The following is a 72,089-nucleotide window of genomic DNA, read 5'->3' on the forward strand; positions in this document are numbered from 1 at the left end:
TAAAGTCTTTATTATGTTGAAGTATGTTCCCTTCAGTTCTACTCTCTCTGGGACGTCTATTTTTGAAATTATAATGTAATTACAACATTTTCCCTTACATTTCCCCTCTCCAAACACCCTCACATCCCCTCCTTTTCTCTTTAAAATTCATGGCCTTTTTAAAAGAAAACTAATTATTATTATATGCATATATGTATGTATATATTATATACATATATGTATTCCTAAATATAACCTGGTCAGTCCACATAGTGATAGCTGTATGCATGTTTTCAGGGCTGAATTTTTGACACTAGTTGGTTTGCTCTTCGCTGGGGTAGAGCATTCCCTGATTTACCCAGTTGACTGTAGTTTTCTATGAAGGGCTGAAGACTTGTAGGCTCATCTTTGTATATGTTGGCCTGTTCATAGGCATCGTCCTTATTCAGCTCACGTTTGGGCAGTCATGTTGGTGAGACTTTACACCGCTTTAGCAAATTAGTGGTTGTGGATTCTCTTCCAACAACAATGACCACAGTAGAACTGAGAGTGAGGTCCTTGTACCAGGCATGGTCTTTTTGTTGAGGAGGACTTGACTCCAATTAGAGAGCCAATGTATGCACGCCACTGCTTCACCCTTCCAGTCATCACACCACGCTTCATGGATGTGGTACCACACAATTTTTTATCATGAAAACACGCTAGATTTTTTTCAAAGACTTTTTCTGTATCTATTAATATGATCATGAGGTTTTGTGTATAAGTCTATTTATATGATTTATTATGGTCATTGATTTACACATGCTGAACCAGCTTTGTATTTTTAGGACAAAGCCAACTTGATCATGGTGAATACCTTGATATGTACCTATATTTGATTTGCTAGTATTTCACAGAGACTTTTTCGTATGTCTGATCATATGGGCTATAATTTTGCAGTTTGGGTTTTTGTTATTTGTTTTTTGTTGTTGTGTCATTACCTGGTTTAGGTGTTAGAGTAATACTGGCTTCATAAAATGAGTCTGGGAATGATTTGTCTATTTTTATTTTTCTGAAGAAATTTATAAGTATTGCTTGTAGATCTTTCTTGATTTTGGTGTGAATATATCTGGGCCTGGACATTTGCAGTTGCCAAGCCTTTTTATTACTGTTTCAATATCTTCCACTGTTACTGGTCTGTTTATGTCCTTGGTTTAAATTTGTTTACATTCTTATGTTCTTGTATTAAATTTGGTAGTTTGGATGAGTCAAAGAATTCACCCATTTCTTTTAGATTTTCCAACTTAATGAGGTACAGGAATAAAAGTATTCTGTTATAATATTTTGTAATGCTTTGGTGTCTATTTCCACTTTCCTGTTCATTTCAGATTCTGTTAATTTGGCTTATTTTTGCTACTGTTGTTGCGATTTTGTTGTGGGGTTTTTTTGTTAGTTAGAAAAGTATCTAACAATCTTGATTATTTTGTCGAATAATCAGCTTGCAGATTCTTTGGGGTTTTTTTGTATCATTTTCTGTTTCTATTTCAATAATTTCTGCTTTGATTATTATTATATTTTGCCATCTGCTGGGTTCAGGTCTGGTTTGTTCTTATTTTTTCAAATTCTTGACTTGCATCATTGAGTCATTTGTTCTCTCTTATCTCTGAATGTAGGTACCTCAGGGCTATAAACTTTTTCGTGTTGCTTTTAATGTGTCTTAGGGGTTTTGTTGTCTTGTGATTTTATTTACATTTAGTTCCAGGAATATTTGGATTTCTTTCTTCATTCACTGTTTGGTAATGATTTATTTGATCTTTATTAGATGTTGACTTTACATTTTGTTGCATAATGGTTTTATAGAAAACATGAGATTATTTCAATTGGTCTATGGGCTAAAGGTTTTTATTTTTATTTATTTTTTTTTTGTCCCAATATGTGGTCAATTTTAGAGAAGCTCCTGTGTACTCATTTGGGTTTTTTTGTTTTGTTTTGTTTTTCTTTTCTTTTCCAGATGACCTATCTAGTGGAGAAACAAGGGTGTTGAGATTGTCTACCAATATTGGGTTTGTTTTTATTTATGATTTTAATTCTAATTAGTATGCACCAGAGTTTAGTACATTTATACTTAGTATTGTGATATTTTCTTGATTAATTGATCCCTTGGTGAGACTGTCCCTCTTTATCTTTCCTGATCATTTTTAACCTTTAATTTGAAGTCTATTTTGTCAGATATTAGGCCTGTTTGCTTGCTGATCTCAATTGTTTGAAATACCTTTTTTTAAATTTTACTTTATTTTCCTTTTTTTTCTTTATTAATTACACTTTAATTCACTTTGTATCCCCTCTGTGGTTCCCTCCCTCCTCCTGTCCCGATCCCTCCCTTCCTCCACCCTCTGCATGCATGCCCCTCCCCAAGTCCACTGATAGGGGAAGACTTCTTTTCCTTCCTTCTGATCCTAGTCAATTAGGTCTCATCAGGAGTGGCTGCCTTGTCCTCTTCTGTGGCCTGGTAATGCTGCTACCCCCTCAGGGGGAGGTAATTAAAGAGCAGGCCAATCAGTTCATGTCAGAGACAGTCCCTGTTCCTATTACAATGGAACCCACTTGGATACTGAACTGCTATGGGCTACATCTGCACAGGGGTCTTAGGTACTCCATGCATAGTCCTTGGTTGGAATAGCAGTCTCAGGAAAGACCGCTGTATTCAGATTTTTTGGTTCTGTTGCTCTCCTTGTGGAGTTCCTGTCCTCTCCAGATCTTACTCTTTCCCACTTCTTTCCTAAGATTCCCTGCACTCTGCCCAAAGGTTGCAAATAAGTCTCAACATCTGCATTGATAGTCTGCAGGGCAGAGCTTTTCAGAGGTCCTCTGTGTCAGGCTCCTGACTTGATCCCTCTTTTCTCCTTCTTCTGATGTCCAGCCTCTTTGCCTTTCTGGATAATATCCAGTATATGTAAAGAACTAAAGGAGTTAAACAGCAAAAAATCAAATAATCCAACTAAAAAATGGGGTACAGACTAAACAGAGAATTCTCTGCAGAGGAATACTGAATGGCAGAGAAATACTTAAAGAAATGCACAACCTCATTAGCCATCAGGGAAATGCAAATCAAAATGACCCTAAGATTTCACCTTACACCCATCAGAATGGCTAAGATCAAAAACTCAAGCGACAACACATGCTGGAGAGGATGTGGAGAAAGAGGAACCCTCCTACACTGCTGGTGGAAATGTAAACTTGTACAACCACTCTGGAAAGCAATCTGGCACTTTCTCAGACAACTAGGAATAGTGCTTCCTCAAGATCCAGCTATACCCTAGGCATATATCCAAAAGATTCTCAAGTACACAATAAGGACATTTGCTCAACCATGTTTATAGCAGCTTTATTTGTAATAACCAGAAGCTGGAAACAGCCCAGATGCCCCTCAGTAGAGGAATGGATGCACAAATTGTGGTATATCTACACAATGGAATATTACTCAGCAATAAAAAACAAGGAAATCATGAAATTTGCAGGTAAATGGTGGGATATGGAAAAGATCATCCTGAGTGAGCTATCCCAGAAGCAGAAAGATGCACTCACTCATACAGACATATAATATAGGATAAACCTACTAAAATCTGTACACCTAAAGAAACTAATCAAGAGGGAGGACTCTTGCTAAAATGCTCAATTCCTATCCAGAAAGGCAAAGAGGTTGAAATACCTGTTTTTTCCTTTTTCATTTGAAGATGGTGTCTATCTGTAAAGTAGACTTTCTTATAGACAAGATAGATTTTTGTTTCCTAATTCATTCAGGTAGCCTTTTTGATGGGAGAGCTGAGACCATTACTATTTAGAATTGTTATTAAAAGTTCTGTGTTGTTCATTAAATTATAGCTTCATTTGTTTCCTTTCTAGGTCTCTTAGTTGTTGTTATATCTATGTCAGTTAAAGTATTGCTTCCAGTGTTCTGTTTAGGGTTTTGTTGTTGTCATATATGAAGTTTTTTTAGGCTGTTTATATCATGAAAGTTTTCCTTCCTCCTTCAACTATGGCAGACAGTGTGGCTGGGTACAGTACTTTAGGCTGGCCATTGTTATTTGGAGTGCATAACTCTAGACTCTTCTGGATTTCAAACTTCCATTGAGAAATCACCTTTTATTCTAATGGGTTTTTCTTTATAGTGATTTATCTTTTCAGTTTTGCAGCTATCATTTTTCTGTAAGTCTGATGTTTTAACTATGTCAGGTCACGTACTTTCTGTCTGACTACTTCTGTAGTCATGGCAGCTGGAGTTGCCCCAGGCCATGAGCCCTAATGGCCTTTTGCTGGGAATGCCCACCAGGAGGGACTTCGGGGGTGATGAGAAAGGGAAGAAGTGATTTACCCAGAAAAGGTGGCTCAGGAAGGAAGAGGGAGGGTTCATGGTCAGCAGTCTGAATCTTGGCTCCTGGGTTTGCAGAATGGGGCCAGGTAGAGGGAAGGAAAGGCAAAGGGAAGAAGTGGCTTACCCAGCAAAGGTAGTTTTCAAACAAGGAGGGATCATGGGCTGAGGGTCTGGAATGGATGATATCATTTTAGACCCACAAGCACCCACTTCCTAGGTTTATCCACCCCATTTGTAGCCAGCACAACCTGCTAGAGGCCACAGCAGCATAGGGGTGAGCCAGTAGTTCTGGAATCTTGAAGAAATAAGACCACATGAGGAGCAGTTTGGGAAACTGCTTAAAGTTTAAGACGACTTCTATTTTCACAGAAATTAGTGTGTTCAGGAGATCAGGGTCGTGTGTTCCAGCAACAAAACACTTATATAGAGCCCATTACTTATGAATCCAAGGAAACCACTTAGAAAGAACTTCAGAGCTGGGCCCAAAACCCATACAGCCAGAGAGGTTCATGGGAGATACAGCATTGGTTTAGGATTTTAAGCAGGCTGTGTCTCAGAGTGATTTTTAAACAGACACTGAAGGGCAATAGGAAAGTACTTTATAAAACACACATCAGTATTTTTTTTCTTTTAATCCAGAAGCAATAATGAATTCCAAATTCTAGATTCACTGAATGGAAGATGAGAAGGGAGAACGAAAATTAAACCAAATAAACAAAGGAAGAAAGAAACAAAAGGCTGTGCACACACTGCATAGGGGATTTGTCAGCTTGTCCCAGAGCCTGTTTAATGCACAACACTTTTCCAACAGCATGGTCAGAATAGACATTTTCCCATGACTCAAATTTACCTGCATTATTGAAAACAGCTGCTTGGTTTCTCTTGGGTAACTTTCCAATTTATTACCTTTAAGTATGGATTGTTTTCATTTTTTAAAAAAATTCAAAGCACACAACATTATATATCATAATACAATCCTGCAGACTCCGATAAGATCTGTTAGATATTCAAAAGCAAAGGCGTTCCATTTAACAGAGCCAACTTCATTTATTCTGTAAATGTTTAGCACAGTCTTGTAGCACCAGCAAAACCAGAACCTCTGAAGTTGATGAATGAGGGGTAGAGTGTCAATCATAATTTACATTCCCACCTGATAGCCACAGTAATGACGCCCTTCAGGATCATTAAAATGCATTTTGTGCCGAGTATTTATTACTTGGCATGTCTTATTTATGATTCATTAAAAGATGAAGCTAAGGGAAATAAAAGACAAACTAAACTTTTTCCAGAATAATGAGGTCTTATTTGCTCTAAGCCAAATGCACTTTTACGAGGGCTTAACCATTGTGTTGATTTCATTCTTGCAAGCAATGATTTTCTTTACCTGTATGAGAGCCCATTTTAAAGCATAACTCATTTAGCACAGAGAAAATGCTATTCATAGGCCTTGGTTCTAAACTGCATTATTTAAACACCTGATGAATAAAATTCCACTTGAGACGAAACCACAAAGAGCAAATTACTGCAAGCTTTCTGATAGTTACTAATGACCACACACACGGACCAGCTGACTGAGAGATGTGTCTGAAGAACTAAAGCCTGCCTCCCTGTGGTTAGAATGAGGTCCCAGAGAAAAGCAGCATGACCTGAGCACATGAATTAGCCCATCTCCTACTAACAGGGGAGAACAGAATCTCAGCTACCTAGCTCCATCTTTCTACTCTTTTAAAGTATTTTTATATTTTATTTTTTGTCATTTGAAACAATATTTTAAAATTTAAATATATTTTGATCATATTCTTCCCCTCCATCAAGTCCTTTCCGATCCACTCCTCCTCCCTACCCATCCAACTTTGACTTCTTTTTCAAAAACAAACAGAAACCCAATACAACAAAACAATGAAAACAAAGTAAAACCACTCCACCACCTCAAAAAAACAACAAACTGTAATGAGTAAAAGCACACGCATATACCAGCAGCAGCAGCAGCAACACCACCACCACCAACAACAACAACAAAAGCACTGTGGAGTCCATTATGATGGTCAGCTACTCCTGAACATGAGGCCTGCCCTGGAGTATCAACAGGTTTAAATGACAGTTTAGTTGCTAACCCTCCTGTTAGTGGCTAGGTTTTCATCATTCACCCATTCATTTTCTAAAATATATAACAAAAAGAGAGATAAAACAAAAACTATTACTTTGAAGTTAGATAAGGTAAATAAACAGAAGGAAAAGAGCCCAAGAGAAGGCACAAAAATCAGAGATCCATTCGTTCACTCACTCAGGAATCCCATAATAACACTGAACTGGAAGTCATAATATATATGCAGAGGACCTGGTGCAGGCCTGTGCATGCCCTATGCATACTGTCAGCAGGCCTGTGCAGGCCCTGTGCATGCTTCCTCAGTCTGTGAGTTCATATGAGCTTTGTTCATGTTTATTTACAGGGTATGATTTTCTTGGTGTCCTCCTTCCCTTCTGGTTCTAACACTCTTTCTGCCTCCTCTTCTGAGGGATTCCCTGAGTTCTGAAAAGAGGGAATTGTTTTGAGCTGAACATTCCAATATCTCTCACTGTCTGCATAATGTCTGGCTATTGGTCCCTAGATTTGTTCCCATTTGCTACAGAAGAAAGCTTTCCTGCTAGCAGCTGAACAAGGCACTTATCTATAACTATAGCAGAATATCATTAGGAGTCATTTTATTATTACATTTCTTTCTCCCTTTCTTCCTCTCTTTTTTCATTTATTTATTTATTTATTTACCTATCTATCTATCTATTTATTTATTTATTTTACTCCCTTTTATTTGTTTCCCCTAGGTCCATGGGCTATGTAGTCCCAGGTTTTTGGTTATCCAAGCACTGCTGGGTATGGGTTCCACTTCATGGAATGGGCCTGAAGTCAATTTAGTTATTGGTTCAGTTATTCTCACAAACTTTGTGCCATTATTACCCTAGCATATCTTGAAGGCAGAATACCATAACAGATTAAGGGTTTGCAAGTGGTTTGGTGTTTGTGTTGTTCTTTCGATAGTGTGCAGAATACCTTCATTACCAAGGACACTGGCATGAAGAGTTACAAGCTCTATTAGGCACCAGTTTGACATTTCTGTGTTCATTATAGGTGTTGTCTTCAGCAATGGAGCCTTGATGTCAGTTTGTAGAGAGCAACCTATGGTCTTGTCATTGGCCTGGGTAGTTTGGAGGTTCCCATAGGACTACTTTCATCAACAGCTCAATTAGATGTAACTCAATCTTGGTACAAACAGTTTCGTTGGGTGACACATGATGGCCAGTTGGGATTCTATCCCTTCCATTATGTGGCAATTTCATTTAAACATTGGAAACATCATAGCTGTCCTGAAAAAAAAATGGATAAAGAAAATGTGGTACACTTACACAATAGACTATTATTCAGCTGCTAAAAAAAAAAAATGACAACATGAAATTTTCAGGCAAATGGATGGAGCTAGAAAAAATAAATCCTGAGTCAGGGATCCCAGACCCAAAAAGACAAATATGTCACTCACTTCAATGTGGATATTAGCTGTTAAGCCAATGACAACCAAGCTACAATCCACAGAACCACAGAGGGTTGGTATAGAACAAGAGACTAGAGGGAACAGAAAGATCAAGTTACGGAAGGGAAATAAAACAGATAGCTATAGATGGAAGGAGGTACTGGAATGGGGGAATCAAATGGGGAGGAAAGAGGGGAGTTGTGGGAAGGAATAGGAGGAGACACAGGTAAAATTGGAGGTTATTTGAGGGTAGCATGGAAACGAAATACATTAGAAACCTCCTAAAATATATACATATATGAAGGCAACTGAAATAAAATCTTGTAAAGTTTCTCTTCCTCAAAGCAAGATTCAGAGCCCAGACCTCCTTTATAGTACTCTACACATGGTCTCTTGGGAGAAAGCAAATTCTCCATCCTGAACATGTAACCCCTATGAACTATTTCTTCCATGGAGTGCTTCCTTGGTCAGAAGAACAAGTAAATACATTGATTGGGATTATTTAGCTGTTTGTCTTACTGGTAAGACTTCAGAGTGTAGAAACCCCTACACTCTCATGGTCTGTGTGGCTAAGGTACCAGCATCACATCCACAGGGCTAGGGCAAGCAAGGACCCTCCCTGTTGAAGTTCAAATCCTATTCCTTTAACAGCAACATTCATCATAGACACAGGATTTAACTGTACCTTAAATTTCTCATCTGAAAAACAGATAGAAGTATAATGTCCATGTTAAATGACTAACATGATAATGATAATAATTTGCATGGAGACCTGAATAATAATATGAATAATTAATGAATAACTATTGGTTGTTAGAGCTCCATTTCCCATTTGGTCACTAGCTATGCAGCTAAGTCAGGTAGAAATCTAGTTATTTTACACAACACTTCTACTAAAAATGCCACTTTTCCTAATGGTTGCCAGCTTTCAACCTGATTCATATGCTATAAGTGCTCTGTTTTTCCTTTCTCAGTAGAACAGGAAATCCCTGTGTTTGCTAAGAGAAATGTTGGCACATCCCCTGGGTAACTATTTGTGTTTGCTTATGGAGCACTAGAGGGAGGCCATAACTAACTTAGAAAAGACAATGAAATGTTGGCTCAAGACTGGAATGCACACAGGTCCAGTCATCTGTGTGGCTCATGCCTGACTCTTATGGCAGATGAGAATCACCACAGCCACTCAACAGCAAGAATCTCGAACAAGCGCACCTTGCCTCATTTACTCCATCTCCAAACTGTGGATACCAATCCTCTAAGGTTGTCAGGGCTATAAAAGAGGTTAATCTATGTAAGTGCTTAGTATCCAGAAAGTATATTTGGAACCCAACATACAGGGTTAGTTCTAGCTAACTCTTATCTTCATCATAAAATGCTATCAAGCATAAACTTAGAAATCCAGGCTAGGTTTGATTCCCAGCAACCATGGCTTCAACCCATAATTTTAAATGACAGAAAAGATAACTAATGTTTATTGTAAATAGAAATTAGGTAAAGTATTTGGCTAAGCTGTTCAATAAATATTATCTTTTTAATGTGGGCATTATTTTTATTCCTGTTTATAGATGAAACAATCAGAATAATTATCAAAAAGTTCCCAGGCTGGCAAGATGGCTCAGTGGGCAAAAGTACTTACTTCAAGCCTGACCACCTGAGTTCTGTCCTCAGGACCCAAATGGTAAAAGGGGAGAAATGACTTCCACAAGTTCTCTCTCTCTCTCTCTCTCTCTCTCTCTCTCTCTCTCTCTCTCTCTTTCTGACACACACACACACAGTAAATAAATGTGATTTAAAAAATGAGAGTCCTTTCCTGAAGACCTTTCCCACTCAGCCACACTGCCTTTTCATGTTACATGCTATCTGTGTTATAAATGATCAAGATTTAATTAAGCTGAAAGCCACAATTCACTTCAGGAGAAGCCAGCGCATTTCTTGGAAGCACTAGACTTGAGGAGCATGGGAAATAAAAAAGTTAAAGCACACCACAGGAGTAGAAGAAGAAACATTCATGCCTAATTCTGGTGTTTATAAAACTTCCCTGGGCAAGCCTAAAGTGGCACAGACTCCATGTGCTGGTTAAAAGCTCTTAACAATAGTTAAGCACACACCACTAAAAGCTAAGTGCATCCAAGGGCCCCGTAAATACCATCTAAAACGTCCTTCTTACACCTTCGCTATTTGCTGACACCACTCCGAAGGAAATGGAATGCAGACTCAAATTTGCTCTGTGAAACAGGTCTCCCCGGGACACACCCTGAGGTACATATTTGTCTTGCCTGGTTTTCAACACTGCTCAAAGGCTTTAGTTGTCCTGAGACAGAGGGCAGCAGGTTCAGGAGCCAGCATGAAAATGGGATGAAAGTGATGAAGGATTGAGAGGAAAAAAATATACTTTCAGTGAAGTGTGCTCTGCCCTGAAAGTTCTGGTTGGAAGGCTAGTAAATGTAATTGCTTCAGTCCTCCTTCACAACAAGAATGCTCTATGGCAGGAGGGAACAGACATGAGGAACAAGCTTGTTTTGTTGCAAGGATGTGGTTAATATATAAAGGAGACTTCTGAAACATTATAGTGTTGAGAAATGGAAAGAAAAGAAACAGTAAGGGAAAAGAAGAGTAGGGAAGAAGAGAGGAGAAGAGGGGAGGGGAGTAGGGATAACAGGGAAAGGAAGGGAAGGGAAGGACGGGACAGGATATGTGTGTGAGAGAAAGGGAAGCAAGGATAAGAGATCTGAGTTTTATAAGTTTTCAAACTTTGCCTAGGATTTCAGTCTTCTAATTTCCCTGGAAAAGCTACAGCAATGTTTTCACAGCTTTCTACTACTATCATACTATTTTGGAAAAAATTAAGGGTAAAAAAAAAATAGTATGACATCTATCTCTAACTTCCATTAAGTCCAGAGGCTGCCCAAGGTTGCAAGGGGTCCTGAGAATCTCCTGGCTGGCTATTTTCAAAAAAGAAAGTAGAAGAGTAACTCCATGATATCCCTAGAACTGTGAAGGAGCCTATACAGCCAGCAGAATTGTTTGGTGGATAACTTTTCCATGTTAGGGGCATTAAGATATCAAATCTGATACCAAATTTATCAACATAGATTTAACCTGATTTATGGTGCTGTTATACTGCAATAAACCCATCATAGTCTGAAAGCACCCTAAGTCCAAGATGCAGGCAGCATGCTTACTCTAGCAAATACTATTGCTTAGCAACACAATACACCACCATATCAGCTGTTTACCCTCATGACACATGTCTGATGGGAGGGGGAGTTCACCATTGTAAGAGTATCATTCCAAAATTCAAGATCTATGGTAAAGTTTCTAATGGATGCATATCGCTTTAGCATCATGGTAAAGTCAACAAAAGAAAATAAAAACAAAAATCCTAAGAGGAACAATAATCAGCCGAGAATAACTGGGATTGTCAAAGTACTCTGTATTAGTCAGCTCTCCATCACTGGGATGAAATAACATGCAGTAGATTACAGGGAGAAGAAGTTTGTTTGGGGTCAGATTCTCAGAGGTTTCAGTCCATGGCTGGCTGGTACCATCACTTAAGCAGAGCAGAGCATCATGGTGAGAGATGTGGAGTGGAGTTACGCTACTCACCTCATGAGTGCTAGAAGAGAAATGAGAGAAGAAAGAGAAAGGCTTTCAATAACCTACTTAAGGCACCATAATGGTCTCACTTCCTTCCCCGAGGCTCCACCCCCTAATGGTCCTACTTCCTAATGGTGCCACAGGCTGTCAAAAAAGCTTTTAGTGCGTGGCTCTTTGGAGAAACCTAAGATCCAAACCACAAATATATGCATAAGTGTGTGTGTATAGATGTGTATGTATATTGGTAGAGAAACCATTACAAAAGCTCATTTAAAAAAATTTAGCCCCATGCTTTGGACTTTCCAAAGCAGGCTCAGCAGGAAATTCATCATTGATGAAGCAACAGCATGGAAGCAGGATTCACCAGAACTTCTATTTGAACCAAGTGGCTCAGGTTTGGAGTTGGCTAAGGATTGTTCATTAATTATTTTGACTCTTTGGTCTTGTTTTCTGTTGTATTTTTAAGACAGGGTCTTGCTATAGATCACAAAGTTTGAACTTTGGATGTGACAGAGTAGAATCGACCAAGCCAGGGTACTGTTAACTCAACTGCAAGGGTGGAGGTGCCAGTGTCCTGCATGAGCTTTGTAACTAACCCCTGTATCTGGTACAGTGCATTTCCTTAATGAAATACCATTTCCTCTGATTAATATGTCAGTAAAAAGCCTTCTATTGCTGAGAGAGCTAGCCAGAGTTGAAAGTTTGTAGCCAAAGTCTTACAAGCAGTGGTTTTGTTCTTTCCAATGATGAGCAAGATTTCTTGTGGAGTGTGCTTTACATTCAGGTGCTTCACTTGTCAACTAGACACGACTTAAAGCCAATTTACACTCACTGATGTATATATGCGATACATATAGCCCATTTATCTCCACATACGAACATCTCCACTCAAATATTTTAGAGGAAAAGTACAACTACTACAACAACCAATCACATATTGCTTTGTAACAGCTAGGTACCCCTGCTGAGACAGGAAATTATGGTTGTCCAACAGCAGCAATTGCCAGGACTTAAGGTTCACCAGTCAGTGACAGAAACAGACAGGGATATAGATGTCTCTGTAGGCTTAGTTTTTTTTTTTGTTTGTTTGTTTTTCAAACACCTACTTTATTTAAGGTTCTTAAACACCTCTACCTCACTTCCAACCCCACCCCACCCTACCCCTACCTTAAGTAGAAGATTAATATGTGAAAAGGTTGTAGTAGACCCCTTTTAGCTACCTCCCAATGATTAGGGTCTTGGGTTCTTTGGGGATATACCAATCTCAGTCATGAGGATACCAGCAGTCTAATGAAACAGCAAAGCAGCAAACCACAGCAGCAGCAAATGGCAAGCAAAGGCAACAGCAGCAGTACCACTCAGCAAAGTGGCCAGACGGCCAGACTCTGCCCAAAGGTCAGGAGTCTGCCAACACAGGAAAAACTTCCACCAAAGCAGCAAGACAAGTTCTCTGGATCATTTCTCTCTGTGAAAACCAAAGGGATCTGAAACATTTCAAAGCATAGAAATGCAAAAAGCATCGGTTCACTGTCTGTGGGCTTCTATTTATCTCTGCTCGGAGTCCACAGGAAGATGTTTTCTAGCTCACAAAAACCATGCCCCTTGCATGAGGTATTTTCTAGCTGACAAACATCACTTGCCTTTTCACAGGGGCTGTTTTCCACAGGGGCTCTTCTCCAAAGGGGAAAAACATTCCCACATCCCCAGCTTGAGACCAAAACCACAATATATTCACATGACCCAACTGAGTTCCAAAGAAACCAGAAACTTCTACTTCATATCTTAGTTTGCTTCTCTGTTGCTGTAATGTACACCAAAAGCAACTTGAGGGGGAAAGAATTTACTTGGCTTATGAATACCAATCACAATTTATCTTTTTTGGGAAGCCTAGGTAGGAACTCCGAGCAGAAGACTGAAGCAGAAACCACAAGAACCACTGCTTACCAGCACCTTCCATGGCTTGTCCAATCCATAAGCTGCCCAGTGATAGTACCACCCACAGGGTCTGAGCCCTCCTACATCAACCATTAATCAAGAAAATGAGCCACCGACATGTCCACAGTCCACAGATGAAGGCAACTCCTCACACTTCCCAGATGATGCCAGTGTGTGTCAAGTGCTCAGAAACTGTCCAGAAGAAAGCCTTCCGCTTGCAAACACTAAAACTGGCATTTGTTTCACTTGTTTTAGTGAATTACTCAATAACTATTTAAGACAAAAGTTCTGGTCTTTTTCTTCAAGTAATTCCCTAAAGAAAATTCCAGATGACTGGGGATAGGTATGAAAACATGGCAAGTACTTTATGATTTTAATCATTTCTTTTTTACATTTGTGTGTGTGTGTGTGTGTGTGTGTGTGTGTGTGTGTGTGTGTGTGTGTGTACATGCCTCTTGAGGAACATGGATAGCAGAGGACAATTTGCAGGAACCAGTTTTCCCTTTCTACAAGATAGGTTGCAGGAGTCAAACTCAGGTCACTAGCCACTCTGGCCAAGCATTCTACCTTTTCCTACAAACAAGTATTTTCCCACCTCACCTTCCCCCATCAGTCATGATTAGAGTCACTAACATGTTTCTATAAAGTCAGATTTCTCACTCAATGATTAGTGCTGGAAAACAAGAAAACCACCACAGCCTGGTACCTGCTCTCATCTACAATACAAAAGAGATTCACTCTGCCTCTGCTGAGTGGGAACTAAAGGAGAAGCAAGGTGGGATGGGTGATTATATATTTTTTTAAAAAGCATCTTGGGAGAAATTTATTATAAGTGTTTTTAACATCATGATTTTTTCCAATTACTTCTGATAAAATTCTGTGCAATAAATTATCATTATTCATGGATCATGAAACAAGAGACTGTTGGAAATTTTGACTTTTCTAAGAAATGCTTGCTTTTCTCTTCTATGGCCAACTAAGGATGCTGTTGATGAGTAATAGGAATCCACAGTCTTTGTAAAAGTCTCCACTTGAGGGAGCCAGATAGACTGAACTAACACAGGTTTGAGTTTGAATAAGAGCAGAAACTAGTCCAAATCAAATTTGGCCTCTTCAGTCACAGAAAGATTTTATTTTGAATTTTACATTAAATTTCAGAATAAGCTGTTCTTCATAAGTGGAAAATGGAAAACTCGTGGCAACATGAAAGTTTCCAGTGGAAAAGTTCTGTCATTTAATTTCTAAGTAGTTGGAAGTTTCCAGCTACCATGTTATTGTGGTATGAATTAAGTTATCCTAGGATTGACTCCCCCAACACCTAAGAATTACCTAAGAATTTAAATTCTTCATTGGAAATATCTTTTGCACACTGGAAGTAGTGGATATTTCAACACACACACACACACACACACACACACACACACACACACACCAGGTATGATAGAGTGTGATAAAAGGGAGGGGTCTACAACTGTAGATGCTGCAAAAAATAATAAAACACTTTAATTCATGACACCCTCAGTGTTCCAGAGACAAAACCTTACTTTTTATAGATTGATGTCTTTTCAGAAATTATATTTCCCAAATGTCAATGGGCCAAAGTTCACAATAAAACCTAATGGTTAAGCTGTAGTTTCAATCATTCCCCGCTCATTTTCTGGATAAAGAGGTAAGCACCTCCTAGGGTTATTGAACAGGGGGATATTTTTTCCTAAGTTTTATTTATTTTTCTTGGTGTCAGTGACAGTCATGAACATCAGCAAAGTGTGGAGTCACTGAATTTTCAATATTTAAGATATTTTTCATTTCATAGTGGTTCCAGTTGTACACAGTGAAGAATCAAAGAGTCTTGGACTATCTTCTCAAATGATTATTTTCAAGTTAGATTATTTGTTTCTGGGAGAAGATTCCATGGCAATCTCCATAGATTCCAGTCTTACCTCAGGTCACTGTGACCTCAAGAGAAGTTTAAGCTCAATACTAGAGCTGCCTCTCTCTGTGTTCTGAGAGTCTTTTCCCCAAAAAGCATGGGTATTCAGAAAGTTTCAATAAAAGCAATACTTTTCTTATTACATAGTTATGTAACGATGCCTTCTTTTGTCTGTATGCTTCCAAAAATGAGAACCATCAGATATTTAAACTATCAGCACATTACCAAACTTGTGGATCTGTATTCCATTGGCCTTCTATCACCCCTGTTCTAATAAAACCATGAGGTAGTAGGTTTAGGAGTTATGAAAAGATGCTTATACCTCTCTTCTCATGCCAGGCATTGAGCTGGCCTCAGCCACGGCAGTCTGTAACTTGTATCCAAGAAGATTATGTCTGTCATAAGAGATTCTCAGATAGTAGAGACCCAAGAAAGAGAACAAAAAAATGAAAACCAGAGGCAAAAGAAGAAAAATTTATGAATAAAAATGAGGAAGATATTAAGATAATAGAGACATGAGAGAAGGAGAACGGAAGGGAAGGAAGGAAGGAAGGAAGGAAGGAAGGAAGGAAGGAAGGAAGGAAGGAAGGAAGGAAGGAAGGAAAGTAGGAGGTTACCAGGAAGAGTTCACTATGAAGACAGAGATACAACAGAAGGTGAGACCCAACTCTTCTGCTGGCATCTCTAACAGGCTTGCCAATCACCACGTTGTTAACTCTGTGAGTCAGTTTTGTGGAGGAGACCCAAGTTATGAAGGGTAACAGAATTAAACATTTTCACATGACATAACTTATGAAGGGTGTCAATGATGGGAGGAATCCAACTCTGAGAAAAGGCAGCTCTTTCATAACCAGAGTTAGTCTGTTGGGAGTGAAAATCTTATACTACACGTCCTAAAATGATTGAGCCTGAAGTATACAGAAATGCCAGATTAATCCCAAAACTAAGAAGTTGTTATCAGACAGGACAAAGAGAGACAGAGACAAATCTAAATTGATCTGGAAATGGAGACTGAGAACTACAAGCGCCAGGCCTCCTGGGCTGCATAGCAAGATGAGAGACAGAGGAAAGAAATGACTGAACCTTATGTGGCACTGTGACACCCAGAACTAGCACAGAAGAAGTGCATCTGGACAGTTTGCAATTATATATTAATCTCCGTTTCTACTAAACGTTTAAATATGGAGAAGTTGGGAGGGCATAGCCATATGGTTCCCAGGACACAGTGGGCATTCAGCCATGTTTGTGGAAGAAATGAATGAATACGTGCTACAAAGGTCACTCTAAGTACTGTACGCACTGTAAATGTTAACCGTGCTTGTCATGGTTTGAATGTAAACTATTCCCCCTCCATAGACTCGCGTATTTAAGCCGTTAGGAGGTAGAACCCAGCTGGAGGAAGCGGGTCCTTGATGGTCCTGATGGGTTGTGGACCTTCCTGGGTTTCAGCCCAAACTCTCTTCTTCCTCGTCTGGAGTGTACAATCCTGCTACTGTCAAATCTCTGGTAATGATGCCTTTCTCACCAGGATATGCCGGAACTCCTGGACCAAAATAAACTACCTTCAGAGTACTTCTTGGTATTTCATCACACCAACTAGAGAAACAATGAATCCAAGCTTTTATATTGTTTTTCACATCCTACCTGTTTTCTATCTTCATATATATTTGAAAATTGTGGCATACTGGAGAGGAGAGTTATCTTTTCCTGGACTCACTATAAAGTTACATACTCCAGATATGTCGGGAGTTAGACATCAAGGCACTGAATCTCACACCAAATGTAAGTAGAGGTACTGTATGGTTTCTAGCTCAGGGCATGAAGAGAGGAAATGCCTGCTCCATTTTCCCTCACTTCCTCATACACGCTGGTTGATTCAGGGGCAAACAAGACTGTACAAAATTATGGACCACGTGAGGGATAACCCTGGGCCTAAATTGCCCTATCTTTACTGGTTTACTTATGTTAACTAACTTTAAACTGTTTGTCAGGGTCACCGGCCTATGTTAAGTAACATGCTGGAATTAAGAAGAAAAAGGTTTACGAAGCTGTTACACTTCTCAAATGTTAAAAAAAAAAAAGTTAATGTATTCAAATGTTAAATAAGAAAAGCGGAGAATATCAGTATTCTTAACGATGATGAAACCCAACTCTTACAGCCTTTATAGATGGGGTGAAAAAAATATTCCAAATAAACAGATGCAGAGTTATACAGCCTCCTCATGCCAGCTGTAAACCATCAGTCTCTTCCAGTGGAAAGTAAGATTCCTCTGCCTGAGAGTTCCATGCCATTATTCAGTCCACACACCTGCCTTTATATCTGTAATTGGCTATAGACAGGATTTCCATTTCTATCAGAGTATGTCCCATATCAAATATCTAATCATTCTTAAGTGGAATTCATGGCTCAGGTGTCTCCACCAAATTCTAAGACTAAGCAAAATGGCTAAAGTGGCTTCTTGAAATTCTGCATGAGCATCTCATTTCTTTAGAATGGTCCAAGGCAGAATATCTGCAGGGGCTGCGTGTGTCCGAAAATGACAAATTATAGATTTACATAATTCGTGAGACAAGGGAAATGTTACTCTAGTTTTACACAAGTTACTATGGACCTCTTTTCTATCATTTTGAGTTGATGATCCGGGGTATGTGGTGGGAGGTGGGGTGGGGAATCAACAAAATCTCAGATTTTTCAGAACATTCAGCCACAAAAGGCTTAATTTGGCTCAAGCACTTTTCCACTCAATATCACTTTAGCCCATCAGATGGCTCTCTAGATAAAATCACTCCTACCCTCTTCCTCTTTGGAAAACAAGAAACATGGTTTAAAAGTTCTAATAGTCAATAGTCTAGGTGTGATGAATTGTCTCAGACACAATATCCTGAAAAAATGGAAAAGAAATGAACGTTATTTTGATTAGGTCCCATATCTTTAATAACTATAATTTCATGTAGTGGAAAACTGGCTATAAATATTTAATATTAACACATACAGAATTATTTTGGTGATTATTATTAACCCGATATCATATCAATAAAAGAAACGGACACCTGTTAGATTTTTAATATACCTATACCCTGGAACTGGACAGAAACTAACCCCCAAAACTATCTTTTACCTCTCAGCCCCACATCCCATGGTGCTTCAGTTATTCCTGTCTGGGCTACCTCCCATCCACATTCCCATGAATACTTACCCATGTTTTTCCTCTGGGCTGCTTCTTTCTCTCACCAATCCTCAGAGCAGGCTCCTCCTGGCCACATGATTCTTTAAACTCACCCATGGTGACTCTGCTTCTTTTCTTCTCCTCTACCTCTCTCCTTCCTCCCCTTTCCTTCCCATGATCCTCTGTCCTCTCAGTCTACGAAACTTGACTCCACCTACCTCGCTTCTGCCTAACCCAGGTAGGCAGACAACTCTATTTAGCCAGTCAGGGATAATCTGGAAAGCAAAGTTACACAGCACCACTTGGTATATATGAGGGTTTCTCGTAGAACAGGTAGAGTCTCAGAGAGCAAGCAATTAATTAAAAAGAAAGCACCAGACCATGCCATAACAATTTCGTATTTTGGATATTCTGCTCATGTGCCAATATAACATATTTTATTTTATTCTATATTTTATTATAGATATTTGTACCACTATTTCAAACTAAGTAATAATAAGCCTATTTTTTTTATTAATGTAACCCCATTTTTAAGTAATATGGTTATCTAAAATTGTACTTGGATTTTAGGCTAATATAAAAGATAAGTATCTGAAAAACAAGTCTGAAATTCAGCATAGATCAAAATAATTAAAGTTACCCTAGCAACAACAACTCAGCAGCAGAATATTTTAGGTATTCAGTAGGACCAAATTCCTACCAATTAGCCGGGGCAGAGGGGGATCACCTGACAGTCTAGAAAAACATCATACTGTTTTCCTCCCTAAATAAACGTTCCTATTTCAATCTCCACACACTTCTGACCTTAAAAGGAAACAGCAGCTGCTTGGTTTTGCATCTTTGCTCTGTTTCATGGAGAAATCACTCCAAGAATGGGACAGATATGTAGACAATTTCTGGCCTGTGAATTCCACATAGACATTTTAAACATTGGAAGACTAAACCTGGAAGGTATACAAAGTGCTCGGAAAATGGCATAGTATTTACAGTTCTCCAAAGTTCATTATTTGGCCATCTTGGGAATTATGGTTAGTGGAAGCTACATTCCCAGGGTTTTCCGTTGTGAGCATAGACCAGTCCCTGCACACACACACACACAGAGAGAGAGAGAGAGAGAGAGAGAGAGAGAGAGAGAGAGAGAGAGTTTTGAAATATTCATAGAGATAAATTACTAGACTGTTTAGACCATATTTTATTCTCTGCAGATCAAGAAACCCTCAGCTAAAGAGACCTGTACCTTCCTCTCACAGGGAGCTAGCTTTATGGGAAATCAGCAAAAATTTACAAGGATTTTGTGAGTATCAAACCTGTCCTGATTTGCTTGACTTTGAATTCTCTAAGACCTCAGTAGGGCCCTACTTATTCACACATACAGACGATGTACAGTATCGGACATGAGTGAAGGAGAAATATTTTCTCCCTGAATCAGCTCCACCCATGCCAGTGCCCTAGGTTTGCAGGAATGAGGTTGGGCAGGGCAGACGCCAGTCCCTGCCTGCTAACGGTACCATTGTTGGTCCACAGCCCATAGCCAGGCTTATGCCAGCAACTTTATAGTTTCTCACACTCCTTCCAGACGTGTGGACCAGCAGCTCCAGCTGAAATTCTACATTCCTTCCACTGCACAGCACCATGCCCATTCACTACACCTGCCATGACTCCTCTAGGCCATGGTTAAGTAAATGTATCACAAGATAATCTGTAGAAGATCCCTTATTTATACAGAGATGTATTCATTTGTTAGGGCTGGTCTCGCAAGGTGCTCACAGTTCAAATGGTTTAAATAATAGGAATTTGCTATTTGGTAGCTCTGGAGACACAAAGTTCTGAACGAAGGCTTTGAGATGGTTAGTTCCTTCTAAGGACTATGAAAAGTCTGTTCCATGCCTCTTGCCCAGCTTCTAGTTGTTTTGGCATTCTGTGACATTCTCTTGTTTATAGGAACATCTTTGCCATATTTACCTTGTAAGCATATCTCTATGTCTGAATGTCCCCTTTGTTAAGCACAAAATACACACTGGTTTGGGAATCATACAACGACTTCTTCTTCCCTCATTATACCTCTTACTGACATAGTAACCGCCCACATGAGATGACATTCTAACCTATCAAGGGTTAGGATGGCAACAGATAGACTTTTACTTTTTAGGGACAGACTTGACATTTTATATGTATTTAACCTCTGGCAAAATAGAAACTTCGGTCATAATTCTATTAAAAAATAGTGAAAGAGTTCTTTCTGGTTAAAATACTATGTTAGCAAGTGATACATAAGAACAAGAACATAAACAGCCTCGTGCTGTTTCTGCAACAGCACAAGTTCTTTTACAAGAGTGTTAAATACAAGTCTGCAATGCTAACAAAAGGAGCTCTCTTAAGGAAAGCTGGGCCATATCAAGATAAGGCACTCCTCGCTATCAAGGATTTGTGTTAGGTAACAGTGTTCTTCCTGGACAGCACAAGATGAGCATCTAATTACCCAAGGCTTAAATGTTGTTCTAAAATGGGATCAGGTGACCGTGACTGCTGAAATCCCCTTCCTGGAATCTCAGTCATTTGTGACAACACCTGGTCTAGATTTCAGCACCCTGGAGCCCCACAAGTCCTCTCTCCCGGTCCATCCACAAACCTGTAAAGGCAACATGCAAAACATAGGCAGGGGCAGCAACACCTCCAGTTTGGAGAGTACATAAAAATGAAGGCACATTTCCTAGACACTGAACTGTATGTAAATTAGCCAAACCAATCATTTGGAAATAACAGTAGGTAAGCTTGGTAATATAGTAAGCTCTTGGTCAAAAGATTTGAAGCCTGAACAGCTGGCTTCCGTGTCATTCCTTCTTCGTTGAAAGACACTGTAGAATGATAATGACCACACTCACCAGGACACTGACCCCTAATGACCCATACCTTGCAGTTCTTCGGTGTTTCCTCTTCAACTTGGCAGGGTTTGTTTCAAATTGAGAAGCACCTGCCTGCAGGGCGTCCACATGGTCACCTGACTCCAAGAGCATCTGGCCTCTAATACTGTATCCACAGTGGTTCTCATATGTCAACCACCTCATCCACTTGACGTATCTGCTGAAGTCTTCCGTCTGCTTGTGGAAGCATGTGAATCTGCAGGCACACCTGTAGACATTTCAGCAGTGGCAGGGGCATATGAGGGTCAGTGTTGTGTACTGCATCAAGCCCTTGAGCTGGGGAGATCCACAGGCACATTTTGAAGGGATTCTTGTCAGCCTATGATAAAGAAGTTTCCTGTATGCTGGTGCAGAATGGAGAGATAGACAGCAAAGACAGTTCCACTACCTGTAACTAGCTGTGGAGCTAGTGGTTGAGAAGTTAATATGATTATTTATTTGATACATATTAATTATTACAATGAGTAGGTGTTGATTTGCCATTAAAAAACCTGATCAAGGGAAACTGTAAAGTAACTAAATATATATTTCTGGAAAGCTAAAAATTTCTCAAATTATTGCATTTCTCCTTTTTCTTCAGATTTATGTTTCTAGATAGCCTAAAACTAATGATCACTTGAAAAAAAACAAAAAAACTGTACTACAGAAGCCAAAAACTAATGATAACAGAGAAAATCTGATGGCAACACCAACAAAACACTGATACAAGAGGGAGAACAAAAAGGAAATATAACAGACTGATGTCTGCAGCAACGGACTGGGTAGGTAGAAAGCACCACTGGTTGGAAAGGGAGTATCAAGTAGAGAAGTGTTTACCCATGGGAATATACAGTCATCTCTAAAAGCTGCTACAGAGAAGCACCTACCTGCCAGAATGTTGGAATGTGGAGAAAAGGGTAACCAAAGGTTAAAAGTGCCCAAAACCAATGTGCTTTATTTAAATAAAAAGGTAAGCATTGAAAAATGATGTCCCTACTCCAAAGCTCTCCATTCGTTTATCATCCAGGACCTATCTATGGTGGAAGAATTCACAGAGCTAAGTCGAGGTACAGCCCTAATGACAGGGACATCATCATGGTTACTCTGGATAAGTCCAATCTACTCATGTCAGTTCTCAAAAGCAGAGAGGTTTTTTTTTTGTTTGTTTTGTTTTTTGTTTTTTGTTTTTTAATGGGTTAGAGAAGTGAGCTCAAAGAAATGAAGGACTTAACCCACATTTACTGGTTCTGAGGATGGAGCAGGGAATGCAAGAGCTGAGGATTATGAATGGTGCCTAGAAGCTAGGAGCTATGCCTTTAGCTGACAGCCTACAAAGAAAGGTGATTTTTCTCTCTACACCTATAAGAGCTTGAAGTCTGCCAACCTGGCTATGGGGTTGAATGTTTTACCCTAAGAATTCAAGTATTTGAAGTCTTATCCCCAGTGTGGCCATGTCAAAGGATGGCAGAAGGGGAGTATTGCCCAAAGGAGAATTAAATTATTCTCCTGGGAGCCTCAGTTAGCTTCATAAAAGTCAAGTCGTTTTAAAGAACAAATCTTACTTTTCCTATGGTCCTAGCCTTAGGATTTGAATGTTACCATAAGATGTCTCTCTGTGTATACACTTCCACCATTGGGATACAGCTCACTGCGAGGCTCTCATTACAGCTATACTGTTCCCTTGAATGCCCAAAACTGTGCTAGATAGTCTCTCTTATTTATAAGGTACCCAGCATCAAGTACTTAAATAGAACAGAAAACAGACTAGCAGCTATGTTAGTGAGTAGTAAGAAGATTCTCTTTTAGAATTGCTAGCTGGCTCTGTCAATGCCATGGTTTTGTCTGTGAGACCCTCATTGGGCAAAAGCGTAAGGTAACATCTTTTATAGTGAGTGCTACAGCAGCAGTAATAGACTGTACAAGAAATGTCAGACCTACAATTATAAATATATAGATAATTCCCTCTAAGAACTTCTTAGACTTCCTATGTTCATACTATAAATGAGACCCTATTAGTCATCACTGAATACATTCTTTGTAGACTGTTTGGACCACTTGTCTGTCTGTAAACTTGAGTTAGTTAAAGTCACTGAGATGAAAACATCCATTCAATTTCACAGAGCTCCAAATTTCCAGGATTTGAATGTGGATTTATGAGTCCAGGAATCAATGAGAAAAATCAGTGCTACTTCTCTGATGGTGGCTTGTGTTTACCCGGCCATTCATAATCCACTTCTGTGAAGTGACTAAGAACCAGCTTTCAGATAGTTACGGCATAGCATACCCTGGTGCCATCAGACAGAAAGGAAGGCAACCTGAAACATCAAGTTGGAGTCTGCACCTTGACAAGCTAGAGCGAGGCTCCAACAGAGAGTTAACCAAAGTTAACCAAAGCTGAACAGCCAGCCGAAGTTTAAACCCGATTCAGGGGAACCTGCAACTGGAAGTGCCTCTCACTTATCCCAGAGGCATGTTCCACTGAATCCATGCAGTGCTGTTCCTCAAACTCCTGTGGGGCAGTTACACTTGTAACACGTGTTTAGTGTGCTTACCATTTTACTAAAAAGCCACCCTGTGACCGCCTTTCTTTTGTTCTGCATTAATTTTTTTAATAGTTTTTTTTTTTTACAATTTGATTGAAGCCCCCTCCTTCAACTCCTCCCAGTCCCACCCTCCCTCCTATTTCCCCCTATTTCCTTCCCCTAGTCCACTGAAAAGGGGAGCTCTCCTCTGCCATGTGCCCATAAGTTATCAAGTCTCATCAGGACTACCTGGATCCTCTTTCTCTGTGGCCTGGCAAGGTTGCATGCCCAGGAGCAAGTGATCAAAGAGCAGGCAATCGAGTTCATGACAGAGGCAGCCTCTGTTCCCCTTACTAGGAGATCCACATGGAGACTGAGCTGTCTATTGGCTACATCTGAGCAGGTGGTCTAAGTCCTCTCCATGCATAGTCCTTGGTTGGTGTGTCAGTCTCTGCAGGAACCCCTGGGCTCAGGTTAGTTTGTTGTTGTTGTTGTTTGTTTTGTTTTGTTTAGCCTTGTTGGTCTCCTTACAGGGCTCCTGTCCCCTGGTGTTCTTCTATCTCCCCCTTCTTCCATAATGAGAGCCTACTATAGAGGGTCCTCTGATAGGCTCCACCCAACAGGGAATGGAAGCAGATGATGAGACTCACAGCCAAACTTTGGGCAGAGCACAGGGAGTCCACTAACTTATTTCTACCTGCATTCTTACTTTATGTTCACAAACACTGATATAGTGGGTCCTATAATTGTTGACGATTCTGTAGGCAACACCTGGGGATGTAACCCGAGTCTTGACTTATAAATAATAAATAAAAGAGACAAACTTCAAAACCTAATCTCTTAGGTTACAATAAAGGCCTTTGAGGGTGAAGTCGAGATACCTGCACATCCTGTCTGGCTTACCCACACACCTATGAGACTGGTAAAGTAAAGACTTGCTGAGTGGAAGAAGCTGAGAAAATTTAAGAGAGAAACACAGGAGTGATAAAAGATACCAGCTGGGGAAGAGGTATGGGAGGAGATGAGGGAGGGAGGGAGGGCAGGATTGGGAGGGAACAAGTGTGGGGCTACAGCTGGGATACAAAGGGAATAAATTATAATAAATAAAAAATATATTATAAAATAACATTTAATTATAAAAAAAAATCTGACTCAAGGTCCTTCCCAATCCTAATTAGGACTAATTAGAGGTAAATATTCCTGTACTTAACAGTGTCTCTTGGAAATTAGGTTCATATATTTATGTTAATTCATTCTAATTTTTAACTATCAATGAACTAATCCAAAAGAGCAAAAATAAAGTGGGAGGGAAGGGAAAGAAATGTGATATAAAACATGCTAAAGTTCTAAAATGGTAAGAGAACAAACACTCCTGAGCTGTTGCCGCAGTTTCCTCTGTAGGGAGAAGGGGGGGATTTATTTTAGGAGATCCATCCCATGGACCACCAATGATGGTGTTCTCCCTTAGCCAAGTGTAGGTCCTTCAAAGATACTATCATTCCACAGCGTTTCCCCCTCTAACCACATGAGCTCAATATTAGCTCAAATATATATTTCATCAGAGTAGAAACAGTATTGATTTGATTCAAAGCTCATCTAGGGTCCCTGGCTATAGTAAAAGTTCAATAATTATTTATTGAATGACCTAATGATTGAGTGACTATCCCTAAACCAGGGTCAAATAGATGGGCTAGTTCTGAGAAAACAGAGCTGTGACTAGAAATGTATGTTTTTATTTGCTTCTTAGAATAGACTAAGTAATTTCCCCTCGGTATACTGATTAAATTTACGTCTAAAAGAGGAGGAAAAGTCAGTTCAAAAACCAGGAAATGCATTATCCATCTAACAAGATGCTATAAGTTTTTGTTTGCCTCTTCAGTAACATCCTCAGGGTGTCCACTTCTTTTTGCTTTTCTACTTTGCCACCTTCAACATGACATGTCAACATCTTATCTAGTTATTCTCATGGTCACAAAAGAATTCTGGCATGACTTCCATCAGTTGAAACACAGAAAGATAAGCAACTGAACTTTCCTCTGAGTCTAGACTGAGAATCAAAATCTTTTTTTTTTCCAAATTAATTTAATAGATCTGCCCTGGTCATACGTAATTCTAAACCATATCCCAATCCAAAATCATATGCTGTCAGTGGGGAGGCATGATCATAATAGGATTAGAGTTACAAAGATTTGATGCTTGGACAGTGAAGGGGTCAGCCTCCCTGCATGGCCACAAGCCCTGACTACTAAAGTAAACAAATGTGGCGTGAAGGCCAGGAGTAAATGAAGTGCCTGAATAATTAAGTACTATGAAGAGTTTCTGTTGAGGAACTTCCTGCATAGGTCAGGTGGATCCTATAACCCCCATCCCTCATCCCACCACCCTACCACCATTCCTGAAGCCCAGCTGCCATGTTTGCAGCAGACATGTTTGTTTTTAATCATCAAAACAAGGAAACCATGGTTTCCTCTCCTATAGATTGTAGCCCTCCATGAGTCAATATTCGTAGCCATGGAAGATACATGACACATCATATGTAGTGGAATGCCGCCTGTAGTGCTCTTCTTAAAAATTCTAGTTTATTTGATGTATTTAGGGCTCTATCTCCTTTTCATCACCACCCCAACTTTAAGCAGCAGAGAGAAAAGGTTAGTAGGGACAGGGGGCCCAGACCCCATTACTTCTTCCAGCTATTTAGGGTCAAGGGGTTCTTTTAGGGCTGTATACCAACCTCCATCAACTGCAGATGCATCTAGCAGGCTCCAGCACACTGCTGCACCCTGAAGCATTTCTCTCCTTATGTCTGCTCCAAACCACCACACTGCCTCTGGTCTCTCCAAACTGCTACACATCACACACCAACACCAAACACTATACCACCACTGGCCACCTTCTCTTTCTTGGCTCTCTTCTTCATAAGCTCAGCATCCTAGACCACACCCTTCTCCATGCCACACATAAAACACTTAATTTGTTTCAAAGGTACACCAATACATCAGGAAATATGCACTTCTGAAAATGCATAGTTGTATTCTAAACTACCTTTTGGGATTGGGATTTAGACAAAGATCATTCTTGCAGCCTGCCTCCTACTCCACAGTAAGAAGTATAATCTTACTAGACTGTCCTCCCTCCCTCATCCCTCATTTTTTAAATGTCCCCAGATAGCTTTAAGATGGAAGATCCTGGATTAAGTTTGCAGATTGGCCTTCCCATTTCACAGCAGGCCCAGCAAGAAGAGCCTCTGAACTCACAGATTGTGAAGGACCTCAAGATGCTTACAGAATTCCCACCTCTTTGCCTCTCACCTAGTCTAGACTTCTGAGGTTTCTGTATGTTTGTGTGTTTTTATGATGAGCAGTAACATGAAAGAAACAAATAAGAGGATTGCTGCTCTACCCTTCTAGGCACCGGCCTAAACTCAGAACGGTTTGAGAAACCCGTGACAAAAATAAAAGCCAGCACTTATGAGGACCGTTTAACCATTTCAGCCAGCAAATAGCTGAGTGTGTGTGCTCATACTCTCACAAGATGTATTAAACATGGCTTTCTGTTGCAAAGAAGACTGTGGGGTTGGCAAACACTCTGTCAATCCTCATTACCTTGCTGGGCCTGTGTTTGTTCCTCCAGGCTCTTTGTTGTCTGGCATCCGCGCCCAGCATTAGCCAGGCTCCTAGCCCACTGAAGATTGAGAGGCCATCCTTGCACTTGAGCCTGTGAACTGTCATTCTGTGTCTCTTCAGGCTTGTGATGAGGTACACCTTTCCAGGGAGCTGTCAGTTTGATCCCCAGCTTGTCAAAGCAGCTGTGTGCAGAGAGGTCTTTAACATATCATACAGGACAGGACAGATCTTACCCATGAAATGATAGCAAAGAAGGCATTACTCAAGACAAGAAAAGAAGATGTATAGAAACAGTTAACTAATTAACTGATTTCGAAATCAATAGCTATGTCCCCCCCCCAAAAAAAAAGAAAAGCAGTAATCATCCAGACTCACAAATTAATACTCTAAATGATCCACAGAGAAACAAGCAGAAATTCACTCTACAAGTTGGGTTGGTGGTTTCCTTAGTTTGGTTTGGTGGGTTCCTTTGCCTTCCATCACATTCTACTAAACTAGCAAGAAAATAAAACACACACACACACACACACACACACACACACACATATACAAACTCATAATGAGAGCTGTATAGCCAGGAATGTTTTGTCATCCATATTTTCCCTGGGATTAATACCTTCCTTAAACTAGAGAAATATTTAAAATATCAACGAAAGGATTAGAGATGAAGAATAATTTTCATTGCTGTTCTAACATCAAGGGTGGAAAACCAAAAGCTGCCGTCTTTATATCTATAACTCCTCCCTTTGTTCACCACTGCGACAAAGGTGTAGCTATTAACTCGGGTTCCTTGACATCATCATTGCTTTGTCCCACTTTTCATTACAGAATGACTCTCCATCACACAAATTGTGTGTGTGTGTGTGTGTGTGTGTGTGTGTGTGGTGTCTGTGTGCTATGTCTGAGATATTGACTGTAAATTTTCAGGAAAGAAAGAGTGAGACAGAGGAACATTGTTTTCAAAAGTAGTCTACCACAGTGTTCTCTAGAATACAGAAGCAGGTCCGAAAGAGCTGTTGTCTTATTTGGCATCTCATAACAGGACCATTAATACTATCTGAACTCTAGCTGTGTGACTTTAACCTCTTTGCATCCAGCTTAAGTCTTTATGACCCAGCTTCCATATATATATATATATATATATCCATAGTGGTGTTTATATATATATATATATATATATATATATATATATATAAACTACAGATAATTAACAATATCATAAAATGTTGTATGAAGGTTAAATGAGGTAATGTTTGCATACCACTTATTAAAGAGCCTTGTGCCTAGTAAACAGTGCATAACCACTGGCTTTTGTTTTTAATCTGATGCTTGACCTATCTTATCAATGTTTACTATTTCTTACAAATAAATTTCCATCATTCTGTTCAGCTACAACTCTCCTCCTTTCTTTGACATTTGTTGTTATTACATTTTTCCTGCTAAATTGCTTTTATTAGTATATGCCAATTATATAAATTGAATGGTTTTTTTATAACACTTCTATATATATATACATATAATATACTTTGTTCATATTTACCCTTTTATTACATTCTTTACATGCTTATGTATTTTCTAGCATTATATAATAGAATTACATCTATTAATGAATGTATTAAAACATACACACTGACCTGACAAAAAATTTCAGGAACTAGCTGCAAAGTAATTTTGGACTCTGCAGTCTGTTGTTAAGCAGTCTTGGGTTAGCCCTCCTTATTTAGCACCAGTGTCACACAGACCCACACTAAGCAGAATACTCAATGACATCAAAGGTCATTTAGATGTTATCTTCAAGCAGAAATACAACAGCCTCTTAAGGATCTGTGTCCTCTGTCTCACGAATAATTATCCTTTTAAAAAGAAGACATTTCTTTGGGAAAGGCTAGGGGTGGATGTTGGGAAAGAACTTTATAATCTATTTGTATTAAGTTACTGTAGCAGCAAACAAATTCCCCTCAACTTTTGATCCTTAAAAGAATAAAATTCATTGCCTCTCATGTTCGTGTAGATTGAGTGTGCTCCAGTCAGTGGTTCATTTGTGGAGTTTCATTTGTTACCATCAGATGGAGCCAAGGCTGGGCCACCTGAAAGCTAAACTGGGCTCTCTAGGATGCTATTCCCTTTCACAGCCTGATACTCCCCAGCTTTCTGGACTTACTCCCTTTGTTCAGGCTGTTTTCATAACAAAGTAATCTCATTTCTTATACAGTGGCTAATTGCCAAGAGGCAAGAAGATAGGTAAAACACTAGGCCAGACCTATATTCACCACTGATTAGAGAACTTTTCCACTTGCCAAACTCAATCCATTTTCCAAAGCAGCCCTTAAAGCTACAGAGGGTCAAGGCCTCAAAATAATAAACGCCATTTCTCGGTGGGAAAGATCATACTGAAGAATTAAATGACAGACCAAAGTTATTGCTCTTGTTCCTTCTTAAAGTGCAGTCTGCTCCAGGACTGAAGGTGTTCATAGGACCAAGGCTATCTAAATTTCTGGGCATGAGAAATTTAGAAATCGCCCAAGGAATGTGAATGGGTCAAAGAGCTATGACTCTTTGGGAGAAAAATATCAAACCTAAACTCCCATCATAAGGATTTTTCCATCATGCATTGCACACATTTCTCAATGAAGTACCATATCTCAAAATGATAAAATGGACAATTTGGCAAGATAAGTAGGAAAAGAAGAAGAGCAAGAAGAGCAGAAAGCCTCTGGTATTCAGAATAAATATAGGAAGATAGTCACAGACATGGTGATTCTTTAGAAGGAAACTGGACAATAAAATTGAAAACAGAGACAAACTTGAAATGTGCTCAGCAATCATAACTATCACCAAATCAATAATAAAATTTAAAATGTACTATTTTATGTGGTTACATAGCAGAGACAATCAGTAATTTCCACTTGTATCCTTGTCCATGGGTGAGCTCTACTAAAACTTCAAAGAACAGATATTTTTAAAATATTTTAATTAAAATAGAATTAGATCATTTCTTCTTCCATTTCCTCCTCTAAAGGCTCTCATGTACCCATCTTCCCACAAACTCTTTCCCAAAATCTTGGCCTGTTTTTCTTTAATTAATTGTTGATATATATTTTTTCTAAATATATAAATTCAGCCTTCTCCATCCCTATAATGTTTCTTGTATGTATATGCTTTCAGGGATGACTGCTTGGTGTTGAATTGGATGGCTCTCCCCTAGGGAAGACTATTTCTCCCCATTCTCAGCACTTCCTAGCTTTCTGTAGTCCTTTGTGTAGAGTTGGGCCCAGAGGAATTTCTCCCTTACATGTTACCATATCTATTGTCATTCTTGTCCCAGTATTGTTTAGGCAACCATGTTGATGAGAGTTCATGGGTATAGCTTCTCTGACATTTCAAGGAGAGACTGACTCACAGAAAACTCAGTTTCTCCAGCTCTTATAAGCTTTTCAACCACTGTGATCCTTGACCTTTCATGCAGAACTTGTGCTGTTGTATCTGGACACTATACAGTCACTTGTACTCTGAATTTTGATCGGTTGTGGTTTTCTATAACGATTTCTGTTTCAAAAAGATGTTTGTTTGTTAGTTTGTTTAATTATTTATTCATTTTACAAATCCAGGTCTTTTTGTTTGTTTGTTTGTTTTGTTTTGTTTCATATATGAGGCCATGAACTTCTATGGAATGGCCTCCCACAACTCCAGCTCCTTCCCGTTGGTCCTCACAAAGTGTGCTTCTCTAGGGAGTGCAGGCTGGCGCTTGAGCTGAACCCTGGTGTCTTTCTCTTTGGACTCCTTCTTCCTTTGGTCATTCTCCTTCACGTGCTTGATGTGATCAATGCACACATTGATTCTCTGGACAAGGATCTTGCCCTTAACTTCCTTGTCCACAATGATGGCCACGGCATGCTGGGTGACATAGGCTCTTCCAGCTTTGCCATGGTAATATGTATGGGCTGTTCCTTTTTGAACACTGTCCATTCCCTTGATGTCTACAATATCATCCTTTTTCTAGATTCATATGAATGTAGGCAAAGGAACAACTTCAGGTTTTCTAAAAGGCCTAGAGAACATACAGCATGTGCCTGTCCTCTTTCCCTTTGTGTCTGTCATCTTGGAGAGTTACTGCAAGATGGCTGCTGCGGCAGAAAGCAAAAAGATGTTTATTTAATGAGGGGTGAGCCTTACATTTATCTGTGGGTATGGATAAATACTTAGAATGTAGTTAGGAATTATACTGGTTTATGAAAATGACAACAGTATGGTTTCCTCCAAGATCCATAACTTCACTAGTCCCCAGTAATTGGCTAAGGTTTCAGTACCAGGTATGATTCCCCTCATGTTGAGTGCACCTTAAGTCCAATTCAAGAGCTATTGGTCCCTGCCAAATTACGTATGCTGTTACTGCTTCCTTAGGGTTATCTTGTCATGCTGGTCATTGTTGGAGTTTATAAGCATCATAGCTAGGCAGTGCTATTGGTTGCTTCCCTCCTTTGGTATCCCCACCTTTTAGGACCATGAAAGCTAGTCTGTGTGAGGAGGCTTTCGGTTCCGATCCACCTCAGATCCTTTGTGCATAGGGGTTCAACTTCATCTTCTGGAAGCAACCAAGAGCAATATCAACACCAAGAGCCTATAATGATTTGGGAGTCTCTCGAACAACCTTGACAAACATGTTAAAAGGGGGCTTCTCATGCCTGGTGCTACAGTTTTTGTTGGATGGTCTATGGCTCTAATGGGGGAGGGCATTGTCGAACCAGCTAAGAAAATGACTTTTAAACTGTATAAGCGTATGTATACACAGACATATATGTGTATCTATACATATACATATATGTATAATTTTAGATGAATAGGTGATATGATTCCTTATGAGTTTTCAAAATATCCTATTAGTTTAGCTTCCTCCCACCCATATTTATCTTCTTTCCACTCTAATTTGCTTCAGTTAAAGATTAACCCTAGTTTCCCACTGCCCTTCAAATCACTGAAATCACTTGTACCCTGCGATTCCCTTATTTATTGTTTGTCCTCTACTCCAGTTCCCCTTTTACTCCTCTGGTTTCTATTTTACTCCAGAATATGTACTCAAATGTGAGGATTTGGCACTAGGAACATCAAACAAGAGAGAAGAAGCAATGTTGGAACCCTTTTAATTTTATTCAAAACACCTCACATAATCAGAATAAAAAGAAGTTCCCAACTCATCCCTTAAACATAATAGCCCTAATACCAAAAGGGCAGAACATAATATAACAGGGAAAAAGCTTAGACAAATCTATTTTGAATGTAGACACAAAACCTCTGTAACAGTAGAAAATAATTTCAACAGCGTGATCAAAGGTGATGTATGTATCATGACTGAATACATGTTGTCGCAGGAATATATGATTATTAAGCCTTAGAAGTTTTTCTAATGTGATTTTCCACATAAGCAGATTATTTTTTTAAAGCTGCATAATCCTCTCAAGTACACAGAAAAGCATCCAATAAAGTTTAACAAATCTCTTCACAAACTTGGAAAAGAGAAAACTTTCTAATCTGATAAAGAGTGATCCGTGCAGAGCTGCCACAGCCATTTTAATTAATGCTCGCTTTAAAAAAGAAATTTTCTCTAATCAGGAAATGGAGCTGTCATTACTTTTCTCTATAACCATCCTTTTCCATACTGATCTGCAGTAGAGTAAGAGAAGAAAGAGAATTGAATTAAATATGCAAAGACAGCCTCACAAGGGGGAAAAAATACCATTACTAAACTGTTCTTAAGCCATAACATAAAATATGACTACCAGCCTAGAAAAATACCAGATATTTAGAATAATTAAATTTGCATAGAAGTAATTCCCTTCTGATAATGATGATATCCATATACATTTAAATATGTAAAATAACCTTGTTAGTTATAGATAATAGAAAAAATCACCAAATAAAATTCCATAGTGATAGTTCATTATGGATGGTGGGGAATTCAATATCTACTGTATGTGGATATTTATTTATGAATAAAAATATTGGAAGCAAAATGTAGAGCAGTCTAGCTGTGGTGGCAGGAGCCTGAGGCAGCTGGTCAGATGTCTACAGTCAGGAGGTAAAGACTGATCAAAGCTGGTACTCGACTCACTTTATTTTTTTCAACTCAGGATCCCAGCCCACACTAAGATCTTTCCACCTCAAGTACATCAGCCTAGAAATATCCTCAGAGATATTCACAGCAGATGTGAATCTCCTCAGAGATTCTAAACCCAGTCAAGTGGACTACAGAGACTCACTGTCTCTCACAGCGAGAGACGATAGGCATGGTTATATGCAAATACTATCCCACTGTACAGAGTGGACTTGAGCATTCGCTACTTTGACATCCAGAGGAGACCCCAGAACCAGCACAGTCCACGAATACTGAAAGATGACTATAATCCTGTTAATTTGAAGCATTTTATTAAAAAAGAAAAACAAAAACAAAAGAAAGAGCTAGAATAAAAGCTTCTCAAGATGTTGGAAGCCACACATGGAGCCTGCTAGATAGTGAGTCTATTTTGTTTCCTTGAATAAAGTTGTCTCAATTTTCCAAATTATGTATAAAGCAAGTATTGATTTTATAATTTGATTTTAAGTTAAATATGATGGCACATTCCTTTAACCCCAGCACTTGAGAGAAGAATGCAGGAGGATTAGGAATTCAGGGCCAGCCGTACCTACTTAGAATTTGAAGCTATATAAGACCATCTCAAGAAAAAAAAATTTAAACTTTTAAAGCAAAGATAAAGTACTTTTAATATTGACTCATTAGAGGTCTGTTCTACCTAACTTAATTTTCCTTTATATGACTTCTAATCCAAACCAAACCAGACAAAATATCTATATATTAAATATCCTATTTTAATAGCATAGCATTTATCACAACAGAATTTGTATTTACAAACTCTGTCCCCCCCTCTTTGTCTTTAATCCTTAGAACTATAATTCACTAACAATTTATAGATGTTTGTCACCATCTCCGTTGTAATAAATGTCATATCCTATAAATCTGGTCTCACTGATACAGTGGCAAAGGTGTTCTGGAAGACCTCTGGGCGTGTCCTCAGACAACCCCCACAGTGACACCACCACACGTCTCTCCTCCCTCTACATGCCTGAAAGCACATCTAATCTGAACACAGAACTAATCTGCAGAGACCTTGCCATTTATCTTCCACTATGATTACAATTTCTAATCTAACCAGCAGCAACTCAAATTGAACTCTGATCCAGATGATCAATGGCCACGGGCAACCTATTAGGCATGTGAATATTAAATCATTTGGGGATAAGAACTATCCAAGTGAAAAGCATATAATTACCATCTATTAACATATATTGAAGCAAATACCACAAAAATGCAAGATGTGTCCCATATAAGCTACCAGAATCCCAGTGATGATAATGCTAAGGTTAGATCACGTACTTCACATAGAAATCAGTGCAAATTATGACTAATGTCTTCATGTGATTACTATCAATAATATTGGATTCATGAAGAAAATACATCTCATTTCTAATTTCTTTTTTTTTTCTACTTTTGTTTATTCTTATTTCAATTTTGCTTCCTTGGCATAAAAAGTACCCATGGTCCATACGTCAAAAGATAAACCATCCTATAAGAAAACGATTCTTACATGGCTTACATAGATAGCCTATACACTTACAGCAGTATAAAGCATACAGAGTCCAATTAAAGAAATATTGAGTCCCCAAGTGTCAACAAATAAATGTAATAACGTTCTCCAAAACTCCTCTGGTCACTCCCTCTGATATTTAAAAATGCAGTTGGATTTTTTTTTTTTTTTAATGAAAACCCAAATCCTTAGTCTTCTAAGGTAAACCCAGACGTGCCACTTTTTTATAGCATATTTTACAGACTTCCTTGCAGTTTGCTAAAGGTCAAGTAACCGCAGATGACACAGATCCACTTCTATCTAGCTCTGTCTTCTCCAGATACCTCAATAGCAGTAACAAGAGCATGCATCCTGGACGGCAAAGAAAGGATTTCCTAACTTTATAGGTGCTCATGAGGGCCAAAAGTAAGTTTTTATCAGCGTAAGCCCTGAGGCTGCGGCTACAACAAAGCCTGGCCTTTCCAATCATGGAGACTTTAGGCCTCTCAGGCATGAGTATAAGGAGAAAAATATCTCCACAATTCACTCTCATGTCTAATAACCCTTCCGTCCTGAAGTTTCTGGGGGTTGGGACTCTGTTTCTGTCTCCTGGGGGCTGGGGCTCTAGTTATCCAACACGACTGCTTGACCTATGGTCCTTTGCTGGTTGTTTCACTGGTGAAGATGCTTCCCTTCTTTCTAGCCAGCACAGCCATTAGCTCAGCACTTTGTCCTTGCGGTGTCTAGACATGTTTCCTTTTCAACACATGGATGTAGTCTTTAGCTTTTTTTATTTGTGTCCTTCTGTTTCCTCAGGATTCTGCATTTCAGCTGTCAAACTTATAATTTCTGTTGGGATAAAAAGAAGGAAGGTTCGGCATGGTAAGAGGTGGTTCTGCTCTCCCGTCATGCCCTGGTGAAGTCTCCATCTTGTGAGAGGCTTTGTCTCTTTCACAACTGATTGGGACTTGAGGATCGCCTGAGATCTACTGCTGTATGTTCCCACTCCTCCTGGAAACAGCTGGAAACAGGAAAGTACAAGTCTGCTTCTCGGTTTCCGGGGCTCAGGACTCTGTTTCTGTCTCCTGGGGGCTGGGGCTCTAGTTATCCAATGTGACTGCTTGGCCCATGATCCTTTGCTGGTTGTTTCACTGGTGAAGATGTTTCCAATTGAGTCTACTACAAATAAAAGGAAGTCTAAACAACTTCCATGTCTTAGCCATTTTGGTGCTTGAAAATACTGATGGATAGTATTTTCCAATTTCTTTGCATTAGAGCTTCTTCACTGACATTTATCTGAGCAATAGTTTAACAAAATTTCCCCTATTTGCTTTGAATGAAGCATTCAACTCTATCTTTTTCTACATTTCAACACATCTGCCATGTAGAACTTGAGTCTTTACGGCAAGACAAAGATTAGTTTGACCTTTCCTCCATCAATTAATCAATACAATTTTAGCACAGTTACCTTGTAACCTGGGTGTTTCCACAGTGCGGCAATAAAGCATGATTTGTGAGACTTCTCTGTTCTGCATATGGTTACCAATAACTCCATCTCTGTGATTAGACAAAGTGTCACAGCACATGGAGCCAAGGAAAGAAAGGAGGATTTTATTGTCTTCATCAGCAATGGCCTAGTAAAACTGAGCAATATGAGAAAGCCTGATGACTGGAATTAATTGCTGTGTCTACAGATGATGTGAGGAGAGCCAGTTCTAAGCAATGCTCTGAAGGGTAGAATTTTAGTACCAAAGGTGATCTATTGCTTCAGCTAATGCCTTCTCCAACACCAAAAGAAATCTTAGATCCTTTGTATCTTGACTCTGCTTTGCTTTCTGTTTTGTTTTCTTTTGTTTTGTTCAGGCCAGCCCTCAACTTGTAATCCTCCTGTCTCAGCTTCCTTTTTGCTGAGATTATAGGTTGACACTCTGCTCTCTAGGTCACAGGTGAGCTACCTAGAAAAGGCTACCATGTGGGAGTGTCTCAATATGTTCAAGTCTTTCTTCAGTGAATCTATTTATGGCAGATGACACTACCAGTTGTCCCTTCTGTGATGTCTTCATGGAAAGAGACCAGACATGAATAACCATGTCTGCTTCCTGAATTAAGGGACTTATTTTCTATTATGCCACCCATCTCTTTAGGTTTGCAGGAAAGGAAACTACAGCTCAGAAAGTGGCTCATTATTTTACTCAGATCCCACAATTCTTAGATATCAAACTTTGTTTTCTGAAACCTGTGCATCATCTCCCCCTACTGCCAAGCTGTCACAGTCGTTCCTAGGACTGTCCTCAACTCTGCTATGATATTTGCAAAGTCACCATTTCTTCAGGAGCCAATAGTGATCCCTCAGAGAGCTGGTACATTTCCCCCAGGCTTGCTTGGCAGTGCTGTTGTCATCTGACACCTAGAATCAGAAACAAAATGTGAATTACAACCCTGTCACTAACTAGATGTGTGATTTTTCTGGCAACTTATTTTAACCTCTTTGTGCTTCAGCACTCCCCTTAGGGAAATAAAATACCTTGTGAAGCTGTCAGGAGGGTTAACGAATTAACAAACAAGGCATTTGAAGCCATGGTTGGCACATCACAAGTGCACCGTGTTGTCGGTGTTCCTGTCCCTTCATTTCTTTCCCATGATCCTCAGTGAATCTGGGGCATCACTGTGTATTATGATATTTTGTGTCTTTATAATTCCTAAATGCTTTGTAATTCTTGGCTTTCTTACAACATATGTATTATAAAGCTCCCCCGGTTTATCTGGAACAGTCACACAGGGAGCGATTATAAGAGGTGAGCTTTTAAGTATCAGAAACAAAAGTGAACCACCTCTGCCACCAGCTCACACATTCTGATTGTTCGTGGGTGGTTTACAGGGAGTAAACCTGCCTCAAACCCTCGATGTGGCCACGAGGTTGGTGAATGTATTTCACTTTGCTTTCATTCTTAAATGATGTGAAATGCCACCAGTGCCAAGCCCCGGCAACTCGGGATCAGTGCAAAGAGTGAGCTTTATTATGGAGTCCGTTTTGTTCCCAATGGCAACTCAATCATTAAAGTCTGCTTTTAATAACAGAGTGATATCTTTCCCTTGAACCTGGCTGGCCAGTCATTAAAGTGTCTTCTGTTTAGCCAAGGAGCGCTCTTAGATATTGTGAGCTCCGAGGATGGAATCACAGATGGGGCTATCTTTATTTCCTTACATGTAGTGAAAAGAAGCTTCCTATCTTAAGAGTCTCTCTAAACATTATATTCCTCCTAATGCAAGCTGTGCTTCTGATGGCAAGTATAATTCCCTTTTATGAGATTTGGGTTTAAGCCAGCTCACACAATAGAGGAGAGGGCTTCATTTCAGTGAAAACATTATGGTGTCAAATGAATTTTGGACTTCCTTCCACATTGAGGAAAACTAAGAGACCAACAACTCTATGGGTAGTCATAAGCACAGTCTGGCACTATGGTCAGTCTGAAATAGACCCCTCTGTCTGTGGTGCTAGGCCTAGTATTCCAACCTTCTCCTGGATTCCATCTTTGACAGGCAGATTTTTGTCACTCTTTACATTTGGGCAAAACTGACACTAGCAGATGCATTCTGAGAACAAAGGGCTGGAGTTTTAAAAGTAAAACTTAAGGCCATTCTTAAAATGGACTATTAGCCCGTGGTATTCTGCCAAAAAGTATCTCAAATTCCTCTTTAGGGGTTATTCTATTTCAGAAGAATGATGAATATAAACATTTATGCATTTGGAGACTTTCTCTTTGACCTAAGGAGGTTGACATTGTGCTTAGATAGTTGTCTAGGACGTGTGATTATTTTATAAACTAGATAGACATAGGAATGCAAATAAGAGCAACGAAGGTCCTCTCTCCCCTCTCTGTCTAATGCAGTTCTTAAAGATTAAAAGATGGTAATCGTTATGGGTGAGTGAGGAAATGGGCATCTCCATGTGGTGCTAAGGAAAGGGCTCCATCCTCCCTTTCAGGGAAGAATTTGGCAATGTACAGTAGTAGCAGCAGAACAGTGTAGAAACTGAGCTCAGGTGTTGCATTTCCAGACATTACCGTGAGATGATTTGTAAAGGACACAAAAATACATGCACAAGAGACAATAGCTTTAAAACAAAATAAAAAAATCTGAAAGCAATATTAATGTTCAATAATGACTAATTTTAATCAGGTATTTTATACCAGGGAATGCTATATTGCCAATAGATATGCTTATGTAGATGTATAAGACTAATCTGGAAAGACGTTTTGAATGATTGATAATTTGCTAAAGTATATAATCAAATTATAACATAATACTGTTACAGAGAGTAAGTTATACATGAAGATATGTGAACTGAAAAATGTACACCAAAATACTGTTTGGCTGTCTGTGAGAAGTGAGTGTTCTGGTGGTACATGCCTATTTCCACTTCCTAGTGTTTCTATAATTAATATGCATCACTTGGGTAGACATTTGAAAAAAAAGAACGGGATATTTTGGTTTTATTTTCTTGCAGTCCACTGCATACAAGATTTACTGCAGCAGCAAAATAGCATGCAAGCCAGAGCAACTTGCATACACCCAGAATAGGATATATTTTGAAGATAATTCCTGGCATTTGGAAATAATGATTTTACTGGAATTTCATGGTCCTTTCGTGGCCCAAATGATACAGGAGAATTCAGGATCTCTTAGGCTTCTTGATCTCATTAATAAAAGATTTTAAGAGTAGACCCAAACAGAAGCTCAAGGACATACTAGAGTTTAAAGAACAACCCTAGGGTAGGAAAGCTATCAGACTCTGGTAGCTGCCTGAAGGAGGAAAATGAAGAAGAGGAGTAAGAATGGCCATGCCCTCTAAGCTGACATGGAGGTCAGATAAGGACATGCTAGCAGTCACGTGGTGGGATGTTGGGGGTTGGTCTCATGCTATCTATTCTATGATAATCACTTTCCCCCTGAGGCCTGCTTGCTACAAGCAGACAGTGTACCCCAAATGACATTGTAAACTTTGCCTCTCTGTTTAACCAATAAAATGCCGACACATCTGGGCAAGGTAGATGGGGAGGAGTGGCCAAGGTTCCTGGGCTTTGGGGGACGGAGAGAATCTTGGAAGAGAGAGAGAAAGAAGGAAAAAGCCATGATGGGTTAGTGTGGAAAAAGAACCATGTTGGCCAGGAGGAAGGACTCTGAGGATGGCATGGAAAGGAGCGATCCAGATGAAGGATAAGCAAGTGTTTATGGAATTATGGATGGGAATGATTAAAGTAGATGGAATGAGATGCGGGCTGGGAGATATGAGTTAGCATAGATGGAATTATCGGCCCAGCCCAAGGTGAAATGAGGCAATTATAAAATGTAACAGGTGTCTGTGTTTTATTGATTGTTATAGTGGGTTAAATAATACCACCATAATAATAGGCCTAATAATAAACAATATTTAGCCCAATACCTTTTATTTCAACAACAGTGGAGCCGGATGCTTTAGAGAAAGAGTGAAGAAACCCAAAGCATTGGGGGAAGCCTGACATGCTAGGGAAAGCATGCTTAGAAAGGAATGAGAGAGAGAGAGACAAACAGAGACAGAGAGACAGAGACAGAAAGACACAGAGAGACTATACTTTTCTGAATAATTCAAGAACGTGAGCAGTCTTACGAGGCCACGTGGCTTTGGCTCTAATAAGTTTCTACACTGGGGATGAAGATTCTATAGAGAAACAATACAGTATTTCAGTAAAAGGCTAATTATTCCCCGTGTCTGTTTAGCATCCTAAGGGATTTCACTCAACTGAAATGTTACATCTCACCCCAGGCCAGAGATTCTATTCTCTTGGAGGTTTTTTCTTCTTCTTTTTTTCTCTAACAGTGATGATACCACATATATTAATGCACTGATATTAAAAATATCAATTCATTGTATCTGATTTGGTATATCAACATTATTAACTCCTTGAAACAAGGGCTTTCCAAAGATTTTTAAAAAAAATTGACCTCTAAGGAAAAGAAAGGAGGACAAAGAGAAGGGAAGGAAAGGGAAACAACTGAACTTACTGAATGTTCCCTACTACACAGTAGCAAACAGACCTCTTCCACCCCCTACCATCCCCTACACAGCAACACAGAGGAATAGCAACTAAACTCTAACTACACTCCGGGGAGAGCTGATACGTTTGGATTCTCTGTGAAACTCACTTCAACCCAACAAACTGCTCTTGGAACACTTGGGTCCTCAGAGAAATGTTGTGGAAGAAAGGCATGTGCTCTTCTCCATCTTGTCAAACCTCCCCTTTACAAAGTCGATTCATATGCATTTAATTCCCATTCCAAGTTTGATGTGCTCATTAGACCTGAATACCGTTACATTTCCTTACAAACCCAACTCTACAGGATAAACCGCTATTCTATCTCATGTATTTTCTCTTCTGACTCAGCCTGTGATGCATTACAGAACATTATTCATTCCAAATCTGTACTAAAATAGTGGTATTTGTAGATATAGGGATTTTAGCTCCAAAATACCATGATTTAAAAAAAGAAAGTTTGATTCTTATCCAAAACACTCTCCATGTAGTATGCTTTAGGGTTTCTTTTTTATAATAAATGGTTTATAAACATGCACAGGCCTAATCACAATTCAGTGCCTCCATGGGGTCCTTTTGAATCAAACAAAGACCAAAAGTAGTCTTAGCCAATATGTTGTAAGACATTCAAAAATGACCTAACTGTGAGAGTTCATTAGGATCAGAGACAGTCTATCTGCATTGTAATGATCAATCAGGTAACATGATGCGATCAAACAGTTTTTTACTTCCCCCAAATCTCTCCCAATTGTAAGCCACCATCATTTGGATCATTACTAAAAGAAAATCTGTTAAAATACTCTTAGGATAGCCTGTAATTAGGTGGTTCAATTACTCTGTTCTTTATTATTCTGTTTCTCCATTCATATGCTTTTAATATCTATACACTTTGCTTGGTCAGTATGAGCTCTTGGTTTTTACAAGTGCTTTAGGCTGGATAACTGATAAGCAATAGATACTTATTACCCACACACCTGGGGACTGGGAAGTTGAAGCAGAGTGTCAGCAGATTTGGTGGATAGTCAGAGCCTATTCCACATAACTGTGTCGTTACCTGGCAGAAGGGGGGAAAAGTTTCCTCAGGTCTCTTTTATTTTTTTTACTTATTTTTATTTTTTATATTAATTACAATTTATTCACTTTGTATCCCAGCTATAGCTCCCTCCCTATGCCTTCCCAATTCCACTTTCCCTCCCTTATCTCCTCCTATACCCCTCTCCAAGTCCAATGATAGGGGAGGTCCTCTTCCCCTTCCATTTGACCCTAGCCTATCAGTTCTCATCAGGAATGGCTTCATTGTCTTCCTCTGTGGCCTGGTAAGGCTGCTCCCCCCTCAGGGGGAGGTGATCAAAGAGCCATCCACTGAGTTCATGTCGGAGACGGCCCCTGTTCCCCTTACTAGGGAACCCACTTGGACACTGAGCTGCCATGGGCTACATCTGTGCAGGGATTCTAGGTTATCTCCATGCATTGTCCTTGGTTGGAGTATCAGTCTCAGAAAATACCCCTAGGCCCAGATTTTTTGGTTCTGTTGCTCTCTTTGTGGAGCTCCTGTCCCCTCCAGGACTTTCTATCTCCCCCTTCTTTCATAAGATTCCCTGCATTCTGCCAAAAGTTGGCTATGAGTCTCAGCATCTGCTTTGATTCCCTGCTGGGTAGAGTCTTTCAGAGGCCCTCTGTGGTAGGTTCCTGTCCTGTTCCCTGTTTTCCCCTCTCCCAATGTCCATCCTGTTTGCTTTTCTGAGTGAGGAAATAAGTTTGATCATCTTACCCAGGGTCCTCCTCCTTGCTTAGCTTCTTTAGGTGTACAGCTTTTAGTATGTTTATCCTATATTATATGACTAATATCCACTTATAAATGAGTATATACCATGTGTGTCTTTCTGCTTCTGGGATACCTCACTCAGAATGATCTTTTCTAGTTCCCACCATTTGCCTGCAAATTTCATGATTTTCTTGTTTCTAATTGCTGAGTGGTATGGATGTGGAGAAAGGGGAACTCTCCTCCATTGCTGGTGGGAATGTAAATTTGTACAACCACTTTGGAAATCCATCTGACACTTACTCAGACAACTAGGAATAGTGCTTACTCAAGATCCAGCTATACCACTCCTAGGCATAAATCCAAAAGATGCTCAAGCATACAACAAGGACATTTGCTCAACCATGTTCATAGCAGCTTTATTCTTACTATCTGGAATCTGGAAACAACCAGATATCCCTCAGTTGAGGAATGGATACAGAAACTATGGTACATTTACACAATGGAATAGTACTCAAGTCTCTTTTATAAGGGTACTATATTAGCTGATCACTTCATAAAAAAAAAAAAAATACCAGGAGAAAAAAACTGAACTGGCAAAAGGTTCATTCAGTTCCTAGTTTCAGAGGTTTCATCATTGCTTGGCTTCACTATTTCATCCTGAAGTACAGCTGCCGTTTTCATGGGCTCAGGAAGCAAAGGAGTAGGGAAGGGAGCTGAGGAAGAGACGCACCCTTCAATGCCAAGCCACTACAAGCAACTGTCTCTAACTGGGTACAAGTTCCTAACACCCCATACAGCTAAAAACTCACCAGCAGATTTACCTGTTAAACCACCAGTAAGGTTAAAAACCAAATGACTCTGTCAGTTCTCAATATCTCCAGCACGCGGCGGCCAAGCCTTCAACAGGTGAGTTTGGGGAAATATTCCAGGTCCGAGTCTCTGCTACTTAACACTCTTTCCTTGGTGCCAGGTTCCAATGCACAAATTTTCAAGATGCATCAATGTTTACCGTGGCAAAGCTCATCCTATAATCCCTTACAACTTTTCAATCACACACAATGTCCAACAAACACATGAAAAGTTTCTTAACAACGTAAATAATTATCAGATAAATAAATACAAATCGCAACTACAACAAGTTACTACTTCATGCCTCTTGGAATTGTTTTAAACAAAAACAAAGATATTATTGACGAAATATATAAAGTAGAAACTTATATGCTGTTGTCAGGACAGTGACAACAAATAAATAAATAATTATTTTTGGAAAAAATAAATGTTTCCCAAAGAATTGAAACTACAGCTGCCACATGACACAGTAATTTCATCCCTGATATGCATGCATGAGGAATGAAATCAGCACCTCATGGAGATATCTACACTTCCGTGTCTGGTTGGTTTGGATGCTTGGTTCCCAGTTAGTGCAGCCATTTGAGAAGAATTAGAAGGTGTGGACTTGTTGAAAAAGGCGTATCACTGCAGGTGGGCTTTGAGGTGTCAAAAGTCCACGCCAGGCCCAGTGTCTGTCTCTCTGTGTCTGTCTATCTCTCTCTGTTTTTCTCTCTGTCTCTGTCTCTGTCTCTGTCTCTCTCTCTGCCTGCTGCCTATGGATAAGAATGTAGCTCTTGGCTACCTCTCCAGCCTCACACTTGCCTGCTGCCACAGTGATACAACACTAACCCTCTGAAGCTGTAAGCATACCCCAAACTAAATGTTTTCTTCTAAAAGTTACTTTGGTCATGGTGACTCTTCAGAACAATAGAACAGTAACAATGGCAATAGTCACTGTAACATTATTCTCACTAACTATAATATGCAGACAATCTAAATGCCCATCAAAAGATGAATGGAGGAGTTTAGTTATATATTCACAATGGAATATTATTCACCTTTATAACAATATTGATGATGCTGGAGGGAGTTATACCAAAAAAAAATCTTCATGATCTCTTACATGTTGAATCTCAACACTTTGAACACAGAGGAACAAAGAACAGGATGATGGTTGCCCAGTGAATGAGGGTAATGAGTAGGAGATAGGGTTCAAATGCTATAAAGATGTAGCTGTATAGGATGACTAAGTGATGGCTTTGGTTAACTGTATCAATTACCTTTGCATTACTCTGATAAACACCATGATCAAAGATAATTCAAGGAGGGGAGCCATCAGGTTGGCCTATAATAACAGAGGCTAAGAGCTCATCATGGTGGCAAGGTATGAAAACATGCAGCAGGCACAGTGGCAGGATCAGAAAGTTGAGCAATTACGTCTCAGCACACACAAAGGAGAGAGAACAAACTGGCAGTTCCACGAGACCTTAAACTTTCAAAGCCCGCCTCCATCATACTTCTTCCAGTAAGACTGTGCCTCCTGCATCCTTTTCAAACAGAGCCGACAACAGTGCTCTAATGACTTAGCCCATGGGGTGTATTTTGTATCAAGCCCAGCAGAAATGAAGACATTTATAGAGATACTCATCTCTCTTAATTTGACTGTGAGACTACTGAAAGAGTGGACCCAAAAGAAATGGGAATTTTCCTCAGAAATATGCTGAGAGAAGGAAAAGGCCCCAATAAGGGGGGGGGGACTTGTCTGCTGAAAAGAGGTTTCACACAGTCCTAACCACTGGTTTGAACACTTTATAGGATGAGCTTGAAGCTCAGTGAACAAACAGTCACTTGTAGGCAGGACCACACCTTGACTGGTACTTCCTAGACATGCATAGCCATGGCCCTGCATTTAAACTTTAATCATTTTCCAGGACTCTGGTGCAGACATACTGGGGTTAGGGGTGTTCTCTGGGCCTTTGTGTCCCTCTCCCCAATGTGACCACATTGAATAAATCTCCTTTTTCTGTCTTCAGCTTTTAATTTGGCTCTTTCAACTGGCTTAATTAGAACATGTGACAAGACCCAACTCGAGGCACAGGTTGGGACACCTCCATCCCCACCCCCACCTCAAGCTCAATAATGATTTCTCATTCCAACCACTGCAAAGTAAAAGTATTGCATTGTGTCCTTGAGATCTGCTGGAAGAGTCGATTTAAGTGCTCTTACCAGCAAAGGAAAGAAATAAAAAGTAACTTCGATGATGTGTTGATTTTCTTCACCACAATAAACATCCCTATACAATTTCAACTGTAGTTGGTAAAAGTATGGATTTATGAAGCATCGTTTGAAAGGCTGAAGTTTCTTCCAACAGAAGAAAAGAAATTCACGAACTCACAAATAATCAGAGAATAGCTTTCTTTCTTCCCAAACCAAATTTTCCCAGGAGAAAAGACAACAGTGAAGCTTCAGTGGGGCAAGAGCCTGGCTCCCAGCATCCATTGCTGCTTTCATATTATTCACTTGAAAACATTTTCTAAGTTACGCATCAGGTGGCCAGGAAACCCCTTAGATCACACAACTTCAAATAACAAAATAAACATGAGGCAAAAGGCTCCATCGATACCTAGATGAAATCCCGCAACAACTGGCAGAGCCACTAATAACATTCCTTCCATTCCCTTTGCAAGTGGTCAAAGTTAATGAAGACTATTGAATTCTGTGCCAAGATGCCTAACAGCAAGTTCACGTGAGATCATTTAAAACAGGAGAAAATGATGCTTGAAAGGGTCCCTGATGAGATTTCTCTTTTTCCTGGGAGACTCTCAATAGCATTCTGCTGCTGCGTTTTAAAAACCACTTTCCCAAATTGGGCCCCTTCATTACCATGCATTATACTCATTCTCTCCACTGAGGGGGTTTTGTAAAAGAATGGCACCCCAGTTGTGTTTTCACATTAAATGCACCCTCTCTCATATTTCATCTCTGCTGTTAGGACAGTCATTTCACTCCACAGCAACTCACTTCTTTGTCTCAATTTTGCTAAATGTGTGGTTCCCAACTGACACAGGGGTGGCTGTTGTGGGGGCCCTTCAAGAAACTAAGAGACTGATGGCACCATCAAGATTCACTGGCCATCTCAGCTGGCGCTAAACTAAATCATCGGGCAGAGTCTTTAACTTGGGTGTGAGATCTATGCTAGGCAGAGCAGAGACTCTGGAAAATAAAGCCTGGTGTTGTCTATTTACTTTCTGCCAGAAGTGAAAGAATCAAAGTCACTCTAGGCAGTATATGCTTTTGTCCAGGTATCAAAACAGAAAAGCTTAGAGCTAAATGGGAATTAATATGTATCCCCTGCTTTACAAGGAAACAAATGTAATTCTCAGTGATGTGGGCTATTCTTCAGCTAATCCTGAGATACATGCACCAATTACATTAGCTCACCTAGAGCTGAAGTTTACAGGAGAGAGCATAAAAACATATGGATGGCTTAGTATCCATGATTATTTTATATTTATGTTAAATATAAATATAGAGCATCACTAGCTATCTATTCATAACTAGTATAATGTGTCAATATGTTTGTTAGACAACTGTGCACATAAATCCTCTACGTTATATTAATGTGCAAATAACGTCTTTTGCTGGCCTGTAGAATGTGAGCAACATTTTTCATGGGCTTGCATCATCTAGTGATAAAATTCTAACATCAACAACAATCAAAACATAAAGCAAGAAAACTGGGATTATTACCACATGGAGCCAGTTCACTTATTTGTGTTAGCAGGTTGTGACGGAAACGCTATGGTCTGTGATATAGCATGGCAGTTGTTCATAATTAATCAAGAAAAGTTTAAATTATCCACTTCATACAAATATTCCTAAGGAATCAAAAGATTGTCTACTCTAACTTATGACCATTTCTGTGACATTATTAATGCAAACACAGCATGGTGCCAATTTCACCTGGAAAATCTATTAACGTAGAACACCTCATTTTTCAAAAGATGTGTCATCCTACTTACATTCTTTTACATATTTAAGATAAGTCAGGGGAATTCTGAGAGGGTAAGGGAAATGATTAGTCGAAGAAATATTTGAGGAGAAGGGAGTTCAGGTTTTTCAAATTAAGAAAGAGAAACCCACCGAGTTTCCTTGACAGCGGATATAAAGAGGACACTGGGGTACCAGAATGGTGGGCATTAACCTGATCTTCCGCTTGAGAGGCAAGCCCCTGGGACATCTCCGATGCATCCTGCCCTATCTCCATCCTTGGTTCAGAGCTGGGAGCACCAGTCCAATTTCTACAGCTTCACCGAGCCCCTGACATCCATCCCTCCCACACACCTACTGGCCACAGGGATCCATAGGAAGAAAACCGGAGACTCTAAGACCATTCCCTCTTTTGCCATTAATCATTGCAAGAAGTAGTATGGCCACAACGAACTTCCTAATTCATCTAGGAATAAGAAAATGGGCCACATATCATTCTCGAGGAAAGGGGGGGGAAAAAAAGGAATTATTTATTTGTCAAGGGTCTACTATCATAACATTTACACCCATGATTTTGACGGTTCCCAGGGACGTTACATGGTCCTTTAAGTCCATTACCTAATTGGATCTTTAAAAAGAGCTGTATTGAGTAGGTACTATGCTATCCTCATTACCCAAGAGGCATTTAAACAAACAAGTAAAAAAAAAAAAAGTGAAGAAATTTTGCTCATGGTCACAGAACTAGTAAACTTAAAACTTGGGATACAAACCACACCTGTAAATTTCAAAGCCAGTAACGGAGAAATCATTCCATGTGGCAAGGAAGACATGCAAATGTTAGGTGTTCAGACTTCGTGTCATTCTCTTTAATACATCAATGCTAAGATCCTTATGGTGGAAAGGACTCTTCCTGAACCCACAAAGTGATTGCAGTCACCCTGAGAATGTGGTGATTATTATGGCCTCTCGGCCTGGAGAAAATATGTATGCACTCAACTCTGGTTGTTCCTGGCTGTGCATGTTCCGTGAAGCCAACATAAGCATGAGGCACTTGGACCTGCCTCCCTCCTCTAGGTACCATGCACAGCTAGGCTTCCATGAGCTTCTGGTCACAACATTTCCATCAAACCAGCTATACCTAAGCCTGTTTTGGGGGTGCTATGTTTGAGGAGACCTCATAGTAAGTATGTTGCTGATTCACTGACATCATGGATCAACGCACCATCCCTCGTGCCTGGGCAAAGTGTGGCTAAAACATGATGTATTTCTGTCATAAGATAGCACATAATCCCCCAACAACTAGAAACACAGAGCAACGCTTGAGCACATCATTTAGGAATCATCTCCAACAGTGAAATCTCCAATGAAAAAGCACAAAAATGCAAAAAAAAAAAAAAAAAAGGAAAGAAAGAAAGAAAAGAAAAAAAGAAATGTGGCATTAAAGTTAGCCAGAAAGAACACTGTGGAGTGTGCAGGCTGAAGCAGTAGAGAACGGCTTTATTTGACATCAGCCAGGAACCTGCACATGAGACCGCTCAAATCTTCACTACTTTGTGCATTGATTTTTGTATTACTAATAAATCTTGGTGGCTAGGCAAATTTGCATACATACAACCTGTGAATATTGAGGATCCATTGGGTTTACATAAGGTTTCAAATAATTGCCAAGGTTATGCAGACAGTACTGTGTCTGCTCCGTGCCTTAGAAGCGTCTGACTAACGAAGAGCACACACAGAAGAGCCTTGTAATAAGCCAGGGGCTGGAAGCTCAAGGGGATACTGAGAGACCAAAATATTAAAAATTAGCAGTTATTATTTAAGGGCTGAACTAGGTGGTCGGAGAAGTCCAGGAATGCCCTGAGGGGAAGAACCGCCTTACTGCATTCTTTCCCCACCCACTAGAGATACAGTTGCTAGGAAACTGGTCCATCCTCCTAGGGAGGGACACCAGGTCATTATGGTCTGGGGACCTTCCTATAGCCAGTCAATTCAAAATGTAGCATTTTGACCAATAGATGCTTACCAGGCAGGAATCACCCCTGCCTTGGGCATGCTGGGAGGGACCAGAATCTTTAAATCATCCAACTAACCTGAGCACGGGGCTCTGGGCTCTTGGCTCTCACCACTTCCATGGCAGGGGGTGTGAGCCCAAGCTGCAATTTGTAATGATTTATAATTAAAAAAAAAAAAAAAAAACTCATGTATTTACAGCAGAGTCTATTTATTCCTGGTCTTTTGGGGTTTGTGAACTGGGCAGAACAATACCAACAAACCTTCAGAAACAAATGACTCAGGAACAAAAGTTATAAACTTGGCTTAGAACAACAACAAACAAATTAAACAGAGAAATAGACTTTATTCCTATATGAAACTTCAAGAAATGTAATGTTTTCTTAGTAATGTGTTAATTCTCAGAAACAATTAACGTGACATTTCTCTCCTATGCTTTCCGTGACACATTTGTGCCTCTGGAAAATAAGGTCCACAGGTAACATTCAGGAGTATCATTCTTGATTAATAGTTAAATTATCCCCTGTTAGTGGACTTGGAAAGGGGCAGGGAGAAGATGAGGGAGGGAGGGTGGGGTTGGGAGGGAATGAGGGAGGGGGCTACAGCTGGGATACAAAGTAAATAACCTGTGATTAATACAAAAAATAAATTAATTAATTAATTTAAAAAAAACAGTTGAGTTGTGTTACAGGAGAAAATAAAAGTAGCAAATGCTTCTCACCGTTCATCCGGGTCTCTCAAATAATACATTACTATCACACCTAGCCACCTGCTGCTCTCAGGCAGAGCAAGTTTGCCATTAAGCTCCCGAAGCCTGACCTGAGACCACACCAACAGAGGACAATATAGACCTCAAAGAGTAATTAGTTCACCCCAGAGGTCTCCAATCTCAGCAGAAAGAGGAATGGAAGAACAGAGCAAATACATCCTCAGTTCTCTCTCTCTTATCTCTGTCTCCCTATCTGTCTGTTTCCTTCTCTCTGTCTCATTTTCTCTCTCTCCTCCCCATTTCCTTACCTTTTTTTTAAAAAGTAAGGTGTGAACACATGTGCGCACACACAATTTTATGTACTACTAGGAAACTTTACCTTCTGATATTCTGGCTACCCTTGCCTCCTGGCAATCTCTGGAAATTTTTCTACTTTTTAGAAATACATAACATCTCCCTGGTCTGACCCTTCTGGTCTCTGCATTATTTATTTTACTTTGTAAACACTTCTGTGATTATTTAATTCCCAACACAAAAAGGTTCAGCTCGGAAGGGCAGGACAAGGCCCCAGTGAACTCTGATGTATCTCTGGGGTCTGATACAGATCACTGCTCACTACTAACTCTTTGCATAATACTAATTGAGGACAAAATAATACCTTTTGAGTGAAAGAATTGATGAGATGGCATAGTGTGGTTTTTTGGAATATATAAACATGTCCATTTTCAGAGATCAAATGCTTCATCATGCATAATTTTAAGGTCCTGGATTTTTGTTTCTCATCAAATTTTGATTGAAAGGGACCTGAATTCATATTATATGCAATATATATTTAATCTGGTCTGTGCAGCACTCTGTGCTAAATTCGGCATATGAGGTATAACGGTAAACACAACAGACATTGAGAGTCTTGGTTCAGCTACAGAGAAGAACATCGACAGACGTTTCAAGCAACAAATTCCAATATTCAGAACCACATTCTTTAGTGTGTCCAAGACACACTTTGATAAAATGCCCAGGAAATAAGTATCATATAATAAAGTTACTTCACACTGGCTTTTCTTCAGCTTTATCTGTGAAACACTGTGAAATACAGTCCATGCCAGAAGGAAAGCAGGAACATTCCACCTGAGAAATTTCTATGCCATTCTTTTAGCCCGAGTGCTGTTTATTTTGACAACATACTGCTTCTGGCCTTGCTCCAAGGCAAACAAGCCAAAGATTCATGAGGTTTTACTCTTTGGGGATCAGTTTTAAGCAGCAATGGCAAGAAGTCTGTCCCAATAAAAACATGTTTTAAGGAAGGAAAATTCCATATTTTTCTTCTAATAAACAGAAGACTCATAAATTTTGGAGTTAAAAAATTCCTCTACTCAAGTGGCACTGCCCCAGGTTTCTTATAAACATATCTGAGATGGAAAACACAGACCTTGTCTTTAAAACTAAGAGACCATCCTAAATCAATATTCCAACTTATGCTTAAAACTAAATCCAGGGGCGAAGAGAGAAAAGAAGCGAAGGAGGCCTAGAAAATGCAAAAACTGGAGAGAGCTTCCCTTGCCCAGGCCTGGTCCTAGCTCCACTCTTCAACAATGAAAACAAATTTGAAAGAAGTCAGAACAAGTGAAAAGCTCAGCTTCACCTGTTTTTCTAGGGTCTTTCTTCCCTTATACCTTTTCCATGTAAATTCACGTAACTTACTTTTGAGCTTCAGGGTCTGACTCAAACAAGTGTGCTATCGTGATCTGGCCTTCAAACAATTAACAGATTGGCTTGAGGAAATATCTGACTGTGAACACTTGTTCACAGCTATGCACATATGTATGTCCCAGGCGGACATCAGCAGCATCCGTCCTTGCTCTCCACTTTGCTTTTTGAGACAGGGTCTCTCCCTGAATCTAGAGCTCACTGATTCAGCTAGACTAGTTGGCCGGGAAACCTCAGGTATCTTCCTATATCTGCTGTCCCAGAAATGGGATTACAAGCATGTGCTATCATGCTCAGCTTTATACATAGGCACTGATGATCCAAACTCAAATCCCCAGGCTTGTGCAAAAAGTTCTTTACTGACTGGGCCATCTCTTGGCATCCCTAAATCTCTTTAAGAAGCAATAATATCAAGAGCTGTGATAGAGTAAAATATTAAATGTAGCTTTTCCTGTGTAAGAAATGCAGTGTATTGCCTTCACCTCTAAACCAAAGCACAAATCTAAACTCTTCCATCTTAAGCCATAATGTTGTCCAAAGTCATCTTTTAACAAGAAAGTACACTTGTAAATTCTATTGTAAGAAAATATAATACAAACTGTTCTAAAAAAACATTTAATGCTCTAATGTGGTATAAACTCATTGAAATCAAATTCCTTGCCATCATTAGCAATCTGAGGCTGTGTTTTGAATGTGTAGATGAGGGCTAGAGAGAGTTCCGTGGGTCAGAGCACTTGCTGCACAAGCTTGAGGACCTGGATTCAGATTCCTAAGACCTACGTAAAAGCCTGAAATGGCCTTGCTTGCCTGTATCCCTAGCGCTGGGAGTGGGAGGGAAGAAGACACAGGAGGATTCCTGGTGATTGCTGAATAGCCAGGCTAACCAAAAACAAAACAAAACAAGCAAAGCAGTGACATCCAGATTCAGTGTCAGACCCTTTCTGAATGGGATAGGGCACAGAGCAATAGAGAAGGACACCCCTTACCCTTCTACCTCCATAGGCAAGCAAGGGTGTGTGTACCACTCTCTCGCATCTACATACTACATATATATGAACAAGCACATATTTTTAAAGAATAGGTGAGATAAAATATAATGATTACTATATAATTCATTCAACCTAAATACCAATATCCTTGCACTTAATGAGTTTTCTACACATAAACAGCAGTTTAGCTCTTCACTTAATAACATCTATTGTGCTTATTGTATCTACAGGCATTATGCAGTAATGAAAATTTTAGAAAATATGAAATTAATTCGACTAAGCAAAGGGTAATGGGTAATGCGTGAGGTATGGCAACAGCTTAGACCATTACTAGATGTAAAAACTCTTTCCAAGTTCAAATATAAAACAACATAGAAAGTCTCAACATATCTTAAACATTAGTCTAATAATTCCAACTCTCACATTTCTTCACCCAAACCTCTTGCTGAGCACCAACTCCTGACTCCCTCACCCCACACTGCCTCTTTTCAGCAGGAAGTAACCAAACATGAACCAGCTGGAGCCCATACACCCAAAGAAGTCAGGATGTTCAGTTGGATTCCTCGGCTCTCCAACCCTGCCCACTCAGAAAGCCTCCTAACAGAAAAAGACACCAAAAGTATAGTCCACCATTCCTGACAGCTATCCCAACCCCCATTACCTGAAGCTGCTAGCCACCCAGGCCCCCACTCTAGATGATCGTACTTGGGCACAAGCCTAGCGTGTGGCAGAAACTTCTTTTTCCTTGCCCTACAATCTATAACATCCCTGCCTTCCCCTGCTGCCATATTCTGCCAGTAACTTTCTGGCCTCATCCCCTGAGGTTGGTGAACTCTCCTGGGAGCCCATTCCCAAATAAACCCGCCTTTTTTTTTGTTTTGTTTTGTTTTTAATTCAGCTCACATTGGCTTATTTTCTCAGTGATTGAAAACCTATTATTTATGAGTTAGCTTAAAGAAAATGAAGACTAATGCTTTCAAGAGACAAAAAAAGAAAGGCAAACAAAAAATTTTAGATGAAAATAATATAAACCAGTCACAAGACCATCATTTTAACCAATTGTCATTCATTTCTGTAGAAAAAAGAAACAAAATATGGGTTGCATTAAAATGCAAATTATTTAGAAAGGTTTTGGGTTTTTGTTTTGTTTTGGTTTGGTTTTTTTGTTTTTTGTTTTGTTTTGTTTTTGTTTTTCTTTTGGCTAAAGCCTGTCAAAGTAGAATAATAGGATAAAGCGCTTTGACAAGAAAATTCAAAATTGGGCAGTATGACATATGACTTTGCTTGTAAGGTAGGAAATCGTTAAAGAAAAGATCTCTGAAACTACATAGGGACACGTTTCTGAGGAGCTACAGAACGGCTGGCCACTAAGCATCTTCACGGGAAATAAGATCAAACCAACACGCTGAGTCTGAGTTCTGAGATGTCACTAAAACTTGGTGAGATTCCTAGAGTTGATCTTGTTGGCAATCGGGACTTGCGGAACAGCTCCAGGGACTTGCCGACCACAGGACACATCATCTCTAGTAACCGAGAAAGGACACACTTCCACTGTTGCCCTGGGCTGCGTGTCCCTTTCCTGCACTCACGCTGCATCACCTTAAAAAACGACCTGCCCCCCTTCCCTCCTCTCTCTTGCAGAGACAGTCCCTGTGTCCCCTTTCCCACGTGAGACATTGCACGGTGTGACTCTAAGGATTCGCTACAGCGTTCCGCCAACTAAGCCCCAGAAGATCTTTTCTGAGATTTCACTTCTGTAAGAGGGTAAAATTATGTTGCTCATATTGAGAGGTTCAAAAACTTAGAGTTAATTCCTGGGACTGGGGCAAAATCACCAGATCACAGTCCTTTCAGAGCAGAAGTCCAGCAGCAGTCCCTTGCCCAGATAAACCTTGGGGTGTGACTAGGGTCACGGTAGCCCATGGAATGTGTTAACTCCCCCTCTCCCTTGCTACAGCATAACCTGCCTGTAACAGGGCAGTACTGGGGATCAGGTGTCCCCCAGGTAGCCAGACCTGACCATTTGCACTTTTGGTGCCTAAAAACAAACCAGTCATTTTAAAGGTCAGCTCCCCTAGAGACCCTTTCACCCAATCCTGTAACGCCAAGACCTGCACTTCCCTGCTTGACTTTTTGTCCCCTTAAAAACCCTGTTCCCCCAGAGTTGGGGGTCGCTTGCCCCTTTGTTCTTGTAAAGGGCAGCCACTCAGCTCGAGTTTGTAATAAAAGACCCTCGTGTGTTTTACATCGGACTCAAAGCCGGCCCGTCATTTGAGGACTCGAGATCTGGGTTTTTCAATATTCATAGATTTTCCTTTGATATGATATGACCAAATTTTAGAAAATTTAAGATAATCACCACATTGCATGGCTAATGCAGACTCAAAGACTCTGTTTTTATAAGATTTCAAGGCACCGCACTCAGTGCAATGAGATCCCGTGATGCTTTCTTTGCCATTTGAGCCGACGCTCACTCTTATGGTTATGGTTTCTGCTAATTGCAGTACTGCTTTCTCTTGAACAGATCGAACTTTGGGGTGGCTTATGTAAAAGGTTGCAGCTTGTTACATAGTGTTTATTCTAAGCAACATCAAATAATGTCTCTGGTTGCCTCTGTGAACCTGGCTCCATTTTTCATCAAACAATTTATTTTGATAAAATACAAAAAAAAAAAAAAAAAAAAAAAAAAACTGTCCCAGTGATTCATGTTACTCATTACTTTTATAAATTATTCAACAGAGAAATAACAAATACTCTGAGAAATATAAACTAAATTGAACTAAACACATCAAAATAAATGAATAGTTCATCCTTGATTTTATTGTGCTGATTCAATTGCTGCTTAATTAGAAAAATGCCATTATTTAGATTACAGATCCTTATCACTGTAAAATCCATGAGCCTCTCCTATAAAACTATTATTAACTTTAGAGCCAGTGATTGTTTCCCTCAAGCCAACAATAATGAAAGACAAAATTGGTATTTCAATAAAATTAAAAGTTGGGAAACTAAAGTTGTAAACTGCGGCGAGATGGGGCCACCAATAATTACGCAAATGGAAATGGTTTCTAGATTCTTCAGCATTTGTTTAAATCCCTTTGGAACTGCTCTGGTTTTACTTTGGTTATTTAAAGGCAGGTGGCAGAAATTCAATTAAGTAGATATAAATACAGAAAGTGAGAAAATACATCAGCTCTGAGTTCCATGTCTGCCTGAGACTACAGAAACATGTAACTCAATACCAAATTATTTGACCTCCATACTACCGTGCAGGTATGAGGCCCATCACAACTTCCAGGGAAAGAGAAACATCAAATCAAATCAATTCACCTCACTTTTATAGCATTTGATCCATTAGGTCAATCATAGGAGTGTGGCGATCGCCCACCATCCATCTACAAAGTTTATGCTCCAACTTTTAATGCTCACCTGGTTTGACTTGCACATGTGAAATGAGAACGTAGCAATGAACGTTCTTGTTAAGTACACAGAAAACTTACAAGGTGCCATCTTAGAAGGGGATCCACAAAGAGAAATTCACAGTCCCCAAACTAGTAATATTTTTATAACCCGAGGATAGTAGAGCGGTTTTTCTTCTTTATTTTTCTGTGAGAATTATTTTGTGGCAGCTGGAAAACTGCATTCAATAAACCCAGTGAAATATATATCACCCAGAAAACTTCAATATAGCATCCCCATGTTTGGAGACAATCTTTGTGATGAATATAACAGGGTTGGTCCCTACAACTGAAATATGCTAGTGGACACAACCTAAAATTTGGAGCCCTGTACAATTCCACTAAAGCCAACAAGGAACAACTGTCACCACTACTATGTCCAGAGTCAAAGCAAAGGCAAAATATAATCTAAGGCAATGACTCCAACAGCCATCTACCTCAATACGTATTAATAGCACACAGACAACCCACAACCCTGTATGTAAGAGTATTTCAAGAGAAATTCTTTCTTCATCATTACTAACTAAAGAAAGGGGGTGTGAATAATTTTGTTATCTTGTTTAGCTTTTGTTTATTTTTTTTCTCTGTCACGGAGGCAACAAAAACAAAATCATTTGAGTGTGCCAGTTTGGCTTCCATACCAGCTGTAACCAGTCAGAGGCATCCGTGACACACAATGAGATAGCCAAATGCTCATTGTTTAAATATGGCCCAATTTACTGGAGTCCAAGTTATAATTAGGGGTTTTTCTTTGAATTTTAAAAGGCAAAAAGTGAAGTCACAAACTCCTAATATGTATAATTAAGACAAGCGGCCTTAACCTTGCAGGTTTTTAGAGACTCTTACTGTCACTCTCAACACAGGTTTCCCGCTGAGAGCATAATTACAGGTTTTGCTGCACTTCATACCGCCTGCCTCCTAGAGAGGGAACGCTGTTTGTTATTAAAAGGAGACTGTCATATCCTGCTCCGCTCTGCACATAATGTCTCCCCCTTATCCCGCTTACCTTTTATCTGAGTGTGAAGCGTGAATGGGGGGGGGGAGGCTAATGAACCACAGAGACTTGGTAAATTCTAACAAGTTGAAATTGATCGACTGTTTCCCCCTTTTCCACCAAAAGCAGCCTTGTCTCCTGGATTTGACACACTTGCATTCTCTACCCATAGCTGCCTTTTCTTTCCCCTGCCTATAAACCAAGCTAAAATAAAAAGCAAAGCCACAGGACCCTAACTGCCTTAGCCACGACAGTGGGAAATCCCATTTCAAATTAAACAGCATAGTTTAAACCATTAAGCTTGTAGGGCCACATTTATAGGTGACGCCAAGGTGGCAGCCAAGTCCTTTCTGCTGACTGACAGCAAGTGCTTTGAGCAGCAGTTGGGTAGGAAAGTACATTCTGTTTCCAAAGAGATTCTATATGTCCTTTAAAAGGAAGAACTTGACCTTTATTGAGGTTCTGATAACTACATATTTTCAGTCCTGTAAACACAGGGACAGAAAATGGATTTCCCAGATTTATCACCTTCAATGTTAAGTCACTCTGCGGTGCTGTTAGGCTTTCTTAACTGGCTTTGCATGTCTCACAGCCTGTGACATCTCATTATGTATTGTAATCTGCTCCGAGAGTCTGCATCAAAAGGAGACTGCTGTGGAGGTTGAGTATCTCTTTTTTACTATCACTTTCTATTCTGTTAATGCTACAATATATCTGAGGACAGAACACTCAATGGTGCAATACTTTAAGACATAGAAAGAAATGGAACAATAAATGAGACTCCCTAATACTACCACATCCTTCGTTTGATAGAAATGAAGTATTTGTAATAAATAATGAAAACACTCAAATAAAACTGTTTTAATTTTGTAATAAAATCCCAAAGCAAGAACTCAAGTATATATTTTAATGTATAAAAACATACTAAAATGATAATATAAATTATGGAAGATCTATAGAATGGGAGAATTATTGGTTAGATTAAAGAAATAGAATACATTTATATATTTTTTATTTGAAGTTAATTTTTTAAAAGAACCCCACAAGGAGATCAATAGAACCAGAAAATTTGAACACAGGGGTCTTCCCAGAGACTCATACTCCAACCAAGGACTATTCATGGAGATAACCTAGAACCCCTGCACAGATCTACCCCATGGCAGTTTAGTGTCCAAGAGGGTTACATAATAATGGGAAGAGGGACTGCCTCTGACATAATCTGATTGGCCTGCTCTTTGATCACCTCCCCCTGAGGGGGGAGCAGCCTTACCAGGCCACAGAAGATGACAATGCAGCCACTCCTGATGTGATCTGATAGACTAAGATCAGAAGGAAGGAGAGGAGGATCTCTCTTATCAGTGGACTTGGGGAGGGACATTCATGAAGAAGGGGAAGGGGAGGGTGGGACCAGTAGGGGAAGAGGGAGGGGCTTATGGGGGGATACAAAGTGAATAGAGTGTAATTAATAAAATAAAATTAAATTTAAAAAAAAGAATTTCATGTATAGGTATTGTATGTATGTCATTCCTACCCCCTTTCTTTCATAGCTTTTCTCCTCCAATGCCCTCTTATATACATGACCTCTTCTTTTTAAATTACTCTTGTTACATACATTACAAATATATTTGTGTGCATGTCCATGTACACACACACACACACACACACACACACACACACACACAGGCTACTCTTGGGGAGAGCAAGCCCAGCCCCTGGACTGGAAACTTCAGGGTAGAGAGTGGGGTATGTCAGCTCTGCTCTGTATCAGGTAGGGTCAGAGGGATGCTGGGAGAACCTGAGGTCTAGTTCTAGGTCTTTGGCATATAAAGAGGCACCTCAGACACTTGTCTCGGTCTGAATCCCAACACTCAGTATTCAGTCCTCTCTCTTTCTCTCTCTCTCTTTTTCTCTCTCCTGTCTTTCAGTTCTCAACACTCATGGGGACCTCAACTGTTGATAACCAAGTGTGTCTATGACTCATATCTCCCTCAGGTTATGCTGTCTTGGAGTCAAGTGAGATGAGTAATTATGTTACTCAGACTGATTGCATCTGGCTCTGTGTCCTACAGCCTCACAAGCAATAATGATGTGTTCTTTCATTCCTCACTTACAAGGCCTTCCAAAATCAAGCAATTTATACTCACAGCAGTCCCTGGTTAGCATAGTTGGCTGTATGGCTTCATTGTTGAGGCTTCTAGCTATATGTTAATAATGGATTTTTCACTTTTACTATGTTTAAGGTCAGATCTGAAAAATATCATCTAGGACTTCCTTGCTCTCTCTCCACTCATGGTTCCATTCTGTCCATGGGTCCCATGATTTTTGATCCCAGAAAAAAGCTCTTTAATACAGACCTAACTTGCATCGCACCAACAATGAGAAACACAAATAAACGCTCAAACTCATGTTTCTTTTTCCCACTTTTCCTGCCAAATCAGAAGCCAATATAAAGGCTAGTTTCCATACATACTTCCCTACTTATAAGTCTTCTTATTTTTATTTATTTCACTTTCTGTGGATGTGTGTTTGCCTGCATGCGTGTGTGTACTACATTGTGTGATGTCTATTGAAGAAGAGTACATTGGATTCCCTGGAACTGGAGTTACAAAGAGTTGTGAGACACCAACTATTGGGAACTGAACCTAGGTCCTCTGCAAGAGAAGCTAGTGCTCTTTAACTACTGAACCATCTCCCTAATGCCCTATAATCTGTTTATGTATCGGTTTCTTTCTGGGCAGACAGTTGAGACTCAGTTGCAAATATCACTCACAGCAAAAGTCACACAATTGCTACAGTGTACTTAGGATCCCATGTGTGCTATCTCCAGATATTGCAATGTATTTTTCTAGACCATAATTTTATTTGGGTAAACGTCTACATGTAGGTAGCAGATCTCATTCATCAAAGAGGCATGCAATCCCTAGTACACAGAAGAAGATGGACGCCTTGAAATTTCATTCAGTCATGCTCTGTTCTCAGTCCGTTTAGCCTTGGCTGCAATTCTTACCACTCACCATAGTAAGCGTGCAACTGTCACTCCTGGAAGAAGGCACAACACCCCATGCCACACGGGGAAGGTAGCCACACTGGGATTGGTCCACAGAAACTCCACCCTCTGGCAGACCAGAATCAGTTTTATGTTTTTCGTCCAGAGCAGTATCCATGCAACCGCTTCTCTCAAACTTATTTTTGGATATAGGAAAGAATCAGGAGCCAAGTGTGACTTGGCAGCCCTGGGTGAGGTAATTACTTTGATCAAGAAATGAACAATAGATACAAATTAGTCAAGTAAATGAAGGACTGCATAATCTCCATGGGTTAAAATTAGTCTGGAAAACCAATACCATGATGAGATCAAAAGGGCTCATAAGGGATTGAGCACCATTCTCTTGATATAGGAGAATGCTGAGTGGGTGTAAGTAAAGCTAAGTGATACATAACCATAGAGAGCTTTAAGCAATTGTCTTGCAGTAGTATGTAGGAGGGTCAGAGATAGGAGAGACTAGTATATGGGTAATAAGAAGGCGTCATAATACAGAGGAGTAAGATAACATCAGCCAAAGATGAATCCCCACCACTCGTTCAGCTTTCAGGCCAAACCTTTCTTCTTTGATTTAACAGAGATCCCTTCAGAACCCCTGCATACAATTCTGAATATGTCTAAGTATACTTATAATTTGCACTTGCTTTTTGTAAGATACACTGTGGTTGTAGTGGATTAATAATTGCTATATTCTTTCTACCATGAGGCCCCAGAAAGATCTGCAACATACCACTTACCCCATGGTCTTCTAGTCTCTTGAAGAATTTGCCCTGGAGATAAGATCATCACGTGGGAAGAGACCAAGTCATGCAATCTGGAAGCCTAGCTTCTTAAAGATCGGTATCTTAAAGGAGGTGTTGCGTCTTTCCTAAATTTTATTCACTTCACCTGCAAGACAGTGATAAGGATTAGAGCCTGGTGTCACTACTGTGATAATGAGGGAATAGAGTTGAGAGCATAAAAATATAGTGGGGATATGAATATTGTTCTTACTTTCACGCCCTGGAAGATGTGGACGCGCAAAAAGTAAGCTATCCCTAGGCTTCAGCAATGTTGTCCTGGCTTTAGAGTCAAGGATACAAGAAAGGGGTTGTGGAATCTTCTTCAATGACTAAGGAAAGCCACTGAGGCCAGGCTTGTGTCAGAGTGTCCCTTCAGGGAGGTCCAGAGAGGTCACTGTGTGAAGTTATGAAGGCAAGGCCTGGATTGCCTAGGAGATCCCAAGATGTTGGAGATGCTAGAGTCATGGGGTACCTTCCAAGAAGAGCTGCAAATCTGGTGTGGAATCAGCCCAAGTGAAAGAAATGTGTTTTAGTCAACAAAGCTGAAATGAGTTGAAGCTCTGAAGAATTCTTTGACATCAGGAATGGAATGCAGAATTTGGAGTTTGCTCTACTGGCTTTTAGTCTTGCTTTGGTCCAGTATTTCCTCACTCTTCTCCCTTTCCTCCCTTTTGGAATGGTAATGTGTATTCTTTGCCATTGCATGTTGGAAAACTGTGATTTGCCTTTTGCTTGTGTTTTTACGTTGGGTTACAGTTAAGAGATTGCCATTTAGTTTGAATAAGAATGGCCCACACGGACTCATACATTTGAATGCTTAGTCACCAGGAAGTAGAACTGTTTCAAAGAATTAAGAAGTACTAGAGGTTCTCTCTCTCTCTCATCTGTTGTAGCTTGGTTTACTCATTTTAGTGTAAGGAAGAGGTGGAGTTATTTTAGAAGAAAAATAATAAATGGCAAATGTAATAGGATACAAAAACAAACAAACAAACAAACAAAAAACTCAGTGGTGAAGACTAGCAAAGACCCAGAGCTCTAGAGCTGTATACTTTTCGTTAATATTTTATTTGATTCCTTGTGAATTTCTCATCATGCACCCCAATCCCATTCATCATCCCATCCCTTTGTGTCTGCCTTCTCCCTTTGCAACCTCACCCCAAAATAAAATAAAAACAAAAGCAAAGCAAAACAACAACAAGCATCTTGTCATGGAAGCAGTATACCCTTTTGTCCATTCATCTTCACTTTCAAATGTTCATTGCAGTGGGTCATTGGTCTGGTTTCAGGCCTCTGACTTCTGCCACACTATCAATACTGGATTCTCACTGGGACGCATCTCAGTTATCCTACTTTTGCCCTGTGCTGAGGAGATTGTGCAACTTTGGATATGGAGGACCAGCCTCTTCACATTCTGGCAGTTCGTAGATGGAGTAGGCCAACTCAAAGCTCTGGATCTGGAACTGTGCGGTGGCTGGGCTGGTCAGCCTGCCAGCTCTCTAACACTCACACAACTAGGGCTCTCTAGAGAGCTACAGCCAGCAAAGGGAAGGCTAATTCTCCCACCTGCCACAGGTGGTGAGGGGTGAGAGAAAGGAAAGTCATCTTCTGCACCTATGCCATCTTACAGAGGATGAGGGTCAGGGACCACTCTTCTGTGCTTATACCCTCTGGGCCGACATACCCATATTCCCACCACCAAAGCCAGATCAACTGTGCTGCTCAGAAAATGTGCTGGGTTGCTCTGCCAAGTATCATGGTCAGTGAAGGGAGGGGACAGCTCTGTGCAGCCCTTAGAAATCAACATGGTCCCTGTTGGCTGCCCAGATCCACATGGCCTTTGGTGGTAATATCAGTCATAGACATCAACAAAGATCCCTGCTGCTGCATGGCCACAGACCCAGACATGCTCCTCAGTGACAGCAATGTCCAGGACTTTACCATGAGCCACCGCACTTCTTAAAGCCCCAAGCCCACAACATGCATCTCAGCACCAGCAGAATGTAACTCTTCTCTACAATCTCCATTCATTCTGCACTGTCCTTAGATACCCTCCCATCCACCAGCCCCGCCTCATGCCTCCTGTCTACCAGTAGTTTCTGCTTCCTCGAGGTCTCAGCTTTCTGAATTTGTTTTTGTCTTCATGGTGCCCACCCACCTCATGGCTTTTCTCCATTTACCTGCTAAAAAGCATACCTAATTATAATCAACCGATGAATAATAAATCTAAGTTTAGACTCTACAGTCAGAGCTGTAGAGTCAACAGCTGTCAGACACTGTAGTCAGTGTCTGACACGTGGCCAATACTGCTCTACAGAGGACCTAATAGCAGATATGAGTTGATTTCTCTAATTTTTCAAGGTTGATACAAACTTTGGGCAGAGTGCAGGGAATCATATGAAAGAAGGAGGAGTTAATAAGACCTGGAGAGGACAGGAGCTCCACAAAAAGAACCAATATATTTGGGCACAGGGGTCTTTTCAGAGACTTATACTCCAGCCAAGGACCAAGGTCCATTCATGGAAATAACCTAGGACCCCTGCTCAGATGTAGCCCATGGCAGCTCAGTATCCAAGTGGGTACCCAAGTAACAGGAACAGGGACTGTCTCTGACATGAACTCTGTAACTAGCTCTTTGACACCCTGCCCCCAGGGAGGAGCAGCCTTTCCAGGCCACAGAGGAGCATATTGCAGCTGGTCCTGATGAGACCTGATAGGCTAGGGTCAGATGGAAGGGGAGGAGGACCTCCCTTATCAGTGGACTTGGAGAGGGGAATGGGAGGAGATGAGGGAGGGAGGGTGGGGATGGGAGGGAATGAGGGAGGGGACTACAGCTGGGATACAAAGTGAATAAAATGTAATTAATGTAAAAAATAAAAATTTAAGTTAAAAGATTTCTAGATGTTTTTTGTTTCCTTTCTTAATACAAGAGGTCAACAATTTCTCCAAAGTCATCTATTTAATGCAAGATAATACTTAAGTAAATTAAAGCTCAATCTACATAATCTTTCTAATTCTCATCACTCCATGCAACACTGTTATTAGGCACAAGTGTATAACACAGATCTTCATTTTCCAAGCTTGACTTATCTTCTTTCCCAATCACACTGCTAAAATCATTTGGTTTAGTTGGAATCTATCTATCTATCTATTTATTTATTTATTTATTTATTTATTTATTTATTTATTTATTCTTTTTGTTCTTTAATTGTAGTAAATTTCTAGTATGTTTTTCAGGTATCAGAGTAATAGCAACTGATACAACACACTCAAAAATACATAATGACTCAGCCATAGCAAATGCTATGTTTTGTTCTTGTTGTTTTTCCCAAAAAGCACATGGTTGATACTCCCAATCAGCAGAAGCCTTTCCTCTAAACAGATTTAAGATTGCGGTTTTTTGTTGTGGTGGTTGTTGTTTTTCACCTTGTAGCTGGAACACCCCTCACATTTGGTCTAATTCAGCTTATCTGCAAATGTCTGAAGAGGGAATGGTTAAGCCCTATCCCTTACCCAGAAACTATTTACAGTTGGTAGGAGAAGGAAAACCAGTTTTATCCAGTGGAGGGACACATGGAACATCAACCACCCTTCAGAGCAGGCCTCGTGCTCAGTAGTTTTCAACACAAAATGGACCCCATGGGTTTTTTGTGTGTGTTTTTGTTTTGTTTTGTTTTGTTTTGTTCTGATTTCTTTCAGTTTTTCTGATTAACTACTTTGATTTTATGGATGTTGTTTTTCCTGGTGTTTTATTTTTGTTTTTGAGAGAGCGAAAGAACATAAACTTGAATGGGTATGGAGGTAGGGAGGATCTTTGAGGAATTAGGAGAGAGGAAAGTATATGATCAAAATACTGTATGAAGTATTTTAGTAAAAATGTTTTTAAAGAGTTGTCTGTGGTGGGCTGGGGATGCTGTTCAGCTGACAGAATGCATGCACAAGTCCCTGCATCCAGAACCCAGCATAAACTGTAAATAGTGATGCACAGATAATCCCAGGTCAGAGGTCAGAGAATCAGTTTGAGGTCATCCTCGCAACTGACTTTAACGTGCAGAGATCCTTTCCTGCTACTATGAAGAATAGCCGCCGGCTATTATTCGGTCTCATTACCAATAGCTGAATACTACCCAGTGGCTTTAGATCGAAGCCATAAAGTAGCTAAGCTATAATGGCATCTATGGCCTTCCTTTGGGATGTTTACCATCCGTTCCGTGTGTTTTGAATGACACCCTGCCTCATCTCACATTCCTCGCCAGTTCTTATAGAAATCCATGTTTGTGAATGCCGTCTCCTGATTGCCTTTACCTTGTGAATTTTCTGTATAAGAAGCATTTCACTAACATACATTCATTGTTTGCTTTTCATGGAAAAAGTGGGCAAGGCTTTTCTGTTTTTGAGAACTACCGAAATGTATAGTTCCCTGGGTTATATTGCCTTTGTCTGAAGTCTCAAAGCAACTAAACATAGCATGTAAATGAACACAGTGATGTTTTTATAAAACTTAAAGTACTGATATGGATTTCTCCCATATACAGTAATTTGTAGACATTCAATAAATCTATAAGTGAAGATTACACTTTTCCTTTGGGGCCTCTTTGGTTTATCCTGTTATGACATAGTACAAAATTCTGTCTTAAGAGATAAGGCAGATAGCTACTGGCCAATACCTGAGATCCACTTTTGGCCTCCACATGAATGTACACACACACACACACACACACACACACACAGAAACACACACACAATCTTCACCATTGCCTTGATGTGGTAGAAAACACCTGTAATGCATTTGCGGAACAGGCCTAGGGCAAGAAGGTCATAAGTTCAAGGTCATCCTAGGCAATATAGTGAGCTGCCTTCATAAAAAAGTAAAAACAGTCTTAGTGTGTGTCTGTGTCTGTGTGTGTGGGAAAGAGAATGTATGTATGTAGGAATGTATGTATGTATGTATGTATGTATGTAGTATAAAGAGCAGGTAACAAATACTGTAATTTAATATAGTAAATACTGTCTATTTCATGTCTGATTTGTGAAACTAGTATAAGCCCAACTTACACTGAGCAACTGATGTTCCTCTTCTGTATAAGAGTAAAATTTAAAAAACAAAACAAAAGAGTAAAATTTATCGGTCTCTGCATACCCCCTGAGCCTAAGTTTTTTGGCTTTGTTGGTCTCCTTGTGGAGTTTCTGTCCCCTCCAGGCCTTTTTAACTCCCTCCTCTTCCACAAGGTTTCCTGCACTCTACCCAAAATTTGGCTGAGTCTCAGTATCCCCTTCGATACCCTAATGGGTAGAGTCTTTCAGAGGCCCCCTGTGGAAGGCTCCTGTCCTGTTCCTTATCTTCTTCTACTTCCGATGTCTATCCTGTTTGCCTTTCTGAATGAGGATTAAGGATCTTCCCTAGGGTCCTCCTTGTTGTTTAGCTTCTTTAAGACTATAGATTTTAGTATATTTATCCTACATTATATGGCCAATATCCACTTATAAGTAAGTACATACCATATATGTCTTTCTGCTCTGGCTTACCCCATTCATGATGATCTTTTCTAGTTTCCACTATTGGCCTGGAAATTTCATGATTTCCTTGTTTCTAATTGCTGAGAAGTATTCCATTGTGTAAATGTACCATACTTTCTGTATCCATTCTTCAGTTGAGGGACATTTAGGTTTTTTCCAGATTCTGGCTATTACAAATAAAGCTGCTATGAACATAGTTGACCAAATGTTCTTGTTGTATGGTTTAGCATCTTTTGGATCTATGTCCAGGAGTGGTATAGCTGGATCTTGAGGAAGGATTGCTCTTAATTTTCTGAGTACACCCCATATTGATTTCCAAAGTTATTGTACAAGTTTACATTCCCACCAGCAATGGAGGAGGTTTCCCCTTTCTCCACAACCTCTCTAGCATGTGTCATCCCTTGAGATTTTGATCTTAGCCATTCTAATGAGTGTGAGGTGGAATCTCAGGGTCGTTTTGCATTTACCTGATGACTAAGGACATTGAGCTTTTTTTTAAAGTGTTTCCCTGCCACTCGCTATTCGTCTGTTGAGAATTCTCTGTTTAGCTCTGATACGCCAACCAAGGGCCATGCATGGAAAGGACCTAGAATCCCTGCTCAGAGGAAGCCCATAGGCTTCTCAGTTTCCAAATGGGTTCCCTAGTAAGGGGAACAGGGGCCCTCTCTGACATGAACTCAGTGATAAGCTCTTTGATCAATCCCCCAGACAAGGCTAGATGATGCAGCCATCCTGATGAGACCTGATAGGCTAGGGTCAGGTAGAAGGGCAGGAGGTCCTCCAGTATCAGTGGACTAGGCGAGTGGCATGAGGAAGTAGAGGCAGGGTGTGTGGGACTGGGAGGAGATGAGGGAGGGGGCTACAGCTGGGATACAAAGTGAATAAAATGAAATAAATAAATAAAATTTTGAAGATGTCAAAAATAAAGTGATAACTAAACTAATTATTTAAAAAGAGTAAAATTTAGAGAATTCTGTAAGTACAGCACAATGTCCTTTTTGTGTTTTTGTTTCTCTGATCGGCCTTTATTTTGATTTACAGGCATATTTATAATGTTCACACCAGGCCTCACCACACTTGATTTTCACCGTGGTTCTTGTTGTACATGGTGATGTTTAGAGGACATTGGGAACTTAACCTAACAGACTATTCTCAAAGTCATCCTTAGAAAAAAAGCAGATCTGAACACAGCTGAGATTCTGTTTCCACTCTGCTCGTGTTCCTTCCTTCTGTTTTAAAACATCATGTGATTGGTAGCAGAGATGAAGTTTACTCTTAAAGCTAGAATTCACCTCTGATAAAATACTTACACCCAAGATTACCAAACCAACATATGAGAAAGCCTAGAATTTATCTCATACGTATAAACTGAGTATGCTGTTACTTTAACCACACCAACTAAAGGCGGAGGAGAAAAACATTCTGGTCTGTGAATGGACCTCTCCACCTCTCCATCCAAGCCACTATACTCACTAATATGTTCCACACAACTTGTTTAAGTAATAGAGTTATAAATGCTGACTTAAAAGAATTATACATAAAACATCTAAGTAAGCAAAGATTCCTTTGACACCTGTACCATTTAATCTCAATTGTCAACTTGATGGAATCAAGAATACTATATGAAACAAGCCTCTGTCCACGTGTGTGAGGGATTACCTAGACTGGGTTACTTGAAGTGGGAAGAACCACCTTAACTCTGAGCAGCACCATGCCATGAGCTGGAGTCCTAGCCTGAATAAACAGAAGAAAGTGAGAAAGAGAACTAAGCATGAACATTCATCCACCTCTGCTTCCTGACTATGGCTTCTTTGCCATGATGTACTAGCCTCAAACCATGATCAAATTAATCCCTTCTTTCATCCAGTAGTTTTTGTCCTAGGTTCCATCACAGTAAAACAAGTAACTAATGGTGATGATGATTCCTCATATCTTTATCTAAAGTTTATAAATGATATTTCTTAAAGCATAACTCAAATCATTGAGAGGTTTAGAAAATGGAGAAGGAGTTTAAAATAGTTTAACTAATGAAAAGTTGACTTTGCTTTGTGCCCTTAGCTATCTCACCATGCAGCCAACAATGTGCTAAGTTTGTCCTTAGGGAAAGCTATAACAAGGGGTCTCCAGAGAACCAAAACTTTTCCTATTGAACCAGGTCAGTAGTGCCCTCTACTACCTTGCCTTCCATCTGGAATAGCACCATTGGTTTTGCCATCCCCAAAGGCACTATTCTGACACATCTCATTAATTTTTACAGGATCTTGACCTGTAAGAATAAATGGTCTATGCTTCAATGTCTAAGTATGCACATAAAGAGAGCAGAGCTTAACTTAAGTGCTATATAGGTGATCTGGGGTCCAAGAACAACTATATATGCTCAAACAATACATGTTTCTTGAGGCATTTACTTATTAAGATTTCAAGCAACTATATTGTAGCCTCAGATACAAATCTATATCTAAGAAAATACACAGAGTATTCCCTGCCACATATCAGTGCTGGTTTCTCATGTATGGTGTCATAAATCCACCCTCCCTTTCACATTGCTACAGCCCTAGTTAGTTTTAACTGGTTCTGTCTGTGGATGGAAGTGAAGAAAATAAAAAAGATGAATAAGTAAGTAATATTGTTTCCCCAATAAAATCATCAAATACTAAAAAATTCCAAACGTTAGTTGTGGCCAAAATTACATAAATATTCATGAGGAAGAAATGGAATCAAATCACAATGACTTGTGAATGCCAATAGCAAAACTACCAAAAGAAAACCTAACTATATGCAGAGATCACATCGGAGTCCTAAACTATTAACTTTTTCTTTTCGTTCAAATGAATTATTTTGAACACAATGCTGACAAACAAGCAAACCAAAACTGACACAGTTTCAAAACTGTATCTTTGCTTAGAGTGGTGAAGATAAAAATGAAATAAGGAATCACCATCCCTAATATCAGCAGGTTAAAAACTCACCAAGAGATGATCAGGTTTATTGTCATGTATTCAGCCCCTGGCATCCACATGGCAGAAGGGGAAAACTGAATTCCCCTCTGTCTTCAACACAAACTTTCTACTATGCATACCAATGCACGCATGCACACACACACACACACACACACACACACACACACACTAAATAAATATAGTAAAAATATTAAAGTGAAATCACAAAAACTAACATTCTTTGTGCTTTGACCAGTTGTGAGTCTTAGTATTATCTCCCATCCACTGCCAAAAAGAACTTTGTTGAAAACTAAAGTAATCTATGTGTCCATTTGTCAAAAAAAAAAAAAAAAAAAAGTCCTAGGTTCTACCTTAGGGCCTACAATCTACCCATCCATGGGTTCATGAAACCCTATCCCTCTCTAAGAAGCTAAGGGCAAGTGATGGCTGGTGGGGAGAGACAGTCATTTTCCTTCTGGGGTGTGGCCCCTAATAGGTTGAGCATGCTCCAATGGATGTTCCTACACCCATACGCTCAGCACTAACTAGATTCAGTAGGTTATTAAAAATGCATGAAGTTGGCAGGAGCCTTGCCAGGTTGGTTCTGCTAGGCATTGGAGGGGAAGGAGTAGGGAATAGATTTGACCAAAACACATTGCACACATATATAAAATTCTCAAAAACCAATAATAGAGGCATAAACTAGTATTTATTGAGTGTTCTGGGTGAATGTAAAGTGTTTTACCCATTGTTTACATGATAGCATTATTACAATCATTTTTCAGATTATATAAAGCAAAAAGCTTAGGGCAACATGTGATGTATGTAAGAACAATCACATAATGAGCCACAGTCTATCATTTTCAGAATACATTCTCAGAAGTTCTGTCTTTGACTGCCACTCAGGAAACAACCTTATTATTCCAAGAGAATAGCCATTTCAAGAAAAAATATACATATGTGAAGGTAATCTCAATGAAATCATCAAATAACAGGGAAGACAAAGTCCCAACTGGACGTCTTTTGTCACCAAATAAAGTTTCCAATACGAAAATGGGTTGTGTCTAGTTGAGTTGTGGGCTGAAGAGATCCCGTGGGAAGCCTCAAAGAATCCAAGCTGTTGCCAAGGCTCAAGGCTACTTTCCACAAACTGACAGCAAAGTCCTATTGTTGAAGACAGCACCTGCACAACTCATTAAACATGGAGATGCAGAGCTGGTGCCCGCCTAGAGCCTTCACTCCTATGGGCTAGTGTTCTTGACACTGAAATGTATTCTGCACACTACCAAAAGAGAACCATAAATACAAATCCAGCTCCAAACTCTTTGATCTACAGTGGTGTCCTTCCTACAAGGTAGACTAGTGAAACGGTGGCACAAAGCTTGTGGGAGAAACAATATCTGATTGCTTTAAGGCCCAGTCCATGAGATAGAATCCAAGAATCTGAGACTAGATAGCCCAGGGACCCAGGGAAAACTAAAAACTACTGTTCAACTAAAGGCACACAGTGATAAAAATAAATCCTAATGACATTCTGCTGTACTCATGCATCAGTGCCTTGCTCAGCCATCATCAGAGATAGTTCCTCCTACAGCAGATGGAAACAAATTCAGAGACCAACAGCCAGACAATATGCAGAGAGTGAGATACCTTGGAACATTCATTTCTAAATGAGCTTGAGCTTCGTTTGTGTAGTTGCAAAATTATAAGAACTCCATAGAGTTTTGTATATAAATAAATGAAGAAATGCACATAAAATGGGGCACATTTCTACAGACCCAGATTTATATAAATAAAATTGTATTATTTACTGCTATTGTGTGTAAAGAATTATACTAACAATTTTAGGGATTCATGGTCCCTGCCATTACAAGAAACAAAAGTTGTTAAATAAAATTAACAGACTTAGAAAAATATCAGCCCATCACAAACCTGTTAACTCAGAATCTGGAGCATAAAGATCCATAAAGGAGGACCTTTATGTACATTAAAGAGACATATGTGGAGACTATAAAAAGACCCTAGGGAAGATGCCCAATCCTCATTCAGAAGGGCAAGCAGGCTAGACATTGGAAGAAGGAGAAAACAGGGAAGAAAACAAGAGCCTACCACAGAGGACTTCTGAAAGACTCTACGCAGCAGG

The 72,089-nt window shown here is 39.8% G+C and overlaps 1 pseudogene; it reads right to left on the reverse strand.

The window, feature by feature from the left end:
• Window positions 1-16,761: 16,761 nt before the first annotated feature.
• Window positions 16,762-31,626, reverse strand: LOC129671096 (60S ribosomal protein L21-like; annotated as a pseudogene).
• Window positions 31,627-72,089: the final 40,463 nt, after the last annotated feature.

The sequence above is a fragment of the Psammomys obesus genome, unplaced genomic scaffold (assembly GCF_907164565.1).
Source record: "Psammomys obesus unplaced genomic scaffold, mPsaObe1.curated_primary_1811, whole genome shotgun sequence".
Classification (NCBI taxonomy): domain Eukaryota; kingdom Metazoa; phylum Chordata; class Mammalia; order Rodentia; family Muridae; genus Psammomys; species Psammomys obesus.